Source organism: Oncorhynchus mykiss, chromosome 9 (genome assembly GCF_057628025.1).
Source record: "Oncorhynchus mykiss isolate SJ-2025 chromosome 9, ASM5762802v1, whole genome shotgun sequence".
NCBI lineage: Eukaryota > Metazoa > Chordata > Actinopteri > Salmoniformes > Salmonidae > Oncorhynchus > Oncorhynchus mykiss.
In genome coordinates, this window is record NC_143030.1 from 16548628 (window position 1) to 16619109 (window position 70482).

Consider the following 70482-nt stretch of genomic DNA (forward strand, 5'->3'; position numbering starts at 1 on the left):
TTTATGACATTAATGTACACCAATTATCCACTTTTATCTACAAATACTCACACCTCCCAGACAGTTTAGCTAAACCCTTCAATGGATTCTTCCAGGATAATTCTGAAATCCATCTATATAACACATGACACTGTGATAACCTTCACCCACCCCTCTGCCATACCTCACATAGTCAATTATCTATCAGATATATAGCGGTACCATACTCTGAAGTTGTTATCTTCACATCATCATCCCTCAATAACTTAAAGTGAAGACTGGGGGTCAGCCTGATGAAGCAGACTACTCAGTAATCTCCTCCATGAAGACTGGGAGTCAGCCTGATGAACCAAACTACTCAGTAATCTCCTCCATGAAGACTGGGGGTCAGCCTGATGAACCAAACTACTCAGTAATCTCCTCCATGAAGACTGGGGGTCAGCCTGAAGAACCACACTACTCAGTAATCTCCTCCATGAAGACTGGGGGTCAGCCTGATGAACCAAACTACTCAGTAATCTCCTCCATGAAGACTGGGGGTCAGCCTGATGAACCACACTACTCAGTAATCTCCTCCATGAAGACTGGGGGTCAGCCTGATGAACCAAACTACTCAGTAATCTCCTCCATGAAGACTGGGGGTCAGCCTGATGAACCAAACTACTCAGTAATCTCCTCCATGAAGACTGGGGGTCAGCCTGATGAACCAAACTACTCAGTAATCTCCTCCATGAAGACTGGGGGTCAGCCTGATGAACCACACTACTCAGTAATCTCCTCCATGAAGACTGGGGGTCAGCCTGATGAACCAAACTACTCAGTAATCTCCTCCATGAAGACTGGGGGTCAGCCTGATGAACCAAACTACTCAGTAATCTCCTCCATGAAGACTGGGGGTCAGCCTGATGAACCAAACTACTCAGTAATCTCCTCCATGAAGACTGGGAGTCAGCCTGATGAACCAAACTACTCAGTAATCTCCTCCATGAAGACTGGGGGTCAGCCTGATGAACCAAACTACTCAGTAATCTCCTCCATGAAGACTGGGGGTCAGCCTGATGAACCAAACTACTCAGTAATCTCCTCCATGAAGACTGGGGGTCAGCCTGATGAACCAAACTACTCAGTAATCTCCTCCATGAAGACTGGGGGTCAGCCTGATGAACCACACTACTCAGTAATCTCCTCCATGAAGACTGGGGGTCAGCCTGATGAACCAAACTACTCAGTAATCTCCTCCATGAAGACTGGGGGTCAGCCTGATGAACCACACTACTCAGTAATCTCCTCCATGAAGACTGGGGGTCAGCCTGATGAACCAAACTACTCAGTAATCTCCTCCATGAAGACTGGGGGTCAGCCTGATGAACCAAACTACTCAGTAATCTCCTCCATGAAGACTGGGGGTCAGCCTGATGAACCAAACTACTCAGTAATCTCCTCCATGAAGACTGGGGGTCAGCCTGATGAACCAAACTACTCAGTAATCTCCTCCATGAAGACTGGGGGTCAGCCTGATGAACCAAACTACTCAGTAATCTCCTCCATGAAGACTGGGGGTCAGCCTGATGAACCAAACTACTCAGTAATCTCCTCCATGAAGACTGGGGGTCAGCCTGATGAACCAAACTACTCAGTAATCTCCTCCATATAGCCTAACTCTCACACTCGCATGCACACACACATTTAAACAAAACACAGTTTTATTGTTTTGTTCAATTCATTCATACATTTATAATGAATTATAATTTAGTTATCTGTTTTAACAAACTTTTTGTTTTTTGTACTTATATATTTATTGTATATTGTTTCTGTGTGTTGTGGTTTTCATATCAAATCTTGGGCTTCCAACCACACCTGCACACCTTTGTTTTGTTATAATTGGTTTTTATCTGTATTGTTTTCTATCACTTGGTGCAAATACTGTAAATAAATAAAATAGGTCAGTAATACATGAATAATATTTGTAAGTAAACACTTAATCAAGGCCTAATATTTGGCTATTAAGACATAATAAAGGCCTAAATAGCTAATTATATATGCACACTGGCTGATCTGTGTAACGTAAAATAAGGTGTTACCTGTTCAGGTAAGACTTTATTTTAAGGTACACATATTAGCCACTATTTTTGAGTTAATAAATGTGTTTACAAGCAGCTTATAAGGCCTTTATTATGTGTTGTTGGACATATATTAGGCTTAAATAAAAATGTTCCTATTGAAAACATAAGTCATGTGTTACTGGCCAATCCTTAGTGTTGTTAGCCATAATGAAGACATATTTTTTGTTGAATTAAGAGCAAGTTACACAATAAGCAGACTCTTAGTATGCTGTCTCAAAGTGGAACTAAACGCATGGTACCTTCAGATGTGTTCCCTTCAGATGTGTTTAAATCATAATGACCACTTCAGGACATGTGGCCATAAAGGACTTCTTGGGAATCATATCTTGTCATATCAGTGTTGTCACATTGGTGTTCCAAGGAAATGAGAGAAAAGGTTTACATAAGGTGTCGACTAGTCACAGCCCCTATACAAACACGTATAATGCATCAACATCTACATAAACAAACTCTACCTTACTGAATCATTGGCAAATACAAAGGAAACTTTAAGCATCACTGTCCAAATACATATGGAGAAAACTATATACTTTAATACCTATTGGTAATGGTCATTCGAATTTAAAGTATTGTGTGTTTAGTTACACATTGAGACAGCATACTAAGAGTCTGTTTCTTGTGTATCTTGCTCTTTATTAAATATGCATACAGTATGCCTTTATGACTAACAATGAGGTTATTAATGATTGGCTATTACTACATTATAATGTTTGAATAAGAAAACATTGAATTAAGGCCTAATATGTGGCTAATAAGACATATGTAAAGTGTTGGTTCCATGTTTCATGAGCTAAAATAAAAAATCCCAGACATTTTCCATACCCACAAAAGCTTATTTCTCAACATAAAATATTGGCACAAATGTGTTTACATTCCTGTTATTGAGCATTTCTAATCTATCCACCTGACAGATGGTATATCAAGAAGCTGATTTAACAGCTTGATCATTACACAGGTTCACCTTGTGCTGGGGACAATAAAAGGCCACTTTAAAATGTGCCGTTTTGTCACACAATACAATGCCACAGATGTCGCACATTTTGAGGGAGCATGCAATTGGCACACTGACTGGAGGAATGTCCACTAGAGCTGTTGCTTGAGAATTTAATGTTAATTACTCCACTATAAACTGCCTCCAAAGTAGTTTTAGAGAATTTGGCAGTACCTCCAACCGGCCCCACATACAACCTCGCCAGCCCAGGATCTCCATATACGGTATGTGTGTGTGTGTGTGTTGGGGGGAGGGGGGTATTGAGAAGTATTTCTGATTGTAATGAAGCCCCTTTGTGTGTAAAAACAAATTCCGAATTCCGATTGGCATTTTTCATGGTGTCCTTTTTATTACAGGAGATATTGGTTTCTTTACAAAGAGGTTGGTGTTACGGAGTCTAGTTGATAGGTAATCGACTAGCCGGACTGTTCCCCGGACTCCGTGTGTAGGGATTTGTACATTGCATGAACAAGGCTATTGAACCTGACATTGGTGTCTTGCCTTTATTCCTTTATCCAACACATCATACTGAAACATGGTATCAGAAGTGGCTTGAAAACCACACGTTTGTTATTTTTGCTAAGTACAGTATAGGCGCAGTTACGTTCCATATGTGAACACATGCCGTTTCCTACTCCTAGTCACAACACTGATCAACTCGTTGTTAGCTGGCTAGCTAGCATCACTACCTACCTCGATGGCTGAAGGCAAACAGATCTCCTATTCCATCGCTATGACAATGAACATTCTGCCACCAAATCCCATGATTTTCACAGGGGACTGGAATACTAATTGGGACAACTTCAGGGATGAATTTGAGGATTATGCGCTGGCGACCGGTCTACATGAGAAACCCAACGAGGTACAAGCAGTGTTTAATGGCCAGCAAATGCAGGCATATCTACCGGCACAATCTCACCCTCACAGCACGTCAACAGTGTGATGCAAAGGCTATATTGGATGCATTAGAGAATTGCTTCAAACCCGCCAGGAACGTAATTTACGAGCTATTTGTTTTCGGTAGCTGCAAACAGGAAGGGGGTGAGTCAGTACACAACTTTGTAAACCGTTTGAGAGAAAGATCCGCCACTTGCGAATACAAGGGATTGAAAGATGAATTGATTCATGACAAAATAGTACTGGAAATTGCAATTAATAGAGAGAGGCTTAACATTAGTAACTGCCATTGAAATGTGCCGCACTGCCAGAGTCACTGACATGAGAATGAGAGCAATGGAAATTGAAACCCCACGCTCTGACGTTGATACTGTTCACGCTGTTGCCAGGCAGACATTCAGACAAAATCAATTGAGTGTCACGATCACCGTATTGATGAGACCAAGGCACAGCGTGATAGGAATACATTCTTCTTTAACGAAGAACACTAACAAAACAACAAACCGACCGCGAAGCTACGCTAAACCGATTGCTGACACAGGCAACTACACATAGACAATAACCCACAAAACCAAAATGGAAAATGGCAACCTAAATAGGATCCCCAATCAGAGACAATGATAAACAGCTGTCTCTGATTGGGAACCAATTCAGGCCACCATAGACCTACATATACCAAGACATACCAAAACCCCATAGAATACAAAAAACCCTAGACAAGACAAAAACACACATACCACCCTCGTCACACCCTGACCTAACCAAAATAATAAAGAAACAAAGATAACTAAGGTCAGGGCATGACAGTACCCCCCCTCGCTAGAGACCCTGGACTGGGGACCGTCGCTGGAGACCCCGGGCTGGGGACCCCGAGCTGGGGACCGTCGCTGGAGACTCCGGGCTGGGGACCGTCGCTGGAGACCCCGGACTGTGGCCCGTTGTTGGAGGTTCCGGACTGTAGTCCTTCGTTGGAGGTTCCGGAATGTGGCCCGTCGTTTGAGATTCCGGACTGTGGCCCATCGTTGGAAGTTCCGGACTGTGGCCCGTTGTTGGAGGTTCCGGTCTGTGAACTGTCGCTGGAAGCTCTGGACTGGATATTGTCGCCCTATGCTCTGGACAGGGTACTGTCGCTGGACGCTCTGGACTGGGTACTGTCGCTGGACGCTCTGGACTGCCGAGGCGTACTGTAGGCCTGGTGCGTGGTGCCGGCACTGGTGGTACCGGGCTGGGGACACGCACCTCAGGGCGAGTGTGAGGAGCAGGAACAGGGCGTACTGGACCCTGGAGGCACACTAGAGGCCTGGTGCGTGGTGCCGGCACTGGTGGTACCGGGCTGGGGACATGCACCTCAGGGCGAGTGCGGGGAGGAGGAACAGGGCGTACTGGACCCTAGAGGTGCACAGGAAGCCTGGTGCGTGGTGCCGTCACTGGTGGTACTGGGCTGGTGACACGCACCTCAGGGTGAGTGCGGGGAGGAAGCACATGTGGAGACACATTGGAGATCCAGAGCATAGAGCTGGCTCAATACGTCCTGGCTGGATGCCCATTCTAGCCCGGCAAATGCGCACCGGGCTAGAATAGCGCACTGGAGACACCATGCGCATCTCTGCATAACACGGTGCCTGACCAGTTACACGCTCCCCACGGTAAGCATGAGGAGTTGGCTCAGGTCTCCTACCTGACTCAGCCAATCTCCTTGTGTGCCACCCCCCCAAAAAAATTACTGGGGCTGCCTCTCGGGCTTCCATGCTAGCCGTGTACCCTCATATCGTCGCTGTTCCTCTATTCTCAGAGGAACAGCTGTTCCTCTATTGTTCCTCTATTATTTGTTTCAAAATGTATACCTTCACCAATTTGGCCACTTGGGTACATTTGGGCTACTTGTGTGGGACACCTGGGTGACTTCATGATAAATGTCATGTAGCACACTCATTTTGGAAGTTATCATTCTGAAACTTTGCACAAGTACTGTTGCCCTCTTATATGTTCACTGAAATTGTCCCCATCATCCTATCTGAATGTTTGTTTTATCTTGTTCATTTTAAAGATGATACAAAAAGAAAAACATGTTTTTTTTCATTGTTTTATCCAAACCAGATCTATTGTGTGTTATTCTCCTACATTCAATTCACATTTACACAAACTTCAGAGTGTTTTCTTTCAAATGGTACCAAGAATATGCATATCCTTGGTTCTGTGCCTGAGCTACAGGCTGTTAGATTTGGGTATGTCTTCAGGTGGAAATTGCACAAAGTAGGGGGGGGGGGGGGGGGAGCTGCAAGAGGTTAAAAAGAGGATGATCACATCAGCTTTCTATAGGCTAGGCCTACTATATTTATTTCTCAACTTTCTGTTACAGTTTCTGTTTTATTGAGTGTGTTTCCTTAGGTTACTGCTGGAGGGCACCCTTACCTTGTTTTCTAGTTTCCAGGTTACCCTGATGGTTTGTTATTGGCTTCACCTGTGTTTGATTGCCCCCTCTGGTCACCTGGTTGCCTGGCTATTTAGGTTCCTCTGTTGGCCTGGATCCTTGCTTTGATCTTATTTTTAGTGCAGTCTTGTGTGGTTGCCTTGTTTCTGTTAAGACTTTTAGTAAATATCTGGATTTACCCTTACCTCTGCTTGCGGTGTTTCTCTGCGACTGGGTTCAAGTTTGTACAAGCATCATTGTAACACCTTCCTAATATTAAGCACGTTGCTTATATTTATAACAGGAGTATAGCCTACCTGACTGGAATGAAAATGAACCATGGGAAAAGCATCCTCAATTCGCTCTTAAAGTGGATAGATGACATGTTTTTCCTGCTGCCCCTGTTTTGATACAGGTGCATGATAATGGTCCATTCTCAATCAAAACAAATGTCATACAAATATTATTTAGTATATGTAAAGATTTAATCAAGAATAGTCTGATGGGTGACAATATTAGCCGATTATATTTTATCCCTTGTGAATGATGCCCAGCATAAGAAACAATTACTTTTTATGCGACTTTTTCTAATCATAGTTGCACACCTCATGTAGCCTAAAGTTGTCAAATAACTTCTTAAAACTAAGCACATTAATCCGCTTTACACAGGGTGTAAAGCCTAACAGACATACATAAGCAGCGTGTGAGTTTAAAGTTTGGGTAAGATAATTTTCACCAGAAAAATGCACCTTTGTAATAACAGCATTACAAGCATAATTGTATTTGCAGTCACTTTTGATAAGTGTTTTCCGCTAATTATAGCCTACTACCATGTGCGCATTGCTGCGCTTATGTGAAGAAATAGCCTAATAGCCTAACATTTTAAGCTAAAAGTTCTGATCTGTTGGGTTAGTCATATTGCATAAAAAAGTTTTTTTGATGCTAGTGGTTGTATTCATTTGGGATCTATCACATCCCACAACTGGCCCAGACTGTTGTTTTGGAATATTTATTTATCGCATAGAACAAAATAGGTTGACTTTTGCACTATGGGGGATAGTAGATTGACATAGGCTAGTGCTTTTGCTGTTCGGTAGGCCTACTCATCATGTTGGCTGACGAAAAGTAAATGTGGACAGTTCTTCCAATAACTTAAATATGAACCTCGGAATTGGATAAGGACGCGCGCAGTTGTGTCCCCCTTCACTTGTAGCCTGTGAGAAAGACTTGATCAAGTGATGGAGAGCCATGTGAGTGAGAGGTGATTCAGAGCGAACAGCACTCAGGAAGAAGGGCACAATGACATTTTTTAGGATGCATTACTGCCACTAAAATTCTAGGCATCATCAAGTGCTTGTCAAATTGTGAATGAGTGACTGATGTAGTGTGTACAGCCTGCACCAAAAAACTAAGCAGAGCTCATGCCTTTTAAATGAACTAGTGTAGCCCACAGCCATTTGGCATAGCCAGATCAGGACCTAAAATAAGGACATATCAAAGTATGCTATTCTGTTCTTCTGAAATAGACTACATTTTCTTAAAATCATGCTTCTTTAGACCTGTCTAAAATAAATAATGGATTTGTTGTGAATTTGTAGGCTATATTACATGGACTTATTAGACTTTTTCAAATGTTAACGTTCCAAAGGTCTGCACCAGTGGCTTGTATGTGTGGAAGCCAGGAGATGCTAAATGTGTTTGTTAATTAACGGTCAACTACCTTGACACCGACAGTTATTTGCTTGACAATCATCGGCTGACAATTTTGTGACCGCCACAACCCTAACCCGACCCAACCCTAACTCTAGCTGTAGCCCTAATCCTAACCTGAAGTGAATGTCTTTTACCTATAAGGCTGAGCAATGCGTGACATCACCCTGTTTTGGTGATGACCAGTGGGTCTGAGTTCTCCTCGCCATTCAGAAGATGTGGGCTGAGATATGGATATATTTCCCCAATAAAGGAATACCCAGTGAAAGAATGTATGTGAGCCTTAGCCTCCACATCATAAAAAGACACCAACCCCTCCTCATAATCCACAAACACCCCCACCTTCTGGGGCTTTTCTCTCAGTGACAACAGAAAAGGTGGGTCCCCCAAGGCTCCGTATTTGGCACCATTATAATTCACTATAACCCAGTAACCGTTAGTAGGATTCACAGAGAGCTTCCCCTTCCTGTTGGCATCTCCTCTTGCTATTCCCAGATCCCAACCCGTCTTGTTCCCGACATCCACCTCCCAGTATGATCTCCCAGAGGTTAGCTTGTTGTGTCCTAGGACGCTGCCGAAGTGATCGAAGCGATGCGGACAGTCAGGGATGTCCTGTATCTTCCCTCCATCTCTCACTTCTTTCCCGTCCTCAGATAGAATCAGCTGTGTGTTTGCTGTGTCCGGGTCCAATGTCACATCAACTGAATAACATCATATATGGTTGTAATTGTTAGGAAAAGATGTATGGGCATATATAAGTCGTATCAGTTGGCCTGAATGAGGTTAACATGTGGCCTACTACAAAATGAATGTGGTTGAGATGTACTCAAAAATATTTGTATACTAATGTAGTTTTACACTGAAATAAAAACAATATACACCTGCAAACTTCAGGATCCTCTCAAGTTCTGTGGAAGAAATCACAGATTTGTGCTGTCAGGGTACTTGCAACATATCAAGCTAAACAGAAAAACACTGGAAAGTAGTCCTATAATATTTACAGTTGACGTCAGAATTTTACATACACTTATGTTGGAGTCATTAAAACTCGTTTTTCAACCACTCCACAAATTTCTTGTTAACAAACTATAGTTTTGGCAAGTCGGTTAGGACATCTACTTTGTGCATGACACAAGTCATTTTTCCAACAATTGTTTACAGACAGATTATTTAACTTATTATTTACTGTGTCACAATTCCAGTGGGTCAGAAGTTGACATACACTACATTGACTGTGCCTTTAAACAGCTTGGAAAATTCCAGAAAATGATGTCATGGCTTTACAATCTTCTGATAGGGTGATTGACATCATTCGAGTCAATTGGTGGTGTACCTATGGATGTTTTTCAAGGCCTTCCTTCAAACCCAGTGCCTCTTTGCAAGACATCATGGGAACATCCAAAGAAATCAGCCAAGACCTCCAAAAAAAATTGTAGACCACCACAAGTCTGGTTCATTCTTGAGAGCAATTTCCAAATGCCTGAAGGAACCATGTTCATCTGCACAAACAATAGTACACAAGTATAAACACCATGGACCCAAGCAGCCGTCATACTGCTCAGGAAGGAGACCCGTTCTGTCTCCTACAGATGAACGTACTTCAGAGCAAAGGACCTTGTGAAGATGCTGGAGGAAACAGGTACAAAAGTATCTATATCCACAGTAAAACGAGTCCTATATCGACATAACCTGAAAGGCCGCTCAGCAAGGAAGAAGCCACTGCTCCAAAACCGCCATAAAAAAAGCCAGTTTATGGTTTGCAACTGCACATGAGGACAAAGATCATACTTTTTGGAGAAATGTCCTCTGGTCTGATGAAACAGAAATAGAACTGTTTGGCCATAATGACCATCGTTATGTTTGGAGGAAAAGGGGGGAGGCTTGCAAGCCGAATAACACCATCCCAACCGTGAAGCACAGGGGTGGCAGCACCATGTTGTGCACTTCACAAAATAGATGGCATCAATCAGGAAGTTAAAGCTTGGTCGCAAATGGTTCTTCCAAATGGACATTGACCCCAAGCATACTTTTAAAGTGGCAAAATGGCTTAAGGACAACAAAGTCAAGTTATTGGAGTGGCCATCACAAAGCCCTAATCTCAATCCTATTGAAAATTTGCGGGCAGAACCGAAAAAGCGTGTGCAAGCAAGGAGGCCTACAAACCTGACTCTGTTACACCTGCTCTGTCAGGAGGAATCGGCCAAATTTCACCCAAATTATTGTGGGAAGCTTGGAGAAGGCTTCCCAAACGTTTGACCCAAGTTAAACAATTTAAAGGCAATGCTACCAAGTACTAATTGATTGTATGTAAACTTCTGACCCACTGGGAATGTGATGAAAGAAATAAAAGCTGAAATAAATAATACTCTCTACTATTATTCTGACATTTCACATTCTTTAAATAAAGTGGTGATCCTAACTGACCTAAGACAGGGGATTTTTACTATGATTAAATGTCAAGGAATTGTGAAAAACTGAGTTTAAATGTACTTGGCTAAGGTGTATGTAAACTTCCGACTTCAACTGTATGATTTTTAGTACGATTTATATTGTCTCATTCCTTTACCAACTGAGGAGAGCTTCTCCAGCTCGTGCTTGATTCTCTCCATCATGGTCGACCAGCTGCTTCTCATGGTGCCAAAGGAGAGTGTAGTATCAATGGAGGCCTCAGTCCAGTCTCTGCTATCACCCAGCCCCGACAGGGATGGGAAAGTCTGGTGGCGAGACAGATGGAGGGACAAGGGAAAGAAATAGAGGGAGAGAGGAATCAATAGAGAGAAAGAGACACATTAACAGAGATAGATGACAAAGTTCATTGAACACAAACACATGCATCAACTAACATCGGATCAGCTTGCAGAATGTTCAGAGTGTGGTACCAGTGGAGATCATTGGTGGATCATATATTAAAAGGGTTATGTCAAAGTAAAATTACTCACCTGCAGGAAGTGAATGTGATCCTTGAGGTCAGCAACATCCTCCAATTGACCAATGGTTTCTTTCAGTTCTCTGATCTCTCTCTTCAGCTCCTGGGTGAGTTCTCCTGCCTCTCTCTCCACCTCCTGCTGCCTCTCCTCCATGGGCCTGAGAGCATCTAGATGGGTCTCCTCTACAGTTGCTATCACTGCTTTGAACACAGAGTCAATCTCCCTCCTCTCTCTGTCCACGTGGGCCTAGAGGATGTATGGTGGACAACAACTCAATATTAACTCAATGTCTCTCTCCCGCCTGTGTTTTTGTCTGTCTGCCTCACTTTTCACTTTACCTTTCTCTCTGTGCTTGTCTCTGTCTGTGTTTCATGTCTCTTTTTCTCCCTGTCTATGTGCAACAGGTCTCTCTTTCTCCCTGTCTATGTGCAACAGGTCTCTCTTTCTCCTTGTCCCTGTCTATGTGCAACAGGTCTCTCTTTCTCCTTGTCCCTGTCTATGTGCAACAGATCTCTCTTTCTCCTTGTCCCTGTCTATGTGCAACAGATCTCTCTTTCTCCTTGTCCCTGTCTATGTGCAACAGGTCTCTCTTTCTCCCTGTCTATGTGCAACAGGTCTCTCTTTCTCCTTGTCCCTGTCTATGTGCAACATGTCTCTCTTTCTCCTTGTCCCTGTCTATGTGCAACAGGTCTCTCTTTCTCCCTGTCTATGTGCAACAGGTCTCTCTTTCTCCCTGTCTATGTGCAACAGGTCTCTCTTTCTCCCTGTCCCTGTCTATGTGCAACAGGTCTCTCTTTCTCCTTGTCCCTGTCTGTGTGCAACAGGTCTCTCTTTCTCCCTGTCTATGTGCAACAGGTCTCTCTTTCTCCCTGTCTATGTGCAACAGGTCTCTCTTTCTCCCTGTCTATGTGCAACAGGTCTCTCTTTCTCCCTGTCTCTGTGCAACAGGTCTCGCTTTCTCCTTGTCCCTGTCTCTGTGCAACAGGTCTCTCCGCCTGTCTCATGATTAAATATGTCACTGTTAGAGTCCTCCATCTCTGTGTTTGCAGGTAGACATGTAGTGACTCACACTAGACACATTTGAACATCTTGGCCATGTTCTGTAATAATCTCCACCCGGCACAGCCAGAAGAGGACTGGCCACCCCACATGTGCTCTCTCTAATTCTCTCTTTCTTTCTCTCTCTCGGAGGACCTGAGCCCTAGGACCATGCCCCAGGACTACCTGACATGATGACTCCTTGCTGTCCCCAGTCCACCTGGCTGTGCTGCTGCTCCAGTTTCAATTGTTCTGCCTTATTATTATTCGATCATGCTGGTCATTTATGAACATTTGAACATCTTGGCCATGTTCTGCTATAATCTCCACCCGGCACAGCCAGAAGAGGACTGGCCACCCCACATAGCGTGGTTCCTCTCTAGGTTTCTTCCTAGGTTTTGGCCTTTCTATGGAGTCTTTCCTAGCCACCGTGCTTCTACACCTGCATTGCTTGCTGTTTAGGGTTTTAGGCTGGGTTTCTGTACAACACTTTGAGATATCAACTGATGTACGAAGGGCTATATAAATAAATTGTATTTGAATTTGATTTGACTAGACTCCCCTTACAGGTCTCCCCTCATGTCTTGGTGAATACAGTCCAGATTATTTGTACTATCTTGGTTCCCTCTCTGTGATTGTAACACTGTCTCATGTGTACTGTTACAGTACTCTATCTCTGTGTTTGCAGGTAAACAGGTAATACCTCACACTGACTTAACCAGGCCTCACCTTGCACTGCTCCACAGACACCCTGATCTCCTCCACCTTTCTCTCCCTCTCCAGGATTCTCTCCTGAATATCAGCCTTAGTGCTCTCCAGGTTACCCTAGGACATACACACACACAATGAAACTATCTCATAGTTTTGTGATAGGTTATTTTATGTTTTCATCACTCAATACACACTCTCATTCAGACTCACTCAATACTACACACTTTTTAAACACAACGAAACATCTACAGAATTTATTGAACCAGTTGAATATATGACAGCATGAAAACCCATTGAAAATATGACACCTTCTTCCTGTCCCACTCCATTTCCACGGAGATGACCTCGTGACCCTCCTCCACACAGAGGGCACAGACACAGCGCCCCTCTGCCCTGCTATACAGCTCCAGGGGACGACCGTGGGTCAGACACGCCCTCCCATCCAGGTCCTTCACAGGGGCCACCAGCCTGTTTATAACATTTTAAACAGTACACTGTATTATCCCCCCATCTAAGTGTGTGTTTTCTGATGAAGTTTTCTATGCAATTTTATTGTGAACTGTTAGCAAGAATCAATAAAGTCAAAGTAAACCAAGCCATTCAGGACATCTACAGGGGCCACCAACCTGTGGCCCTTCAGCCTGCCTGCTGAGGTGTGGGGGCCCAGGTGAGTCTCGCAATATGAGGCCAGACACACCAGACAGGACTTTTGGGCCTTGAGCTTCCTCTCAGTGCAGATGTCACAGGCCACCTCACCTGGAGCTCCAGAATACTCCCCTGGCTTCCTCTCCTGGGCCTTTTTCAACTCCTGAATGAGAGTACTGAGGATGATATTCACCTGTGGGTGATATTGTGCTTTGTTAATCAATTTGATGCTGTTACTGTTCATTATCTATCCCGTTGCCTCGTCACTTTATCCCTACATATATGTAAATATCTACCTCGTGCCCCGGCACATCGACTCGGTACTGGTACCAAGTGTATATAGCTAAGTTGTCATTACTCATTGTGTTTTTATTCCTTGTGTAATATCAGTTCTACTATTTCTAAATTTGTTCTCTCTGCATTGTTCGGAAGGGCCCATAAGTAAGCATTTCCCTGTTAGTATACAGCTCGGTTAGTCTACAAATCATTTGATTTGATTTTAGTACAATACATCCCCCCCAAACAACATGCTGATGTAGTGGGGAAAATGGCTGAGACAGGAAGTGTTATATTGACTTTATCTAGCATTAATTCACCTGTGGGTTCCTCCTCAGATGCTCCTTACAGACGGGGCATATGAGGTCATTGAAGTGGAGGTTGCATTCCAGGCAAATCTGGCAGAAGGTGTGGCCACAGGGGGTGGTGACCGGGTCCTTAAACAGGCCCAGACAGATGGAGCAGTTGAGGTGCTGCTCAATCAGGACAGGGGTGTTGATGGAGATGGAGACTGCAGATGAGAAGGCCATGTCTGATATGGGATGTTAGAGATATCAGATTCAGTATTCCTCGTTCATTAAACATACAGTCTGCAGTTGCTACATCTTTTTAAATACCTCATGAGCTTAGTTCAACTGTAGTACTCCATCAGAACCCAAAATATAAGCTTGTTTTACTTCAATGTTTGGAAACAAACACTATGTATCCTCAAAACATGTTGATATAATGGATGGTGAGCCCTTGCATGGGCTCAGGGTAGCCTAGTGTTTAGAGCGTTGGACTAGTAACTGGAAGGTTGCAAGTTCAAATCCCCGAGCTGACAAGGTCTGTCTGTCGTTCTGCCCCTGAACAGGCAGTAAACCCACTGTTCCTAGGCCGTCAATAAAAATAAGAATTTGTTCTTAACTGACTTGCCTAGTAAAATAAATAAAAATCCATAGGTCTGTCTATGAATTTAGGAGTGGTTACATTTCTCCAGCCCCATTGAATAGCTTTATACCGAAACAGGGGTGGGAATCACACTTTGTTATTGTTTCAACTGCTGATTTCCCCTTTAACAGACTAAAACGCATATTAGAGATGCATTGTTGGTGGTGCACAGTTTGGTTAATGCCCTAGCAGTACACAGCTGATTCAAATAATCAACGTTTTTTATTTGAATCAGATGTTTAGCGTTGGGGCAAAAAACCAAAACGTGCACCCCATGAGGTCCCCAGGACTGAGTTTGGAAAACGCTGCTTTACAGAAGAGTCACAACTTTGCTGTGTAACTGAGGCACTAAAATGAACCGTGTTTGGTCACCCTCTGCTGGTACAGGAACAGTACAACACCATCCTGATGTCTATGGAGGTATTTGCATCAGTCACATGAGATCTCACAGTGAGACATATAGCTATGACCACTGACACACCCATGTAGCGAGAGATGCCTCTAAGACACTGTGTGTATACCTACCTACCTACTGTACCTATATATCGTACTTGCCTACTTTGGACTATTCCATGGATTAATGAATGAGGCTAATGTTGACTAGTTTTGATACAGAAATAATAATAAATGTAGTTTTACCATAGTCCTTCAAAGTATAATATGCCTATCAACAGTATTCCACCATGTCATAATGTATTAAATCTATCGTACCTGTACATGGTCAATAACAAACAATCAATAATACATGACAGTTGAACATCATTCCTTGACATCCTATGTCAACACATCCTGACAGTAGCATGATGTACACATAAAAGTCTCTGTTTTTAGTATAATAAAAAGAGTACAACCTTTCAGCTGATGCGATCTTCCTTTACTTTAGGCTCCTATACTCCCTGTGTATCTCTATTTGTCTCTGTCTTTTCTGCCTTGAGTTTCGTTCTGCAAATAAATCCACACCCCTTTCCCTGAATCAGGTATTTCGACATCAGTACCAGTGTGGGCCTATGCAAATGTGTGTGTGTGTGTTTTATGCTTGAAAGTCAAACATCTTTCTTTGAGTGCAGATTTGTTACCAAAGTTTCACTTCTGTGACATTCTGTTAACGTTAATGACAGGCTGCAATATTTACACAAGACAAAGACAAACTGCTAACTGCACAATCACTAAATGGTGACAACCCTGTGTAAAACTTGATTGCTGAAAGACCCAGCCACGTTTCATCTTCAATGCCCTTGCTGTTTTCACTCAAAATCTCACGATACATGGCCCCATTCCTTCTTTCCTTTACACGGATCAGTCGTCCTGGTCCCTTGCAGAAAAACAGCCCCAAAGCATGATGTTTCCACCCCCATGCTTCACAGTAGGTATGGTGTTCTTTGGATGCAACTCTGCATTCTTTGTCCTCCAAACACGACGAGTTGAGTTTTTACCAAAAAGTTATATTTTGGTTTCATCTGACCATATGACATTCTCCCAATCTTCTTCTGGATCATCCAAATGCTCTCTAGCAAAATTCAGACGGGCCTGGACATGTACTGGCTTAAGCAGGCACTGCAGTCTGGCACTGCAGGATTTGACTCCCTGGCGGCGTAGTGTGTTACTGATGGTAGGCTTTGTTACTTTGGTCCCAACTCTCTGCAGGTCATTCACTAGGTCCCCCCGTGTGGGATTTTTGCTCACCGTTCTTGTGATCATTTTGACCCCACAGGGTGAGATCTGGCATGGAGGCCCAGATAGAGGGAGATTATCAGTGGTCTTGTATGTCTTCCATTTCCTAATAATTGCTCCCACAGTTGATTTCTTCAAACCAAACTGCTTACCTATTGCAGATTCAGTCTTTCCAGCCTGGTGCAGGTCTACAATTTTGTTTCTGATGTCCTTTGACAGCTCTTTGGTCTTGGCCATAGTGGAGTTTGGATTGTGACTGTTTGAGGTTTTGGAAAGGTGTCTTTTATACTGATAACAAGTTCAAACAGGTGCCATTAATACAGGTAACGAGTTGAGGACAGAGGAGCCTCTTAAAGAAGAGGTTACAGGTCTGTGAGAGCCCGAAATCTTAATTGTTTGTAGGTGACCAAATACTTATTTTCCACCATAATTTGCAAATAAATTCATTAAAAATCCTGCAATGTGATTTTCTGGATTTTTTTTTCTCCATTTTGTCTGTCATAGTTGAAGTGTACCTATGATGAAAATTACAGGCCTCTCTCATCTTTTTAAATGGGAGAACTTGCACAATTGGTGGCTGACTAAATACTTTTTTGCCCCACTGTAGTTGGTAAACCAGGTTTGGCAATAATTTGAGAAACCAAGGCTGTCGAGTCTGCCAATAAGAATGTTGTGATTGACAGAGTCGAAAGCCTTGGTCAGGTCGATCAATACGGCTGCACAGTAATGTCTCTTTTCGATGGAGATTATGATGTCGTTTATTACCCTGAGCATTGCTGAGGTGCACCGATGACCAGCTCTGAAACCAGATTGCATAGTGGAGAAGGTATGGTGGGATTCGAAATGGTCAGTAATCTGTTTGTTAACTTGGCTTTCGAAGACCTTAGAACAACAGGGTAGGATAGATATACTGTAGGTCTGTTGCAGTCGGGTCTAGAGTGTCAAACACTTTGAAGAAGGGGATGACCGCGGCAGCTTTCCAATCTTTGGGAATCTCAGATCATACGAAAGAGAGGTTGAACAGGCTAGTAATAGGGGTTGCAACAATTTCGGCAGATCATTTTAGAAAGAGAGGGTCCAGATTGTCTAGCCCGGCTGATTTGCTCTTTCAGAACATCAGCTATCTGGATTTGGGTAAAGGAGAAATGGTGGGGGCTTTGGCAGGTTGCTGTGGAGGGTGCCGGGCAGTTGACCGGGGTAGGGGTAGCCATGTGGGAAGCATGGCCAGCCGTAGAGAAATGCTTATTGAAATTCTCAATTATAGTGGATTTATCAGTGGTGACAGTGTTTCCTAGTGTTTCCTATATTTGTTCCTAACTTCCCTGAAAAGTTGCATATCACGGGGGCTATTCGATGCTAATGCAGAATGCCACAGGATGTTTTTGTGCTGGTCAAGGGCAGACAGGTCTGGAGTGAACCAAGGACTATATCTATTCCTAGTTCTACATTTTTTGAGAGGGGCTTATTTAAGATGGTGAGGTTAAAGAATAGCCAGGCAACCTCTACTGACGGGATGAGGTCAATGTCATTCCAGGATACCCCGGCCAGGTCGATTAGAAAGGCCTGCTCGCAGAAGTGTTTCAGTGAGCGCTTGACAGTGATGAAGGGTGGTCGTTTGGTCGCAGACCCATTACGGATGCAGGCAATGAGGCAGTGATTGCTGAGATCTTGATTGAAAACAGCAGAGGTGTATTTGGAGGGTGAGTTAGTTAGGATGACATCTATGAGGGTGCCTGTGTTTACTGATTTGGGGTGGTACCTGGTGGCTTCATTGATCATTTGTGTGAGATTGAGGGCATCAAGCTTAGATTGTAGGATGGCCGGGGTGTTAAGCATGTCCCAGTTTAGGTCACCTAGTAGCACGAGCTCAGAAGATAGATGGGGAGCAATCAATTCACATATGGTATCGTGGGCACAGCTGGGGGAAGAGGGAGGTCTATAGCAAGCGGCAGCAGTGAGTGACTTGTTTCTGGAAAGGTGATTTTTTAGAAGTAGAAGCTGAAATTGTTTGGGTACATACTTAGAGAGTAATACAGAACTCTGCAGTTTATCTTTGCAGTAGATTGCAACACCGCCCCCTTTGGCAGTTCTATCTTGGCGGAAACAATTATAGTTAGCGATGGAGATTTCAGGGTTTTTGGTGGTTTTCCTAAGCCAGGATTCAGACACGGTTAAGACATCTGAGTTGGCAGAGTGTGCTTAAGCAGTGAGTAAAACAAACTTAGGTAGTAGGCTTTTAATGTTAGCATGCATGAAACCAAGGCTTTTTCGGTTACAGAAGTCAACAAATGAGAGCACCTGGGGGGTGGGAGTGGAGCTAGGGACTGCAGGACCTGGATTAACCTCCACATCACCAGAGGAACAGAGAAGAAGTAGGATAAGGATGCGGCTAAAGGCTATGCGAACTGGCCGTCTGGCACGTTCGGAACAGAAAGTAAAAGGAGCAGGTTTCTGGGCATGATAGCATAGATTCAAGGCATAGTGTACAGACAAAGGTAAGGTACGATGTGACATCTAGAAGAAAAAGCAAAGCACACCTATTTAGGCGAGGTGCCGGCTAGCGGAGTAGAAAACTTGAAAATAAAAGAGAGCCGCACACTCTAGTAAAATGTTTGCATCTGAGCTCCAAGAGTGTGCGGCTCTCTTTTATTTTCAAGGTAGGATGTGAGTACATTGAGGTAAACCTAGGCATTGAGTAATGATGAGAGAGATATAGTCTCTAGAGATGTTTAAACCAGGTGATGTCATCGCATATTGTTATTAAAATTTAATTAAGCCAATATGCTTTCATCAATTGAAAGCCCTTCATCTATTTTATGAGAATTTATAAGATTTCCTGTTTGCATAAAATAGACGCAGACCAGTCTTTAAATAATAGGTAATATAATTTATTCTCGGAGCGCGCTCCCACTCAAACACATGCATCAGTTTAAATACAGATCATGACGTCATTTCACTGCCTTAACCGAACCCCCTCCTCTCGACAGGACAAAGTAAGGTGAAAAGTTCATTCTAACTTACTAACACACTCCCAGATAACTTTTGACCCCTCAACATTATCGATCACCACTGAACTGACAGTTTTAACTAACAGAAACCCTAGGAATGCACTCACTGCCTTATCTAAAAACCCCAGAGCTAAGTTTCAGGTTGGGTCAACCATAGGCTAACGACCTTATGTGTTTACAGTCCACAACCCATTTGTTCCTGCCCAGTTGGAATGGTGTTCATTAACATTTTATTACTCCTTTCTCCTGTCACACAATTTCTTCTTATGAACTCCTATTGTCTATTAAACATACAGAGTATAAGTCTACCTAGATACAATTCTATTTAAAATGGTGATATTGTTTATTCATTTATCCATAATAAATCCATAATAAATTCAACACATATGTAGGAGGTGGAACAACATGGTTGGTTAAGGCATATTGAGCAGGGCTAGAGGCTCTACAGTGATTTAAGACAGTAATCACTAACCAGGACATTAATGAATGAGGCATATTGATATTAGAGAGATTCAGACAGTTAGCAGGCCGATGCTAACAGCTAGTAGACCGGGCAAGCTAGCAGTTAGCAGGCCAGGTTAGCAAGCACGCAGTTAGCAGGGGCTAGCAGTTACAGACCGGGCAGGCAAGCTAGCAGTTAGCAGGCCGGGGCCGGCAAGCTAGCAGTTAGTAGACCGGGGCAAGCTAGCAGTTAGCAGGCCGGGTTAGCTAGCAAGCAGTTAGCAAGGGCTAGTAGTTAGCAGACCAGGCAGGCAAGCTAGCAGTTAACAGACCGGGTTAGCAAGCAAGCATTTAGCAGGGGCTGGCAGTTAGCAGACCGGGCAGGCAAGCTAGCAGTTAGCAGACCGGATTAGCAAGCAAGCAGATAGCAGGGGCTAGAAAGTTAGCCTTCGGGGGATGTCACGATGCGGGTAAGTCTGTTTTTGCCTCTTCGTGCGGTGACATCGATAGACCAGGCGTGGAATTAGTAGGGTTCCAAGTAGCTCTAGGTAGCTAGCAGACCTAGCTGGTTAACAGAATGGGCCTTCAGCAGGCGTCACACCTGAGGGGCCTGTTGGAGTCCTCGGGCAGATTATGTTGGTATTCCAGTCGTAGGGGATCTGCGGGGTTCCATGCCCCGTACCGGCTGTAGAAGCGGTCCGGATATTGTAGCCCAGAAATATGCTTCGGTGGTAGCACAGGAGCCCTGGCCGGGCTAGCTTCAAGCTAATTGGTGCTTGCTCTGGGATGGAAACGCTAGCCAGGAGTAGTCATCCGGGATAGCGGTTAGCTAGTTGTGAAGATCCAGATGAAAATGTTCAGTTTGCGGTAGGGTTCCGGGGGTAAAAATAATAGGTCCATTATGCTCTGGTTAGAGTCACATTGTTCAAACTGGCGAGAGCTTTCCGAGCTGAAGGTTAGCTGATGACCGCTGGCAATGGTTTGCTGACTGATAGCTGGTAGTTAGCTGGCTAGCTTCAGTTGAGGGATTCCAGATCCGAAGTAAATATAAATACGTTAGAAAAAAAAGCAGATCCACGCCACATTGGGTGAGGCGGGTTGCAGGAGAATATTTAGATGTTGAGATTTAGCTAAATATTTTTAAAGATATGCGAAGAAAAAGATGTAAAACCATATATATAAGGGACACGACAGGACATAGACGTCTGACTGCTACGCCATCTTGGAATTTCAGGAATTTTGATGTGGTAGTGGTAGCAATATGTAATATCTGTTGCCGTTTATATTCAGAACCACGTTCCTATGAAGCTTAGAGAGGATCTCATATTAAATACTGTTGAAGAAATGTCTTCAGGTTCATCTGCCTCACCTAAGCCCATTCTGGTGGGAAGCTGCTATAGACCACCAATGTCTAGCAGACAGTCTCTGGATAACGTGTGAAATACTTGATAATGTATGTGATATCAACAGAGGTGTATATTTTCTGAGTGATTTCAATATTGACTGGCTTTCATCAAGCTGCCCGCTCAAGAAAAATCTTCAAACTGTAACTAGAGCTTGTAACCTTGTCCAGGTTATCAGTCAACGTACCAGGGTAGTTACAAACAGCACAGGAATAAAATCAACATGTATTGATCTCATCTTTACTAATGCTGTAGAAATTTGCTTTAAAACAGCATCAAAATCCATTGCATGCAGTGATCACAATATAGCAGCCATAGATAGGAAAACCAAAGTTCCAAAGGCTGGTCTAAGAATAAAAGATAACGCAACAGGGATTTGTTGTTTATGTAAATAATGTTTGTTGGTCTGTGGTGTGTAATGAGGAGGAACCAGACGCTGCACTTGACACATTTCTGAAAATTGCTTATTCCAGTTACTATTAAGCATGCACCCATTAGTGAATTTGGAAAAAGTGAACAAATTATTAGAAAGTGTTTGCCCTTAGGCCTGGAGGGAAGCAAAAGTACTTCTGCTACCCAAGAATAGGAAAGCCCCCTTTGCTGGCTCAAATAGCTGACCAATCAGCTTGTTACCAACCCTTAGTAAACTTTTGGAAAAAATTGTGTTTGACCAGATACAATGCTATTTTACTTTCAGATTTTCAACACGCTTATAGGGAAGGACATTCAACAAGCACGGCACTTACATAAATGACTGATGATTGGCTGAGAGCAATGTATGATAAAAAGATTGTGGGGGCTGTTTTGTTAGACTTCAGTGCAGCCTTTGGCATTATCCATCATAGTCTGCTGTGGATAAAGAGTTACTGGAAGCCTCTCCAACATAATCCAGGTAGAATAAGGAATTCTCCAGAGCAGCTGTCTAGGAGCCTTACTTTTTTCAATCTTTACTAATGACATGCCACTAGCGTTGAGTGTAGCCTGTGTGTCTATTTCACAGCGAGTGAAATGACTGCAACACTTAACAAAGAGCTGCAGCTAGTTTCAGAAATGATGGCAAGGAATAAGTTAGTCCTAAATATTTCTAAAAGTGAACACATTTTATTTGGGACAAATCACTCACTAAACCCTAAACCTAAACTAAATCTTGTAGTAAATAATGTGGAAATTGAGCAAGTTAAGGTGACTAATTGTAGGACTGTAAACTGTCATGTTCAAAACATGTTGATACAACAGTAGCCAAGATGGGGAGGAATCTGTCCATAATAAAGCTCTGCTCTGCCTTTTTAACAACACTATCAACAAGGCAGGTACTACAAGCTCTGGACTACTGTTTAGTCGTGTGGTCAGGTGCCACAAAGAGGGACCTCGAAAAATTACAATTGGCTCAGAACAGGGCAGCACGGCTGGCCCTTAAATGCACATGGAGAGCTAATTGTTTTTGAAAGAAGTGTTGACAGGCTGAATGCACCAAGGTGTCTGTTTAAACTACTAGCGCACAGCTCGGACACCCATGCATACCCCACAAGACATGTCACCAAAGGTCTCTTCACAATCACCATGTCAAGAACAGACTATGGGAGGCTCACAGTACTACTTAGAGCCATGGATGCGTGTAACTATTCCACATCAGGTAACTGATGTAAGCAGTAGAATCAGATTTAAAAAACAGATACAAATACACCTTATGGAACAGCAGAGATTGTGAAGAGACACACAGACAGAGACACACATACAGATGATAAGACAAGCACTCTACACAAACGTACACATGGATGTTGTATTGTAAATATGTGATAGCGGAGTAGTGGCCTGAGGGAACACACTAAATGTATTGGGTAAAGTGTTATGAAATGTAATGTAATATTTAAAGTATATATAACTGCCTTAAAGTTTCTGGACCCCAGGAAGAGGAGCTGCTGCCTTGGTAGCAGCTAATGGGGATCTGTAATACAAATAGCCTACTTTATGTGGTTGAAATACCTTCAGCTTTTATGATGAAGACAGCACCTCAACAGATGGTGTCAAACTGAGCATTGTTTTCTCTTAAGATGCAGAAAGAAAGAAATCACATTTCTCCACTCCTGTTCCCAAGTCCAAATTTTGCCTGCATTTGGTGTATCATTTTCATTCAATAAATGTTATTTTCTGCAGGAGTTTTTAATAAGGCTATGTGGGAGGTTATACACGTACAGTCAGTGTCCAGATTTCAGCTTCCATGTAACCCATCTAGACAGTAGGCTACAGTTTCCTGGACTATCCATAGGCCTATTAGGAAGATGGCGCTGACAGACATGGCAGCTCTGGTCCTGAGCAACTTTGCAGGACTTTTTGGGGTGTTATTTCTTAAATTTTTAGCCTACAACGTGTTTTGTGTTATTACATACAGCCTGAAAGAATATGGATATAAGAGTGGCGGTAACTCCCCAGCATTACAACCAGGTTATCATGAGGTGCATTGAGAGGCTAGTTAAGGATCATATCACTTCCACCTTTCCTGATTCCCTAGACCCACTTCAATTGGCTTACTGCCCCAATAGAGCCACAGACGATGCAATCACCATTGCACTGCACACTGCCCTATCCCGTCTGTACAAGAGGAAAATATTTGTGTCTGATTGCTGTTCATTGACTATAGCTCAGCCTTCAACAGCATAGTACCCTCAAAGATCATCATTGAGCTCGGGGCTTTGGGTCTGAACCACCGATCGGTGCAACTGGATCCTGGACTTCCTGAAATGCCGCCCCCAGTTGGTGAAGGTGGGAAACAACACCTCCACTTCGCTGATCCTCAACACAGGGTCACCACAGGGTTGCGTGCTCAGTCCCCTCCTGTACTCCCTGTTCGCCCATGACCCATGACGAGACAGCCTGAGGGCCCTGGCGGAGTGGTGCCAGGAAAATAACCTCTCCCTTAACGTCAACAAAACAAAGGAGCTGATTGTGAACTTCAGGAAACAACAAAGGGAGCGCGCCCCTATCCACATCAACGGGACCGCAGTGGAGAAGATGGAGAGCTTCAAGTTCCTCGGCGTACACATCAATGACAATCTGAAAAGGTTCACCCACAATGACAATGTGGTGAAGAAGGCACAATCCAAAATGTAGATTAGAAAAATATTTATTTTGTCTTGATTTATAACATTATACACTCATAGTGTACATACAAACTAAACAGCCATTGATACAGAAAGGTAACAGTGTCAACAATATTAAATTATTGTTGTACAATATGCAAAATGTCTATAAAATGTGTTTTGACACTGTCAATAAAGATACATTAGACATAAATATTTATAGAATTTATAGAAAGTGAACCACATTATGATGCATTAGAATGACTGGAAGGGAAACTATAAAACCTGATTTCTAGAGTGCTAGAGCCATACAATTAATATGGTTACTCTTTAGCTTTAGAGACGGCTTGCAGGAGTGATAGGTAGCGTGCTCTTGGGTCCTCCATGCAGGAAATTACCAATGCCTCTGACTTTTTGGCCTTGCTATACACGTAAAAGTAAGGGTAGAGTTTCTCAGTGAAAGACTGGTTTGTGAAAGAGTAGATGTGAGATTTTTCATCCACGTCGTAGAAGGAGACCTGACCCCTATCATAGTCCACATAAATCCCAATTCTTCTAGGCCTGGGGTTCAGATAAAGATTCTGAAGGGGGGAGGAATGAACCTTATAATCAAATCCATCTTTTCCCAGTGCAAAGAACCCATGCGCTGAGTTAATTTGGACCTTTTCCTTCCTGTTTACTGTTTCCTTGGCAACGCCTACATCCCAGTCATTTCTTAGGCCCACCTGAACCTCCCAGTAATGGCGTTCAGAGTTGAAGCCTTTCTCTCCTAAAACCATGGGGTAGATGTCGAACCTCTCAGGGTTGTCAGCTATGATCTGGGGTGTTTTAGAGTCTTTGATGCGTTTGCCACCATCAAACAGGCATATCCAACGACTTGCTGTGTTCGAGTCCAGGGTGACGTCCTCTGTGGAACAGAAAATTGATAGCAACCTTATTGAAATATATAGTGCTGCGAAAAATTTTTTGCCTTTCTAATTTTCTCTATTTTTGCACTGAATGTTTTCAGTTCTTCAACATAAACCTAATATTAGGTAAAGGGAACCTGAGTTTACAAATAGCAAAAGTTAAGCAACACCGAATTCCCCTGTGTGAAAAAATATTTGCCCCCTTACTCTCAATAACTGGTTGTGTCACCACTGCAATGACTGCAACCAAATGCTTCCTGTCATTGTTGATCAGTATCTCACATTGCTGTGTAAGAATTTTGGACCACTCTTCCATGCAGAACTGCTTTAACTCAGTGATATTTGCGCGTTTTCAATAATGAACTGCTTGTTTCAAGTCCTGCCACAGCTTCTCAATTGGGATTAGGGCTGGACTTTCTAGTTTAGGCCATTCCAAAACTTCAAATTGGTTGCGTTTTAACAATGTTATCTAGACTTGATTGTGTGCTTTGGAAAATGGTCTTGCTGCATGAACCAGCTGTGCTTCAGCTTCAGCTCACAGACGGATTGTCTAATATTCTCTTGTTGAATTATCTGATACAGAGCAGAAATCATGACCTAACCCTAATTGAGATGTTATGGCAGGACTTGAACTGAGCAGTTCATGCTTGAAAACCCACAAATGAGTTAAAGCATTTCTGCATGGAAGAGTAGGCCACAATTCCTCCACAGTGATGTGAGAGACTGATCAACAACTACAGGAAGCATTTGGTTGGAGTCATTGCAGCTAAAGGTGGCACAACCAGTTATTGAGTGTAAGGGGGCAATTTATTTTTCACACGGGCATTGGGTGTTGCATAACTTTGTTAATGAAATAAGTATGTCATTGTTGTGTTATTTGTTCATTCAGGTTCCCTTTATCTAATATTAGATTTTGGTTGAAGATCTCATAACATTCAGTGTCAAAAATATGCACGAGTCGAGAAAATACTTCATCATAGCACTGTATTCATTGTTAATGGCAATTACTGCTCTGATTTAAGTTTCATACTGCTTGTAGTTGAAGAATTTAGCATCTTACCTTTAAACCCCCTCATTCTCTTCAGTTCTGAAAAAATATGAAAATTATCCACTACTACTATCCTCCACTATATTTACATTCAGAAATATATAAATGTTTTATAATTTAACATAAGCTTACCCATGTCTGTTAGTGTTTTCAATTCTCTCTTGAATATCTCCACCAGATTGGACACGGCTCTCCTCACTGTCCCAACACACAGATCTGAGTACACACTGATCTCAGAAAAGTCCTTGGTGGATGGAGGGGCACATAGGGTCAGGTAAGTCTGCAGTGAAGGAGATCAGAAAGCCAACAACATTAAGTTATATACAGTATAGTAATCTTCTGACACACTGACATCAACCACTGAGAGTGAAACTGGCCTGTAGGAAGTGGAGGTGGTCCTCAGTGTGTGAGAGCTGCTCCAGCTCAGTGCTTCTCCTCTGTAACTCAGTGATTTCCTGCTCCAGGTCATTGACGAGCCCTTCAGCCCTTTTCTCTGCTGCTGTTTGCATCGCCTCCATCACCTGCTTTAGATTGGTTCGTCTTTCTTCAACCGAACGCAACAGATTGGTGAAGAGATTCTCACTGTCCTCAATATCTTTGTTTGTACTTTTCTGATGTAATGGAAAGATGTTTACACACTATTTATTAACTGATTGAATTGTTATACCCATTTTCCCATTGATTACATTGACATTGTGTATTGGTGATATTTTTTATTACGACATTTCTAAAGACTTACCCTACTGAGCTCCACAGAGTGTTTGATTTCATCCACCTTTTTCTGTCTGACCTGGACCATCTTTTCAACCTCTGCTTTAGCGGCTGCAAGCTCACCCTATAGACAGACAATATTGAAATAAATCAATTCTGTTTTTGCAGAAAAATACATGGTAACTGTGTGGTTTCAACAAATCTTACCTTCTGGTGTGCTCCCATGTCTTCAATGGGCACAGTATCGTGAGACTTGTGGTCAGTCTCAGTACAAAACTGACACACACATGTCTGGTCGCTCCTACAGAACAGCTCCAGCAGCCTATCATGCTTCTTGCACATCCTGTCCTCCAGGTTCTCCGCTGGGTCGATCAGCTTGTGTCTCTTCAGATTCACCACTCTCTGATGATGCTCCAGGTGAGTCTCACAGTAAGAGGTGAGACACACCAGGCAGGACTTCAGGGCCTTGAGCTTTCTTGTAGAACAAACATCACAAGCAACCTCCCCAGGAGCAGCTAAGCATTCTGGTACATTAAGTCTTCTTCTCTTGATATGCACTGAGATCTCCTCTATCACAGAGTTGGTGGAGACCTCTGGTCTCACATAGAATCGTTTCTGACATTTTGGACAGTGGCATAATATCTCACTGTTATCCCAGTGTCCACTAATACAGGCTTTGCAGAAGGTGTGGCCACAAGGAGTGGTAACTGGATCAGTGAACACATTCAGGCAGATAGAGCACAGGAACTGCTCTTCTGGTAGAAGGCTGCTGTCAACATTCAATGATGACATCTCTTTGGGGGAAGATATGTTATTATTCAATTATTATGGCTCTTGAATCATCCATATACTTTGAGTCCATATACATTTAGTCCATTTGCTTACTTTAGGTTGATAAGAAATTACTTCAACACAAATTCTGTAAAAAATGCTGTAGAAATACACATGTAGAAATATGTATAAAAAAAGCACATGCACAACCTTTTAAGCAGATGGAACTGAGCTACACTGCAAGCAAAGGCTTGTACCTATATCATCATTAATAAGACTGTTCTCCATCCTGTTGAGAGTGACTCACCGTACGTACATGTAACCCAACACCTCTTGCCAATTAATTGAAACCTAAAGTTGAACATCACTTTCTTTCACTTCACTGAGCAACCGTAAAAAGTAAGAAAAAAAAGCTACTACCTGTTTTGTCTTTTTTTAGCTAGATTTGTCGCGGCATATTTTTCAAACACAGACAGGAATCATCAGGACAGGAAAGAAAACTATCACATACAGTACTCCAAGAAGATAAATGCTGTTCCTTTTAGAAGGGAGAAGGCTGAGCATTTGAAAAGGAGGAGCTACATTTCATAATTTCACTGAAAATGAAACTTAAAACTCTCACTGGAAACATTCACATGTGACTGTAACAACGTGTGTGTAGGTGACAGGGAAGTCAGGAGAATCGAACTTGGTATAAATGGAGTCGTTTAATAAACTTAACAAAACTCCAAAAACCAAAATACAACATAAATAAAAGTGGGTACAAAAACCTGTCGCGCACCAATACATAATACACGAACATACAAACAAACAATCTCTGACAAGGACATGATGGGAAACAGAGGGTTAAATACACAACATGTAATTGATGGGATTGGAACCAGGTGTGAAGGAAGACAAGACAAGACCAATGGAAAATTAAAAATGGGTCAGGGATGGCTAGAAGATTGGTGACGTCGACCGCCAAACACCGCCCGAAGAGAGGGACCGAATTCGGCGGAAGTCATGACAGTACTGCCCCCTGACGTGTAGCTCCAGCAGCGCGTCGGCACTGACCTCGGGGACAACCCGGAGGGCGAGGCGCAGGGGGAACCAGATGGAGACGGTGGAAATCTCGCAGCATGGAAGGATCCAACACGTCCTCCACCGGAACCCAGCAGCTCTCCTCCGGACCATACCCCTCCCAGTCCACGAGGTACTGAAGGCCCCTCGCCCGCTTCTCGAATCCAGTATGGAATGAACGGAGTTTGCCTGGGGCCCCTCGATGTCCAGAGGGGGCAGAGGAACCTCCTGCACCTCAGACTCCTGGAGCGGGCCAGCCACCACCGGCCTGAGGAGAGACACATGGAACGAGGGGTTAATGCGGTAATCGGGGAGAAGTTGTAACCTGTAACATACCTCGTTCACTCTCCTCAGGACTGTAAATGGCCCCACAAACCGCAGACCCAGTTTCCGACAGGGCAGGCGGAGGGGCAGGTTTCGGGTCGAGAGCCAGACCCTGTCCCCCGGTGCGAACACCGGGGCCTCACTGCGGTGAAAGCCTGAGGTAAGGCTGACCGAGACTCCCAGACTTTCCATGAACGCCTTCCAGACCCTTGACGTAAACTGGGGACCCCGATCAGACACTATATCCTCAGGCACCCCGTAATGCCGGAAGACGTTTGTAGAGCCGTAGGGAGACCGGGCAAAGGGAGGAGACAACAGGACTTAGAAAAACGATCCACAACGACCAGGATCGTGGTGTTACTCTGTGAAGGTGGAAGATCGGTTAGGAAATCCACCGACGTGTGCCACCAAACAAGAGGCAGGGAGTATGGGAGTGGGATCCATGGGCCGTTCTTCTGTGTCATACATCCGGGACAATGCGTATGCCTTAATGTTCTGGGAGCCTGGTTTGTAAGAAAGGGTAAACACAAAATGGGTGAAAAACATGGCCCACCTTGCCTGGCGAGTGTTAAGTCTCCTCGCCGCCCGGATGTACTCCAGATTGCGGTGGTCAGTCCAGATGAGAAAATGGTGTCTAGCACCCTCAAGCCAATGTCTCCACACCTTCAGGGCCTTAACGACAGCCAACAGCTCCCGGTCCCCCACGTCATAGTTTTGCTCCACCGGGCTGAGCTTCTTCGAGAAGACACATGGGCGGAGCTTCGGTGGCGTACCAGAGCACTGAGAGAGCACAGATCCTATCCCAGCCTCGGACGCATCCACCTCCACTATGAACGCCAACAAGGGATCCGGATGGGCCAGCATGGGAGCCGAGGTAAACAAAACCCTCAGGTGACTGAAAGCCCTGTCCGCCTCAGCTGTTCACTGCAAGCGCAACGGGCCCCCTTCAGCAGTGAAGTAATGGGAGCCGCAACCTGACCAAAACCCGGGATAAACCTCCGGTAGTAGTTGAAAAACTCTACATATCGCTGCACCTCCTTTACCATGGTGGGAGTTGGCCAATTACGCACGGCTGCAATGCGGTCACTCTCCATCTCCACCCCTGACGTGGAAATGCGATACCCTAGGAAGGAGACGGACTGTTGGAAAAACAGGTATTCTCAGCCTTGATGTACAGGTCATGTTCCAACAGGTGACCAAGCACTTTGCACACCAGGGACACATGCTCGGCGCGTGTAGCGGAGTATATCGAAATGTCATCAATATACACCACTACACCCTGCCTGTGCAGGTCCCTGAAAATCTTGCCTACAAAAGCTTGAAAGACTGATGGAGCATTCATCAACCGGTACGGCATGACGAGGTACTCATAGTGCCCAGAGGTGGTACTGAAAGCCGTCTCCCTCTCGGATACGCACCAGATAGTAAACGCTCTTGAGATCTAGTTTGGTGAAGAAGAGCACCCTGTGCATTGACTATCGCTGTGGCTATGAGCGGTAGCGGGTAACTATACCTCACCGTGATCTGATTTATACCCCGGTAGTCAATACACTGACGCAGACCTCCCACCGCCTTCTTCACGAAAAAGAAACTCAGGGAGTTGGGTGAAGTGAAGGACCGAATGTACCCCTGACGCAGGAATTCGGAGACATATGTTTCCATGGCCTCCGTCTCCGCCTGTGAGAGGGGATACACCCGACTCCTGGGAAGTGCAGCGTCTACCAGGAGATCTATCGCACAATCGCCCCGTCGATGAGGTTGTAAATGAGTCGCCTTCTTTTTAGATAAGGTGAGAGCCAAATCGGCATTTTCAGGGGGATGCGCATGGTGGAGACCTGGTCTGGACTCTCCACCGTAGTAGCACCAACGGAAACCCTTAAACACCTCCCTGAGCACTCTCGCAACCACCCCGTGAGAGTGGGGTGTGGCCAAGAAACAGTGGGGTTATGACAAGCCAACCACCACGGGAAACGCAGAAGAGTCAATAAGGAAATTAGTATTTTTCTCCGTGTGACCCCCTTGCGTCACCATACCCAAAGGAGCGTTGACCTCCCTAATTAACCCTGACCCTAATGGTCGACTTTCCGTGAACGGGAAAGGGCACATCTACGGGAACAATGGGGGTCCCTAAACTACCTGAATTGACGAGTGCCTTTTGCTGGGAATGCAGAGAAAACTCAGGAAAAGTGACAGACACAAACATATGTGCAACAGAGGACTCTGTTGACTCTGAGAATGGTGCCAGCTCACCTGGGGTGACGCCAGAGTGCTCTGCCTGCTGACTCGATTCCCAGAGGAACCAACCCGGCACCGACCAGCAGTGTGACCTCTGCGGCCACAGATGGTGCATGAGCGGAAAACCTCTCTAATCTCCCTGCGCACCGCCCCTCCTAGCTCCATGGGTATTGGAGAGTGGGTGCGGGAGGATGGAACCACCAGACCCCGATCTGGATGTCCGCGAGTAGCCAGCAGGTTGTCCAGCCGGATGGACAGGTCCACCAGCTGGTCGAAAGTGAGGGTGGTGTATCTGCAGGCCAGCTCCCATCGGACGTCCTCGCGCAGACTGCAGTGGTAGTGGTCGATCAGGGCCCTGTTATTCCATCCCGCACCGGAAGCCAGGGTCCTAAACTCCAGGGCAAACTCCTGTGTGCTCCTCGTCTCCTGTCTCAGATGGTAGAGGCGCTCTCTACGGCCAACGCCGTGTGGAGAGAGGGAGATGCCGTGTTGGACCATTTTGAGGAGTTCATTTTGAGGGTAATCTTCGACCCCCCACCCAAGGGCAGAGCGACGGGTGAACTCCTCAAAATGGTCCAACAGTGCATGTCCCTCTCTCCACACGGCGTTGGCCCACTCCAGGGCTTTCCCGGTGAGGCACGAGACAAGGGCGGACACCTTCTCACGGTCTGATGGAGCTGGGTGGACCATGACCAGATAGAGGTTTAGTTGGAGGAGGAAACCCTGGCAGTAGGCAGCACTCCCATCGTACTCCTGTGGCATGGAGAGACGGATACCACTGGGATACCACTTTAGGCGGGAAAGGGGCGCTCAAGAGAGACCCCGGTTGTGCTGGTAGAGGCGCTGGAAGAACTCCCTGTCTCTCCCAGCGGTCCATAGTCTGGACAACGCGATCCATGGCGGCAGCCAGATGGTAAAGCTTTACCGCATGATCTTGGACGTGCTCCTCCACCTCCATGGCCGGGGTACCTTCTCCTGCTGACTCACAAGGTGGTCGGAGATTCTGTAACAACGAGTGTGTAGGTGGCAGGGAAGTCAGGAGCAGGAGAATCGAATTTGGTATAAATGGAGTTTGGTATAAAAGTGGGTATAAAAACCCATCGCGCACCAATACAAAATACACAAACATTCAAACAAACAATCTCCGACAAGGACATGATGGGAAACAGACGGTTAAATACACAATCTGTAATTGATGGAATTGGAACCAGGTGTGAAGGAAGACAAGACAAAACCAATGGAAAATGAAAAATGGATCAGTGATGGCTAGAAGATCAGTGACGTCGACTGCCGAACACCGCCAGAACAAGGAGAGTTACCGACTTCGGCAGAAGTCGTGACAGTGATGGCCAAATTTTCAACTTGAGGTGTAGGTTTTTCATACTTTATGATAAAAATCTTACACGACATGGAGAATAGATAAACATACATATATTGTTGAAAATCTATGTACATGTTTTTACAAAGTATGCAATACACATCTGAGAGAGTAGGTAGATTATGCAAATAGGCATTTAATGTTAAATGGCAAGGCAGAGAATAATAATGTAATAATCAGAGATACAATCAAGTCACGGCCACAGCAGGCCTGGGTGCAAATAATAGTTCACGCTGTTCTAGTTGTTCTTTCCTTGTTCAATGTCATTGTACTTTCCCCTCTTGCAAATCTTATGCATACAACAATGTTTGAAACATGTAAATACAGCAGAATTTCACACACATATTTGATGACAACATAACAACTATGTATTCCTTCATTTTATAACTTTTACTGTTGTTTATGAGGAAACACATGCTATATAAACATGATATAGTATTATACTACATCAGAGGAAACTAGTGAGGTGTGACAAGTAATTGAATTTTGTGTAATATTGAGTACTATTGAGTAATAGTATCTAGCCTTTTATGGTGAGTATCTTCACTTTGAGGTATTAGCGAGTCTCCTCAAATGGTCTTCGTACACCTTTGTCCAATCGATGTAAATGACCAGCGACTCAGACTTCTTTTTCATGCTGTAGAGGTAAAAGTAAGGGTAAAGTTTGCCGGTGAAGGACAGGCCAAGGAATGAGTAGAGGTGTAAGTTTGCCAGCACATCATAAAAAGACACCTGCCCTTTCTCGTAATCAACATACACACCGACTCTTCTCGGTATGGGGTTCAGATTGAGGGTGGTAGAGGGTGAAGAACCAGCCTCATACCCCAAATATCCGCTCTTTGACAGAAGAAAGAAGCCATGTTTGGGATTCTTTTTCACCGCCTTCTTACGGTTGACGGCCCTCATGGCAATGCCGACCTCCCACCTCCCACTCACGCCCACCTGGACCTCCCAGTAATGGCGTCCAGAGTTGAAGCCCTTCTCTCCTAAGACCGCTGAGTAGTAGTCAAACCTCTTTGGATTGTCAGACACCCTCTGGGCTGTTTTGGCGTACTTTATTCGCGTTCCGTCTTCAGAGAGCTGTAGCCAACGATTTGCAGTGTTGGGGTCCAGAGTGACTTCATCTGAGGAGCAGCGATATGGGCCAATATATCATTTAGATAACATTTACAAAACATACAGCACAATTATGAGCCATATCATGGTTCTTAATGACCATTAACTTCGTTATCATTCTCAAAGAAATTACAATTCATGTCACCTTTGAACTCTCGCATTCTTGTGAGTTCTGTAAGAAAATAGACAGCACATCATTAAACAATACAGACAGAATACAATAGGACAGATTTTTTTAAATGCTTCTTTAAAAACGATTGGTCAAAATGAATCTTACCTATTTCTGTAAGAACTTTTAGTTCTCCTCTTATGTTTTCCTCAATTTGAGACAAGGCTCTTCTCAAAGTCCCCACACACAGATCAGTGTGAACACTCACCCTTGACCATTTCTTAGTAGACGGAGGAGTGCGAAGGGACGGCAAACTCTACAACTCCCCAAAATGTATTAATTATCTCAGGAGTTCAGCGAGTTTTCACTTCATGCATTTACAGTATATTGAGGATATAGATTAACCCTAACCTATTGATGACAGAGAGGGACACTGACCTGTAGGAGGTGGAGGTGGTCCTCAGTGTGTGAGAGCTGCTCCAGCTCAGTGATTCTCTTCTGTAGCTCAGTGATTTCCTGCTCCAACTGTTGGGTGAGCCCTTCAGCTCTCCTCTCCGCTGCTTTTTGCCTCTCCTCTATTACCTTGACAAGCTTAGTTCTCCTTTTTTTTATAGACTGTAACAGTTCAGTGAAAAGCTTTTCACTGTCCTCCACTTCTTTCTCAGTACTTTTCTAATGAAAAAAAAATTGCATGTAGAGTTAATTCATTCAAAAGAAGAATATTTGGTTAATACTCTACTATAAACTGCTTGAATACAGAAGATACCTGCCTTCTGATCAATTGATTGAATAATATTCATTTTGGTTTAAAAAAAATGTACACACATTTTCCCACTGGCTAAATAAACATTATGGCAATCCAGTGTGGTAATGTTACATCTTCTATTTTTGTCAGAACTCACTTTGCTGAGCACCACTGAGCGTTTGATCTCCTCCAGCTTTGCATGTCTGTCCTGAATCATTTTCTGCACCTCTGCCTTAGTGGACACAAGCTCAGCCTGTGGAAAATCATATCAAGTATGCATGGAGGAAATTAAGATGTCGTCGAAAAAGAATGATAGAAAAAAATTGAATTAAAAGGTCTTACCTTTTGTTTGACTCCCTCCTCTTCAATGGGTACAGTATTGTGACACTTGTGGTCAGTCTCAGTACACAAAACACACACACATGTCTGATCAGTCCTACAGAACAGCTCCAGGCCTCTTTCGTGCTTCTTACACATCCTGTCCTCCAGGTTCTCCACAGGGTCGATCAGCTTGTGTCTCATCAGATTCACCACTCTCTGATGAGGCTCCAGGTGAATCTCACAGTAAGAAGTCAGACACACCAGGCAGGACTTCAGGGCCTTGAGCTTTATTGTGGAACAAACATCACAAGCCACCTCCCAAGGAGCAGCTAAGCATTCTGGTATATCAAGTTTTCTTCTCTTGATATGCACTGAGATCTCCTCTATCACAGAGTTGGTGGAGACCTCTGGTCTCACATAGAATCGTTTCGGACATTTTAGACACTGGCATATCTCACTGTTATCCCAGTGTCCACTAATACAGGCTTTGCAGAAGGTGTGGCCACAAGGAGTGGTAACTGGATCAGTGAACACATTCAGGCAGATAGAGCACATTAACTGCTCTTCTGGTAGAAGGCTGCTGTCAACATTCAATGATGACATCTCTATGGGGGAAGATATGTTATTATTCAATTATTATGGCTCTTGAATGATCATATGATTTTAGTACCTTTAGCCCATATACTTTAGCACAGTATTGATGAGGTTCATAAGAAATGACTTCAGCTCAATTACAGTGAAAATACTGTAAACACACAAGTAAATATGTAGAAAATGAAAGTACACGCACAACATTTTAAGCAGCTAAAACTGAACTACACGGCAAGCAAAGGCTTGTACCTACATCATCAATAATAAGACTGGTCTCCACCCTGTCGAGTGACTCACTGTATATACATGTAACCCAACATCTCCAGCCAATTAACCAAAACCTCAAGATGAAAAACATCAGTTTCTTTCACTTTTTCTAGGAAAGCAACAACCCGAAAATAACAAAATAAGTCCAAAGTAAAACAAAAAAACATATGCTTACCTGTTTTGTGAAGAAGAAAAAACTATAAAAAATGTCTATAGCACGATCTGTCTGGGCTCACTTCTCAAAATGCACCACAAGAATGACAACAGCGAAACACACATACTCACAAACGGTACTGTATTATATTCCCTTTATAAAGAGAGGAGGGTGAATGAGAGGGAGGAGCTAAGTGACATTATTTTGCTGAAAGTGAAACTTTAAACTCTAACACAAAACATTCCCATGTGAAACCTACATTTTCAGATTGAGTGTGTTCAAACTTTTCAAAATCTCACAAGACATGGACCAAAGACAAAAATAAATTGTTGAAAATATTCATATTTTTTTCACAATGTAAGTTGAATATGTAAATAGGTGCTAAAGTGCAAGTTAGAGAACAGTACTGTCATCCTCATAGATACATTCAAGGACCTGGGATGAAACCAATGTCTGTTAGATTCATCTTCTTTCAGATATTTAATCTAGACTTTAACGAACAGGAAATATTCCATAATATTCAAAAAAAAAAAAAAATGTAAAAAAAATTCCTACCAAGACTACATTTGAAGTTATTTTCTGGGATGTGAGAACTCTGTTTGACCTGACAAAGATCCGTTATGGATCAACACGTCAATAAATCATTGAATTGGGAGCTTTAACAGTGTGCAGGCCTTCTTGTTCTATAAAGGTATTTTCTTCACAAAGAATTGTAGTCTTTCAGAGTTGTTCGTCATAGCTGCAGTCTTTCTCAACAAGCTTCAACTGACATGGGGGATAGGGGGAGCTGGACACCACCAAAATAAATACCATTGTTATCACCATGAAACAAATATTAAATGTGAGCCCCTCCTAAAATCGTAAAAATATATTGACGTCTTGCACTCACACCCAGGGCACTTTGGGCTACCCCTAGGAGTCTACAGCTACCCCTAAGAGTCTACAGCTACCCCTAAGAGTCTACAGTGCAATCGGAAAGTACTCAGCCGCCTTCCCCTTTTCCACATATTGTTACGTTACAGCCTTAATCTAAAATGTAAAAAAAAAAAATGATATAAAAACAATTCTCATCAATCTACACACAACACCCCATAATGTCAAAGCAAAAAAGGTTTAGACATTTTTGCAAATGTATTAAAAATAAAGAACAGAAATACCTTTACATAAGTATTCAGACTCATTGCTATGAGACTCGCAATTGAGGTCAGGTGCATCCTGTTTCATTGGAGTTTGCCATAAGGCACCTAATGGCTCTCAGATCATGAGAAACAAGATTCTCTGGTCTGATGAAACCAATATTGTGTTTCAGCAGCAGGGACTGGGAGGATTGAGGGAGAGGTGAACGGAGCAAAGTACAGAGAGATCTTTGATGAAAACATGCTTCAGAGCGCTCATGACCTCCGACTGGGGCGAAGGTTAACCTTCCAAAGGGACATCAACCCTAAGCGCACAGCCAATGATAACGCAGGAGTGGCTTCAGGACAAGTCTCTCCGTGTCCTTGAGTGGCCCAGCCAGAGCCCGGACTTGAACCCAATCTAACATAGAGAGAGACCTGAAAATAGCTGTGCGGCAACGCTCCCCATCCAATCTGACAGAGCTTGAGATGATCTGCAGAGAAGAATGGGAGAAACTCCCCAAATACAGGTGTGCCAAGCTTGTAGCGTAGTAATTAAGAAGACTCAAGGCTGTAATCGCTGCAAAAGTGCTTCAACAAAGTATTGAGTAAGTGTCTGAATACTTATGGAAATGTGATATTTAAGCGTTTTTATCTTTAATACATTTGCAACATTTTCTATTTCCTAGGGGTGGGTTGTCATGAAAGGCTATAGTGTGTAGATTGATGAGGGACAAAAACATTTTCAACCATTTTAGAATAAAGCTGTAACGTAACAAAATGTGGAAAATGGATCTGAATACTTTCTAAATGCACTAATATATATATATACACACACATACATATACACACACACAATGGGGCAAAAAAGTATTTAGTCAGCCACCAATTGTGCAAGTTCTCCCACTTAAAAAGATTAGAGAGGCCTGTAATTTTCATCGTAGGTACACTTCAACAATGACAGACAAAATGAGGGGGAAAAAAATCCAGAAAATCACATTGTAGGATTTTTTATGAATTTATTTGCAAATTATGGTGGAAAATAAGTATTTGGTCACCTACAAACAAGCAAGATTTCTGGCTCTCACAGACCTGTAACTTCTTCTTTAAGAGGCTCCTCTGTCCTCCACTCATTACCTGTATGAATGACACCTGTTTGAACTTGTTATCAGTATAAAAGACACAACCTCAAACAGTCACACTCCAAACTCCACTATGGCCAAGACCAAAGAGCTGTCAAAGGACACCAGAAACAAAATTGTAGACCTGCACCAGGCTGGAAAGACTGAATCTGCAATAGGTAAGCAGCTTGGTTTGAATAAATCAACTGTGGGAGCAATTATTAGGAAATGGAAGACATACAAGACCACTGATAATCTCCCTCGATCTGGGGCTACACGCAAGATCTCACCCTGTGGGGTCAAAATGATCACAAGAACGGTGAGCAAAAATCCCAGACCCACACGGGGGACCTAGTGAATGACCTGCAGAGAGCTGGGACCAAAGTAACAAAGCCTACCATCAGTAACACGCTACGCCGCCAGGGACTCAAATCCTGCAGTGCCAGACGTGTACATGTCCAGGCCCATCTGAAGTTTGCTAGAGAGCATTTGGATGATCCAGAAGAAGATTGGGAGAATGTCATATGGTCAGATGAAACCAAAAAATATAACTTTTTGGTAAAAACTCAACTCGTCGTGTTTGGAGGACAAAGAATGCTGAGTTGCATCCAAAGAACACCATACCTGCTGTGAAGCATGGGGGTGGAAACATCATGCTTTGGGGCTGTTTTTCTGCAAAGGGACCAGGACGACTGATCCATGTAAAGGAAAGAATGAATGGGGCCATGTATCGTGAGATTTTGAGTAAAAACCTCCTTCCATCAGCAAGGGCATTGAAGATGAAACGTGGCTGGGTCTTTCAGCATGACAATGATCCCAAACACACCGCCCGGGCAACGAAGGAGTGGCTTCGTGAGAAGCATTTCAAGGTCCTGGAGTGGCCTAGCCCGTCTCCAGATCTCAACCCCATAGAAAATCTTTGGAGGGAGTTGAAAGTCCGTGTTGCCCAGCAACAGCCCCAAAACATCACTGCTCTAGAGGAGATCTGCATGGAGGAATGGGCCAAAATACCAGCAACAGTGTGTGAAACCCTTGTGAAGACTTACAGAAAACGTTTGACCTCTGTCATTGCCAACAAAAGGTATATAACAAAGTATGGAGATAAACTTTTGTTATTGACCAAATACTTATTTTCCACCATAATTTGCAAATCAATTCATTAAAAATCCTACAAGGAGATTTTCTGGATTGTTTTTTCTCATTTTGTCTGTCATATATGAAGTGTACCTATGATGAAAATTACAGGCCTCTTTTTACGTGGGAGAACTTGCACAATTGGTGGCTGACTAAATACTTTTTTGCCCCACTGTAATTAGAACATGGTTTCCCTACCAAGATCATTTGTACATGTATTTTCTGCACGCAGAGTTGCAGTCTTTCTCAGCATTGCTTGATCTGAGTCTTCTCATTGGCCGGACAGATTACCATGGTATCCGACTGTTTATCACAACAGTACAAATAAAAGAAGGGAAACAACTTTTCCTTAAAGCTGTCCTCCATGAACGTATAGATATGACTCCTCTCCCTCACATTGTAAAATGACACCTGGCCCTCCTCACAGTCCACGTACACCCGACCCTCTTCGGCTTGGGGTCAAGGGTCAGCTGTAACGGCGGTGTCGTGGAGGCCTTATACTCCAGACCTTTCTTCATGGCCAGCGCCCAGTAGCCCTGGGAGGAGCTGATGGCGATCAGGCCCTTCCTGTTGACCGACGCCTTGGCCACGCCTAGGTACCAGTCATCTTTGTCTCCCACCTGAACCTCCCAGTAGTGCCGCTCTGGGACGTCCAGAAGGTCCTGCCACGCCCCGAGGTGTCGTACCTGTCGACCGTCCTCTGAGAGCTGGAGCCACGGGTTGGCTGTGTCCGGGTCAAGTGTCAGGTCGACTGAGAATGGGGAGGAGAAATGTGTGAGCTACAGTATGTAATGCAATGAAATTACATTGAAAGTACTGTAAAAACAACGGTTAGTCTCAATATACATTTTTCAGGAGAGACCTGGTAAAGGTGTTAGGGATGTGTGGAATATATAGGAATAGTATGTAGGAATAGTGTGGAATATATAGGAATAGGAATATATAGGAATAGGATGCAATTACACCGGCCCACTGTTCTTAGGTCAGTTAGGTAAACTGATCATAGATCTGCTTCTACCCACAGCTTCAGTTGACCCTTCGCTATGCCCTGCCCCAGAACTTTGGGCCATTAACCGCAGCGGTCCAATGGATAGCAACTGTTGTCGAGTCCGACTACGGGTAAACAACTCCAAGATGTTTGTAGTCAACTCAAATGTACACAAAGGGGGGTTCCCAGGACCGAGTTTGGAAAACCCTTTTCTAAGGGCAATATAATTTAAAATGGCAAAAAAAAAACTGCATCTGATTATAGACAAGTTGACTAACAAATAGCCTATCAAAATATCCTAAAATCATAAGCAGAAATGTAGACAATAAAAAAAATCCTGCTCTACCGGTTAAAAAATCATTCTGAGATGTTTGACTGTAGCCTAGTGCATTTTCTATATTAGCGGGTGAGGGTCGGGTGTGCGCCTTTGATTTTCAGGTGGTTGCGGATGGTTTACTAGCAATTTCAGGCAGGTGCAGGTGAACAATCAGCTGACCGTGCACCACTAGTCGGGGAAGGTAAACTGATCCTAGGTCTACATCTACAGAAAACTTCTATCAACAGCTTCAATTGTACCAGTTACAATATCGCTTGTGACTTTTTAAGGACTAGAATTGTGGATAATTTCACAGGTACATCTATGGATCAGAGGGAAAAGAAAAATGTTCACCTGAGTATTTCTCTTCAGCTCTGTAAAATAAAGAAATAATCAATATCAATGTATAATTTGCTATATAGAACATTGGGGGGAATGTTTCCTTGACACAGATTAAGCCTATTTCTGGACCGAAAAGCAGTCAATGGGGAATCTCCATTGAAAATTATTTTAATTTTAAGGCGAGACTATCTGTGTCCTGGAACCCGCCCCTAAAAGTGTGGACCTCATGTACAGAGGAATCAGAAACCTACCAGTGTCCACCAGTTTCTAAATTTCTTTAGCCAGTGTTTCTTCCAGTTCTGACACTGCTCTTCTGATGATCCCAACACACACTTCAGAGTGAACCCTGGTCCCAGACCAGTCCTTAGTGTCTGGAGGGCTGCACAGGGCTGGGAAACTCTAGACCAAGAGATATGAAAAAACGTGGCACACTCAATATGCAATATATTTGTGTGCCATATTTCTACAGTATCTAGACTCTAAAATGAGTGGACATTCTGATGATGCTTGGGTACCACGCAAATATATTCTGCTATGCATTGGCAATGAAAGGAATGTATGAAATAATTCCAACCTGTAGGAAGTGGATGTGGTCTTCTGTGCATGAGAGGTGTTCCAGGTCTTTATTCCTCCTCTGTAGCTCAGTGATCTCCTGCTCCAGATCCCCTATGAGGCCCAGGACACCATAGTGTTACCTTAAAATAAAATAATTTTATTGGTGAAATAAACATTTAGCAGATCATATTGCGGGTGTAGCGAAATGCTTGTGTTCCTAGCTCCAACAGTGCAGTAATATCTAACAATTCACAACAATACACACACATCTAAAAGTAAAAGAATGGAATGAAAATACAGTAGAGTACAGCTTATACATATTAAATGAGTAAAACAGTATGTAAACATTATTAAAGTGACTAGTGTTCCATTTAAAGTGACCAGCGATTCCATGTCTATGTATATGGGGCCTCTAAGGTGCATGGTTGAGTAACCGGGTGGTAGCCAGCTAGTGATATATAGCAGTCTGATGTCCTTAAGATAGAAGCTGTTTTTCAGTCTCTCGGTCCCAGCATCGATGCACCTGTACTGACCTCGCCTTCTGGATGATAGCGGGGTGAGTGGCCGTGGCACGGGTGTTTGATGTCCTTGATAATCTTTTTGGCCTTCCTGTACATCGGGTGCCGCAGGTATCTTGGAGGGCAGGCAGTGTGCACCCAGTGATGCATTGGGTAGACTACAACACCCTCTGGAGAGACCTGTGGTTGCGGGCGGCGAAGTTGTCGTTTGTTGACATTGAGGTTTTTTCCTGGCACTACTCCGCCAGGGTCCTCACTTCCTCCCTGTAGGCTGTTTTATCATTGTTGTTAATAAGGCCTACTACTGTTGTGTTGTCTGCAAACTTGATGATTGATGGTGTTGAAGGCTGAGCTATATTCAATGAACAGCATTCTTACACATGTAATCCTCTTGTCCAGATGGAATAGGGCAGTGTGCAGTGCAATGGAAATTGCATAATGTGTGGATCTATTGGGGCGGTATGCAAATTGAAGTGGGTCTAGGGTGTCAGGTAAGGTGAAGGTGATATGATCCTTAACTAGCCTCTCAAAGCATTTCATTTTGTCAGAAGTGAGTGCTACAGGGTGATAGTCATTTAGTTCAGATACCTTTGCTTTCTTGGGTACAGGGACAATGGTGGCCATATTGAAGCAAGTGGACTTGGCTAGGTAGAGATTGAATATGTCCGTAAATATTCCAGCCAGCTGGTCTGCACATACTCTGAGGACGTGACTAGGGATACTGTCTGGACCGGCAGCCTTGCAAGGGTTAACACGATTAAAATGTCTTACTCACGTCGGCCATGGCGAACGAGAGCCCACAGTCCTTGGGAGCGGACTGTGTCGGTGGCACTGTGTTATCCTCAATGCGGGCGAAGAAGGTGTTTAGCTTGTCCGGGAGCAAGACGTCGGTGTCCGTGACATGGCTGGTTTTCCCTTTGTAATCCGTGATTGTATGTAGACCCTGCCACATACTACATCTCGTGTCTGAGCCATAGAATTGCAATTCCACTTAGTCTCTGTACTGATGTTTTGCCTGTTTGATTGCCTTACGGAGGAAGTAATTACACTGTTTGTATTGGACCATATTTCCAGTCATCTTGCAGTGGTTAAATGCGGTGGTTCGCACTTTATGTTTTGTGAGAATGCTGAAATCTATCCACGGTTTTTGGTTAAGGTAGGTTTTAATAGTCACAGTGGGAATAACATTCCCTACACACTTCTTGATGTACTCAGTTACCCTGTCGTGAATACGTCAATGTTATTCTCAGAGGCAACCCAGAACATATCCCAGTCCACCTGAAAATAATCTTGAAGCATGAATTCTGATTGGTCAGCGTTGAAAAGACCTTAGCACGGGTACTTCCTGTGTGAGTTTATGCCTATAGGAAGGGAGCAGCAGAATGGAGTCGAGATCTAATTTACTGAAGGAAGGGTGGGGGAGGGCCTTGCAGTCATCCCGGAAAGGAGAGTAACAATGGTCAAGAATTTTTGTAGCACGGGTACTACAGTCAAAAGGGTGATAGAACTTTGGTAGCGTTTTCCTCAAATTTGCTTTGTTAAAATCCCCAGCTACAATAAATGCGGCCTCAGGATATGTGGTTTCCAGTTTGCACAAGGTCCAGTGTAATTCCTTGAGGGCCGTCATGGTATCAGCTTGAAGGGGAATATACACGCTGTGACTATAACTAAAGAAAATTCTCTTGGGAGGTAATACGGTAGACATTTAATTGTGAGATATTCTAGGTTGGGTGAACAAAAGGACTTGAGTTCCTGTTCGTTATCACAATCACACCATGAGTAGTCAATCATGAAACAAACACTACTTCCTTTCTTCTTCTCGTAGAGTTCTTTATTCCAGTCTGCGCAATATACTGAGAACTCAGCTGGGTATATGGACGGGGGACAATATTTCTGGAGAGAGCCATGATTCCGTGAAAGATTTTGTTACAGTCCCTGATGTCTCTCTGGAAGGAGTTCCTCACCCTGAGCTTGTCTACTTTATAGGTCAAGGACTGAACATTAGCTAGTAAAATACTCTGAAGTGGTGGATGGTGTATACGCCTCCTTAGTCGGCTAGAAGTCCACTCCGAATACCTCTTTGCCGGTGGTGTCTTGGAGCAGCCTTTGGGATAAATTCAATTGCCCTGTGGGGTATGAACAAAGGATCCAATTCGGGAAAGTCATATTCATAGTCGTAATGCTGGTGAGTTACCCCCGATCTGATATCCAAATGTTATTTCCCAGCTGTATGTAATAACACAAAAAGCTTTCTGGGCTAATAATGTAAGAAATAACAGACAAAAAAAAACAAAATACTGAAAAGTTGCTTAGGCGCTAGAAGCAGAGCTGCCATCTGTCAGCGCCATTTTCTCCATCAGGAACCTCTTTAGTAAGATAACACCGGATACATGACACAGAGCATTATGGGTACTGTAGTACCTCCCAAACACACCTCTCTGTCTCGCTCTGCTTCTCCTTGATGGCCAGCACCAGCTCAGCCTGGGTCCTCTGGATGGAGCGAATCAGCTCCTGGAACATCTGCTTGCTGTCCTCGATCTCCCTCTGGGCGCTGGACTATAGCAGGGAGTACCATTACTTAAGGTGAAGCAGTATTGCATTCTGGGGTCCCATTTATACCATAGTAATTACAATGTTATTATACATTGTTACACGATATTTACATATTTATTATTGCATACTTGAGACTAGGGTCGCAAAATTCCTTTAAGTTTTTATAAATTCCCTGGTTTTCGTGGTTGGAGGATTCCTGGAATCAGAAGGGAATAATCAGGAACGCGGACATCTCCAACCAGGATTTCGGGAAAACCAGGGAATTTATTGAAAGTTTCAGGAATTTTGTAACCCCAGTTGTGACTGCACAAGTGTGCATACTAGTTGTTTATATTATGATATTCCCTCTGGGTACTGGATCATACTTCACAATATTTAGACTTCATAACATGATAAAAACCCTTTTAGAGCAGTGTTACAATGAGTAAATTATCATTGTGTATTAATTCCCTGTGTTATTATCTTTCATTTTTTTCTATCTGCATTGTTGGGTGGGGGCCCGTAAGTAAACATTTCACTGTTAGTCTACACCTGCTGTTTACGAAGCATGTGACAAATACAATTTGATTTGATTATTACACATTTGAATATTGCTTACTTCTTAGCAACTGGCTATCATCAATATTATTATACTGTTTTGGGACACCCCTCTAGAGTGTAGAAGAGGATATCATTTCTTGAGCAGCAACTGCAGTAGTATACTACAGTATTCTGTCTAAAGCCCTGTAGTAAGCACATCAATAAGGTTAACACGACAACCCTGCCAAGAGGTCCAGGTTGCGTGCCAAATGACACCCTATTCCCTAATAAGTGCACTACTTTTAACCAGGATCCTGGTCAAAAGTAGTGCACGACATAAGGAGGCTGTTTGTAAGGGGGCTGTTTGGGATGTACACCCCCTCCAGACTCTTTGGTCTTTAAGGCTGAAGTGTTGGCTTTGAGTGTCCAGAAAGTTGAGATCCACCCCTTCTGTCAGTTGACCTTTAGGTTGCCTGAGGAGGATACGTTTACACTGTGTGTTTTTCTACATCTCGATAAAGGAAGGAAAATACTTTGAAGCTAAAATATGGATCCACACTACAAAATCTAACAGCAATGTATTGTGTCAGCCCTGCTCACCACATTGGACCAATGTACAAAGCTAAATTATATCCTAGAATCCAGCATAACATTCTCCTCCTATATTACATACACACACACCGTAGAATGATAAATCATAGGAGCAATTATTATTCTCAAGCTAACCAAAAGCATTTAGCTATGAATGCCTGTTCTCGCCATTTTCAATTGAATTAATCAAACTTTCTTTTATAGCAACTCATAGGCAGGCCATGTCCTATTTGTTTCATAGTCGATATGTAGTCATATTTCATGACAGTGTAACGGTTAGCTTTGTTTACAGAAGGATGAAAGATCACTATGTCTGTCAGGGAATGCTATTCTGATATGTCAGATGAAGATTTAGACCAGAAAGTCAGAACTAGTAAGGCAAGGATGCCCCATGTGGACTTTATAATGGTCAAATAAGTCTGAGCAATGGGCCATCGTGTACAACGGCTAAGAGTCTTTGCAGAGTGTAGATGGTGCAGCTATCATTGCCAGCTTCGTTGCATTGCTGGGCAAAAATACTCTGTTCCTGCTCCCATCTCTCATCCACATTGATACAAATCATAAATTGATAAGGTACTAAGATGCATGTTTTCAAAAAATCTAAGAAGTTCACTTTTTTATTCTTACTTATTCATAGACAAATGTTCAATGATGTATGAAATTGGAGAAGTTCCTCAACTGGTAATACATAAATAATGAAGCAGGTTAATTAATAGGTTAAACAATTCACTTTTCATTCCAATGTTTTTTTTCAAGATACCAGTTGTAAGTACATTATTTTGTATACATACAGCATATTTCCCATCACCTAATGAACAACCACAATACCAGTCTGGTGTTAAGCTTTCTGTGCTGTGTTGACGTATCCTGAAAATGACATCTGCTGCTTTAGATGAAACGGTCATCTCAGTTATTGTTTTCATATCTACAAAAAAATAAAATAGCTTACTTTCAGAGTGTGAGCTGATCAAGGGGTCAAAAATGTAGATCATGCCAGATGTTCACTGTCGCAGAAACAGGCCGTGGAAGCTTTGTTGCTGGCAAAAGTGTCCATAACCAGAGGTAATTAAACTGTTATTTTTCTCTCTGCCTGTACATGGAACCTGTCTCACATGCAGTTTGGAGGAATAAGGATATCTTGACCTGTCAAATTCTTTCCACGTTTTCTGTGTGGGATATGTGTTCCTACCACATCTGCGGGCAGATCTGCAGCATTTCACAGAGAGTTGGAATAATCACCCTTTAAGTATAGAGGCGAACCTGACACCTCACCAGCTGTGGCATATCGGAATGCTCCAAACACCTGTGAACATTTGTTTTTGTCTTAGCACTACACAGCTGATTCAAATGATCAAGTCATCATCAAGCTTCAAGTGGTATTTATGTCTAATAATGACACGTGTCTGTTTTTCAGCATAAAGTACTCTGTGGACACCAGGTGAGACACCACACACAATCTCTCTCTCCTTCACTTTATCCCTATCCCCCTTCTCCCTAAATCCTCTAGGTTATATCAGCGGTGTTGGTGAACCCCTCCCACGTCTGAACTGGCTGACACAGAGGGCACAGCATGATCATAGGTGAGAGGTCACTTGTTCGGGTCAACAGGAAGTGTTAAAGAGATGCTTTAAAATGTAAATAAGACAGATGTAGTAGTCTCAGTTAATGATCCAAGGTCAGTTTTGCATTTCACCTCCTGATGATTATGATGACTGACCGTGTTAGAATAAAAAAAACAAGGCTTAGTCATGTTCTCTCTCCATCCATCTGTCTCTCGTCTGCTGGTATGTTTTGATGTGAGAGAGGAATCCAGTCCTGTCATCGCCACCTCACCCCCTCTTAAGATAACAAGCCTTGGACCCCCAGTTGGCCCAAAGGTTAGGAGACACTGCTAGAGACATCGTAATTGTGATGAACAGAGAATATTAGGGTAGCACTGTAATCATAAGTTGTCATCTTCTGTTCTTACCTCTTTCCCTTCTACACTGCTCATACATCTTCCTCATTTTATAATGCACACCATATGTGCATTGAAGTACAGATTGAACTTGTAATATATTACAATTATCAATTATAATGCATGTATTATTTATAACACCTGGATAATGAACTTCTTTCAATAAAGCATTTCACATTCTCCACTGAAGTTAAGCATCTCATTCAAATACTATCCTGCGTCCTCAGATTAATGCAGATGAAGGGAGTTTGATTTGTAATTCATATGCATATCTGCCTTAAATCATGTTTCAAGTCTACCGCATAGTTACAATATGTAACCATTGATGTCCCAGGAGCGGTAAACATTGTTGAAGTGTATAATTGTAATACATACATGCCGACACGGCATCATTCAAAGAATGGAGTTTGATACACCTGGTATTGGATATGACTGAAAAATTGTCTCTCAGATTCATACCTGAACCACCTTTATTTACCAATGAGGAGTACATGATCAGTGGATATAAATCAATGTACAGGCTACAATGTGGGGATCTCATGCATGGTAATGACTTCAGTACATGTCTATAGGACTTGCATCCTTGGCACAATAAAGTTAGTCTATCAATATGCTTCATTAATGCCATTCAGACTTGAAGCCTGATACAACTATGATAGCCGAGGTTCATAGAAAGGTTCTGAACTAATATTCATACCAAAGGTTTTAGGGTCCATACACAGCTCAGCTGCATATTGTAGCTTGCTTCACATCCATAGGCATAGTTATTTTTATCCTCCACTACACAATTTGCAAGTAAATATTTAGCTATGTTACTTCAGCTGCATTGCACGGCAAGGCCATTCATTTTGCTGTAAATGCTTTAGCAAGCTAGATTCTTTACATTCACTGTTTCCCAAGATGACAAGCCTGGTTTGCTAGTTCTCAGGAGTTCCTAAAACATTAACACCAGATAACTGACTAGCTAACATTTAGCCAGCTAGCTATCTTGATAAATAGCGATTTTTGCAAATTAACTTTGACAAAAAAAAATATGCACAATCGTTTCTCTACATTAACATTTTCCTCTCAGTTCTATATTTTTTGCTTGACTCATGACGTTATAATTACTTACATTTGCTTCCACCTTAATGTTTTGTGAGCCATCTTTGCTGAAGAAAGTCACCAGGGACAGGTGGCTCACTTCAAACTCAATGGAACCACTTGATATGATTGGTCATATAAACCTTGGGACCCAAATGCATGAGTGCTCTAACTCCCCCTTGTGGTGGTCTGGAGCAATGAAGCCGGGATGCTGGTTACCTCTAAGTCCCCAACGGTGTAAGCTCACAAGGAGGAACCACTAATACTGCCATGCAGTATTGAGGGAGAGTGTCTACCAGAACAAAGAGCTTCTCCTAATCCCCAAAATGGAGAACTAAATATTCTATTTTTGAGAATGTGGGAATGGTCCGTGGACACTTAAGGGAAAGTAATGTTGAGTGTATTTCATGGAGGACAGGAAACACACATAACCCTGTCTCTTTGTGTACATTTCCCTGCTGGGAAATCAAAATATGTGAAACGTGTGATTATGAAGCCATTTGTGAAAATATGTAGGATGAGAATACCGACAACCGTCGAAGCATCTACTCTGAGAACATTTCCAAACGTTACTCTGAAGTATACATTCTAACCACCTACAACCACAAAAGACAATGTGACTTCTGGGAACGTTAACTAGAGACTGATGAACTCTGCAGGACGATCGAGTATTCCAACAGAGAAGACCGACAAATATATACATTGAATGATACATTGTACATCATTGAATTCATTGCAAAGGATTAGAATTAATGATTATAATTATTTCGGCTTAACCCACTAGGGACTTTCAATCTGTGTTGGTAACCAAATTCTACTGTTTGTTGTTACGCATTTCTGTGATTAGTGAGTTAGTAAATAAAGAATTAAGCCAAATTGTATATTGCTGATTCATTACGGAAACTAGGGTTCGTGCAGATATTCAAGGGTTTGCGACGTTCAGTAATGAGAACTGATGACATAAAAGTAATACATCATTAAATCTATGAGTAATTGATCAGATATTTTAATATCTGAAGAGTTATATTCAGGAAATTAGAAAAACATTTTCATGGTGCCCTGACTTCCTAGTTAATGTTTACATGATTATTTTAGTCACATAATAATTAAACCCAGAGAATTGATTTGATAATATACAGTCTTCACATTTAATGATAGTCCAGACATTTATATAACTCCAAGTCCACTGTGAATTTCACAACTTCGCTGTAGTGGTTTTCTTTCCTAGGACTTGGGTTGAATATCATTTCAGGGGCCATTTACTTGATAGAACATCTTTATTTAAAAGCTGCAGATTGAAGTACAAAAGTAAAAACTTCTCTGAATTTGCTGTACTGTATTTACATATTTAAGAGGTTATTGTGTATGTAGTGAAATGCTTGTGTTCCTAGCTCCAACTGTGCAGTAATATCTAAGAATACACACCAATCAAAAAATAAAACAATGGAATTGAAGTTTTAGCATAAGCAATGTCGGAGTCGGGACTCCATTCGTACACACACATGAAGTTGCTGTACTGTAGTTATGTTTATAGCTTTCAATTTACTTTAGACTTATTAAAAATATAGAATGAGACATAAAAAAAGGTCAACTGTTCCACAGTAAGGATTATTAGAAGATTTATTTTTATCCAAAGATCGATCCCTTTAACAAATACTTAACATGTTTAGTAAAGCAATAATCAAATTAAAGTATGGCAATACCAAACTAAATATCCATTTTGATTAATCCAGCTATCAAAATAGTTAAAATGTAAAGCATTAGACTTCTGTGTATTAAAGCAAGTAAGAATCTGGACAGTAAGGTCAATCAAACATTAGCTTTTCCTGACCATGTTACGTAACCTGACGAAAACTCTGGGCCTTAGTTATATAGCCAATATACTATCACTTGGGTACCACAGTTTTTCCTGGTAAGATCACACAGTGAGGAAGAACTCAGGCCCCTAATCAAGTGGCTAAACTGTGATTGGTCAACCTCTGAGCAGAATGGGTTGTCGTCAAGTTGCATCCCAAATGGCACTCTATTCCCTGCACTATGTTTGACCAGGGCCCATAGGAGTGCCGTCAAATTTAGTGTACTGTATAGGCAATAGGATGCCATTTGGGACACAACCCATGCCATGTTTTGTCTCACAACCCATGCCATGTTTTGTCTCAGCTATGTTTCACAGTACTGATGATGAGCGGGGCCGTGTTCTTTCCATCCTGGTTGAGACAGGGACTGAATATCGGATACAAACTCTCACTGAAAGTATCCACAAACGTGAAGAGGTGTGTGCGCGCCTTGACGTCGTAGAACAACAACTGGCCACCTTCATAGTCAAGGAAGATGCCAATCTTCTGGGGGTGAGAGGTCAGCTGGAGGGGCTGTCGAGTGGATGCCAGAGCCTTGACCTCCCCACTCTTCAGCCACAGGCACCAGTACCTTTGATGAATTGACATTAGATTATTATTCTTGCTAAATATCACATCCATAACATTAGCTAATACATTTACAGATCATTTAACTAGCTATTTGTTCATGTCTATTCATGTACCCTTATCGGCAAGTGTTAGCAATAAAATTAAAAACATCCTATTCAATATTTGAAAAAGGTAGGATAAAAAATTACTTTGCTACACTGAATAATATGCTTTGTAACAATAAGGTCATGAAATCTATCTAGACTGAAGCTTTTTGAATATGTTTTTGTTATTATAAATTTTGTATACATTTGTTTACCCCCTTTTTCTCCCCAACTTTGATCTTGTCTCATCGCTGCAACTTCCCAACGGGCTTGGGAGGCAAACAAAGGTCGAGACATGCGTCCTAAGAAACATGACCAGCCAAACCGCACTTATTAACACCCTCCCGCTTAACCCGGAAGCCAGCCTTTCGAATGTGTCGGAGAGGTCAGTTGACAAGAGGTCAGCGCCTGCAGGCGCCCAGGTCCACCACAAGGAGTCGCTAGTGCACAATGAGCCAAGTAAAGTCCCCCCAGGCAAACCCTCCCCTAACCCGGGCGACGCTGGGCCAAATGTAAACTGCCCTATGGGACTCTTGATCACGGCCAGTTGTGATAAAGCCTGGGACTGAACCCGGGTCTGTAATGGCGCCTCTAGCATTGCAGTGCCTTAGACCACTGCGCCACTTGGGCAATTTGTGATATTTTGTGTTTAAATTTGTGGAAGGATGTGTTGCTTTTTGTATTACATTTGAACTTTTATCCTTAAAATGAATGACATTTTAATTGAAAAAGTAAAACAATGAAATAGAAAGTCAGCATTACCCTCCGTCAGGGCTCAGCTTTATCTCTCCTTTCCGGCGGGCCGATGCCCGCATCACACCCACAGTCCAGGCAGTCTTGCGGCCCACCTCAACCTCCCAGTAATGGCGTCCAAAGGAGAGGCCCTCGCGAGCGAGCACAAAGAGTGCAGGGCTGAAGCGACGAGTGCCTTCCGACTGGTTGTGCTTCCGTTCCTCGTATATCACCTGGCGACCGTCCTCTGACAGGACCAGGTTCCTCTGGGCAGTACCCGGGTCCAGGTACACTTCAGCTGGAGGAGCAGAGAGACAGCCATGTTGAGAACAGTGCTGATTCTATTTAGAACAGCATTGATTCTTATGAGAAGAGAGTAAGTTATATTTGGAAGAGGGTGGGTTATATTGTGACCAGTCCAAGTTCCATTTAAAACAATGTATGTCCTGTAGTTGACCAAACAAAATGGAGGAGTGGACATATTCCTGGAGTAAACAACCAGTGGAGGCTGCTGAGGGGAGGACGGCTCATAATAAATGTCTGGAACGATGCGAATGGAATCAAACACAATGAAACCATGTGTCTGATGTTGATACCTTTCCACTTACTCTGCTCAGCCCTTACTGTGCCGTCCTCCCCAATTATGGTGCCACCAACCTCCACTGCAGGTTTGTATCAAATCCTAACTGTTATCATGACCAAGTACTGACAGTGAAGTATAGACAAAGCTGAATTACAGAGGTTCAACAAAGCCTTACAATTTATATAATATCGACCAACATTTTAGAAGTCCACAGGATTCTGTCATTAACGTTAAAACAAAGTTGTTTCAAAGAGTATGTTTAGCAAAATCACAGTTGAAAGTAAAATTCGCACCAATCTAAAAAACAAAACACAGGTAACTGTACTCACTTGCATAGTTCTGCAGCTGCCTGAGCTCTGCAAAAGACAGAGCGAGAACAAAGTTACTTGAAATTGGAATGAATGAACCAAAAGACAGCAAACTAGAATGCTATTTGACCCTAAACAGAGAGTACATCGTGGCATAATACTTGTCCACTGTGACTGACACAAAATTAAGGAAAGCTTTGACTATGTACAGACTCAGTGAGAATATCCCTGCTATTGAGAGCTGCAGCTGTAGGCAGACCTGGCTCTAAAGAGAAGACAGTCTACAGGATGTGCCCACTGCCAACAAAATGAGGTTGGAAACTGAGCTGCAATTTCTAACTTCCTGCCAAACGTGTGACCATATAAGAGACACATATTTCCCTCAGATTACACAGACCCACAAAGAATTTGAAAACAAATCATGTTGACATCTCCCATATCTATTAGGTGAAATGCCACAGTGTGCCATCACAGCAGCAAGATTTGTGACCTGTTGCTACAAGGGCAACCAGTGAAGAACAAAAACCATCCATATTTATTTATTTTCCGGCCGGGCGAGCGACAGTCAGAGTCAAAGTCAACAATGGAGGTAAACAAGCAGTGCTAATCCCACCTTAATGTGGCGCTGTCAGTAAGGAGAAGCAGATGGCTGACCTTTGGAATCTACTGTACTCCCATCTGATGACTCACTCTTTATAATTTAGAGGTGCTAGTCCAATGACCTACATCTACATAGACACCACAGGAGGTTAGTGGCACCTTCATTGGAGAGGATGGGCTCATGGTAATGGCTGGAGTGGAATAGTATCAAATACATCAACAAAATGCCATTCCATTTGCTCCGTTCTGGCCATTATTATGAGCCGTGATAAACACTGATGTAAGGTCAGTTTGGTGGGTTTTTTCTTCCCTGCAGTTGAGGTAAGGATTGAGTGAAACTAACTGATCCCTAGATTGGCGCCTACAGGTATATTCTATCTGGAGAGAAAAGGGATTTGGAAACAGAAAGTGAGGTCACAGTAAGCAAGTGAAAATGGTTGTCTCTCGATTCAGTTTTACACATTTGACTAAAGCCTTATACTGTAGATCAGGGGTAGGCAACGCTGGTATTGGAGTGCCGTAGAACTTCATGTTTTTGATTTAACCGATGTGGAACACCAGGTGTGTTGAATTTAGGCAATCAGTGGACTGATCAATTAGCTGAGTTGGTCAGGAGTGGTGCCAGTGGCAACAAAATCCTGCAGTACCTGTAGCCTACCCCTGCTGTGGGTAGTGCAGCACTAGTTTACCCTGAAAAACAAGGTATCATTTGCTCTATATAATAATGGTTGATGTTTCCCACCTTTTCCATACAGACTCTTCAGTTCTTCCTGGAACCTGTCGACAAGGGTGCTTACGGATGATTGGATGGTTCCTAGGTAGAGGTCTGTGTTCACACTCACGCCTGACCAATTACTGGGCTCTGGGAGGGGCGCCAGGGTGGGCAGGCTCTGCAGGGGAGGACAAGGAGGGGTTTAACTGCGGGTGTGTGTATATATGCGTGTCTGAGTTTGTGTGTGTGTGTGGGTCTGTGTATCCCCTTGTCATGTCTTAGCCTACCTGGAGGAAGATGACTTTATCCTGGTTCTGTGCCAGGGCGTCCAGCTCTCCGCTCCTCTTCCGGAGCTGACTCAGTTCGTCCTCCAGACCTCTGGCCAGATCCTGGGCATGCCTCTCCGCCTCACGCTGTCTCGTAGCGATCAGCTCCACCAGCTCAGCCTGGCTCTGCTCCACCAGACGCTGCAGCTCTGCATATACCTGCCAGCTGTCCTCCAACTCCCTCTGGGCAGTGCTCTATAAAGACAGGTGATAGAAAATAGAACAATGGCTGTATGTCTAAACGTTTTATTTCACCTTAATTTAACCAGGTAGGCCAGATGATAACATGTTGTCATTTACAGCTGCGACCTGGCCAAGATAAAGCATAGTGACAAACACAGCGTTACACATGGAACAAACAAACGTACAGTCAATAACACAAGAAGTCTATATACAGTGAGAGTCAGAGATGGGAGAGGACAGCGTGACATGCATGGACATATTCTAGAGATACAGATAAATGCATTACCACAGCTAGACTCCAATCAAGTTGTAGAAACATCAAGGATAATCCATGGAAACAGGATGCATCTGAGCTCATTTGAATCTCATAGCAAAGGATCTGAATACTTAAAACATTAAATACATTTGCTAACATTTTTAAAAAAATAAACTTTTCACATTGTCATTATGGTAGTGTGTAGATTGATGAGGAAAACTACTAGAATAAGAATAAGGTTGTAACAAAATGTGGAAAAAGTCAAGGGTTCTGAATACTTTGAATGCACTGTATACAGACATTCTGGAGATGGAGAGTGAAGGATTTATCTCCATCTCCATACTGCTATAAAGACGTGATGGGGTGATGCAGGAGAGAGGTTGTGGTGTGAAAACACACACGGCTGAGGTAGGTGTTTGAATGCTGCAAAGTGACTAAAGCTGTGGACACACCCACCCCGGTTTGCCAACAGTACAACTCGCCAAACAGGTCTAGCTGCCTTATCTCCCTCAGCCCACATTCAAATATCTACCGGTTTGAGTTGGAGGAAACCGTGTGTATTTTGTTATACTTCCTTTCCATTTCACGTGTTCATGATTACACAGGAAAAGTGTATAATACAAAAACATTGAAAATCAAAACCTATTAACAGAATTGGTTATCATGCCCCCCCCCCCCCATCTCTTTCCCCCCTCCCTCCAGTCAGAAAGTGACCCACCAATATATTCCCTCCCTCTGTAAACTCATCCTCATCGGATTTTTAAACATGGCTAAAGTGAACTGCAGTTGCAATGTGCATTTACAGTCAATATCTGACCAGGAGACTGGTCACCCAGTGTAGCAGTGAACTTAGGAAGCTTTAGTGAGTAGAAAGTACTGTTACAGGTAAAACAGGGTTGTTTACTACCATTTAGCCTAGTCTCAATTGGCTGTGTCTACAGTATGTAATCCCTGCAGGAATTGACGCCACAACCTTGGCTACTGCCTGTCTATGCATTTGAGAGTGGCTACATTTTCTCTAGTCTCATGCCTCAGCTGTTTACCTAAACAAGTGGCAGGGGTGGTCGTTTTGCTGTTATTCAAATACCGGATTTCCCCTTTAAAACCTACAGAAATTCTATCTGGTCCACAAAGGGAGTTTCCAGGAGGTTCTAGCTAAGGAGTATAGGATTAAAACAGGGTGTGGGCACTCAGGTAAATGTTTACACTGGCCACGCTGGTTAGTCTGCCTAGGCCTAGGGGATGGACCAGAGCCATTACAAACATGGGAGCAAAAACTCTCTATGGTAGTCAACTATAAGACCTAGCGTAAGGGCTGGGGACACTATGCAAATGTATTCCATTTGATTTATACATCATAACTTTATTCACCATATGTCAAGATAGATGTTTATGTTACAGAAATAGAAGGGGGGAAAAAAGTGTCTGATCAAGAGGCAGTATGCCAATCAACTAAACTGTACAATGCACTATTGTTGATTTGCTACGGTTTGCCCTAATTAATACAATCCAGTTTACACTCACTCAACAAAACAGCACAAAAGTCAAAGGTGGTGCATTTTGATGAAATCACCATTTATACAAGGGACTCACTTTTATGACCCGTATGGACTGGTTGATCTCCTCCAACTTCTTGGCCCGCTCCTTGATTAGGTGTTTAAGCTCTGATCTCCACTTGCCCAGATGACTCTGTGTGAGGGCAGAAAATATCCAAGTCTGATGTATAGTACAGTACAATTCCAAACATACACAAGAGGGGGTGCTTTTGTTGCAATTACTGGCTAGATGTGATGCAGATGCTAGGTGTGATGAATGCCAAATCACCTCCATTACCCCAATGGCTGGCTGTACCCAACAATAATGTATCCACAAGTTATATAGTGTTACACATCTCAGCTTGCCCATCTGTCTGTCTGCCTGCTGAGCTAATGCACTGTAGTGCTACACAATTTCTGTAATTATAATCAACCAGGGTATCCTGTGCACTTACAAGGCTGTTAGCCCACTGAGCTAAAGCCTGGCTACCAAGCCTATCTTTTTGCTGTATCTGTCTGTGGACTCACCATCTTCTTCTTCCACTCACGGTCGACGGAGACGATCTCGTGGGTCTTGTGTGAGGCTTCTGCGCAGGAGATGCAGACGCAGCCATGGTCGTTACGACAGTAGACCTCCAGCAGGCGCTCGTGCTTCTTACAGATCTTCTCTTCCAGGCGGTGCATGGGCTCAACCAGGCGGTGGGATGTCAGAGACTTCACCTTCCTGTGTTTAGGTCAAGTTTAGCTTATGTGTCAGGGTGGGGGTCAATTACATTTCAATCATAGGGAGAAGGCGGAAAAATATTTATATTCTTTATTTCTCACTTGTGATGTCGGAGATGTGCGTCGCAGTATGACCCGGGACAGTTGAGACAAGACTTCAATGCCCTCATCTTCCTCCCAATGCATGCGTCACATGGCACCTCGCCCGCCCGGGCGAACTCTCCACCCTCCGCCGCAGGTGACTCTCCGTGAAACCCATGTCCCACCGCCAGACACCCAGCCACCGCACCCGCCTTCGTGTTCGGTGAAGTCACCCCCACATCGAGCCCCTGGAACTGGGAAGAGATCTCAGCGAGGACACGGTTTATGCTGAGCTCCGGCCTCCGGGTGTAGCTCTTCTTACACATGGGGCACTGGAACTTCTTGCTGTGATCCCAGTAGCCCTACAGAACAAGGAGGATGAAAGGGAGGGAGGAGGAGAAAGAGAAGAATGTACAGAAAATGTGTAGTCAGTCCATGGAAACACACACGAGGGGTTGGAAGCACGTAGTCTAGTGTTCTTTCTAGGTTCCTTAATACCTTCTAGAACGTTCTTTGCTTTTGAGGGTCTAGGCCAGGTAACTGTAAAGTATTTTGTGACAACTGCTGATGTAAAAAAGGCTTTATAAAATAAATGTGATACCTGAAGACAGGCCTTGCAGAAGCTGTGTCCGCAGGGGGTCGAGACAGGCTCTACGAAGACCTCCAGACAGATAGAACATTGGAATGACTCCTCTGATAAGGTGCCCCCCCTCGCTGGGGATCTCACACCTGACGGGGGAGGTGAGAGAGTGAGATAGAGTGTAAGAGGTAGAGACGAAAAAGCCAGTATGTTGGAAATGAGCACCACAGCCCTAACTTTTTAAACATCAACACAATGCTCACTCCCATCAGCAAACAGGTCATGAAAGAGCTTGTTCCAAACGCTTCAGCTGCAAACCACCCCTGGAATGTAGAAATGCAGGCTGTACGTCTACCTTGTACCTGCTCTAGGTTTTAAAAGAATCTGTACGGATGCGTACTGTCCGCGTCTCTAATAGCACCGTATTCCCTGTGTAGTGCACGGAGAGGATATGGTGCCCTTTGGGACACAACCTACTTGAACAGAAATGACATGCTTCGATAAATACCTTTTCAACTTAGAATAACGATACTATTAACCAAACAGCTTCACAAATACAGGAAGTTTGAATTTACAGGGAGAGCATATGGCAGAATAACCCATGTCAATTTCCACAGAACTATTTTCAAATTCATGCTAAAACAAAACACTTTGACACTATTCTTTCATGTTGACTTTAAAAATCATTTCTCCACCCATACCATTGATTCATACTTTTGTAAATCGTTCTATACGAGATCAACATTTCTTTAAATGCACTTATGAAAACACTCCTCACATGCTGTGAAAAAAAGCTGTCCAAACAAGTTTAAATCATTCTTGGTAACCAACTTGATGACATTACAATAAAAGGGATAAAAATGTATATAGAAATAAAAGGTGGACTTACTCTGCATGCTGATTAAAGTATCCTGTTTCTCATGTGTCCACACAGTCCCGTGTCTCTGTACAGGACTCCGGAGCGTTCTCCCTACTTCACTATTGTACTTGCAGTCTCTATGGAAATACACAACAGGTTTAGGCCCTGTGAAACTCACTAGTGTCTCTCCCTCGAGCGCAACATCACACCCTGCAGTATCTCCCTCCCTCTCTCACGTTGATCTGAGCAGTGAGCACTGTGGGTGTGTCCAAACTTCACCTGTATTCGAGAAGCAGGAGTGCAGATCTAGGATCAGGCCCCTTATCCAAGTCCATATAAACATATTATGGTCGAAATGCAAAACTGATCCTTGATCAGCAATCCTAGTCAAATGCTTTACGAACACAGGACATGGTAGGAAATTAGTGCCTCTAGTCGCCACCTTTACGCACACCCTACTCAATCCCGACATCACAATCACTCCAGAAGCCTAAGCAAAGTTGTCAGAATTGTCACAATTAGGCGTAGGCTATAATGGATTGTAATTTTGTTCCTTTCCATGAAAACATTACAAAAACTAACCAGATTAAGTCAAGAGGCACCTGTGACAATGCACACTGAAGTAGCCTAAGCACAAGTGTCGTTTCACTCCATTGCCATCAGTTGGAGCTAAACACAGATTGGAAATATTTGTGAAGTCGCAAGAGATATGGGTTTTGGTTCAAGATTCACATGACATTGACCAACCCACTATTCTATTATCAGATAGAGCTTCCTCTAGAAAACAGTCTGCTTAAAAGATTGCTCAGTCTGGAATTGTTCACTAATCCAGTCACTACTCCTCATGGCCTTAACTTCTGTAAGAATTGTATTGGTCAATGATTTGTCCTGTCATATACACTGTAGATTTAAATTCAACATTCTGAGTGTAAAATGGAGGAAAGTTGAGGTGATGTAGAAATTACCTAGGCAGCATCCCGATTCCCAACTCTTCTGTCGCTTACACTTGCATACTCCCAGTCATGATTGAGTGCCAATGTCTCCTTCCTCCTGAAGTGTACACTCCCAGTTACAGATTTAACAGTGGTGGAAACTTTGCAGCCAATGCTTACACCAATCCAATGCTTTCAAATACATGAATGCTCAAGTACACTTTGAGAAATGTGTAGAAGTGGAATGCAGCCAAGATTTTTAAAAAAACAAACATTGCCCTCTTACCATCTGCAGCATTCTGAACAGATCACCCCAATCAATATGGAGTGGTTTGGGAATAGACCGTCTACTGTGACCATCACCTTTGCAAGTACCCAGTTACTGTGAGCTCCTGCCCAAGTCTAGCACTACATGACCCTAAACCTTGGCTGTCTGAAAACATTACTAGCATTCAACCCTTGCTTCCTCCATCCTGGAAAAGAGCACAATTTCATACCCCTCGCGTAGTCTCCTCCTCAAAACCGATTGGAGGAAGAGTTCAGAAGGGAGGGACCCCTGGCTTACTCATCCAGTGGGTTTTGAGACTGAGACTAGAGAGGACACGAGGAGTATGCAATTGAGATCTTCCCCTGGGTCTCCTGAACTCCATAAGAGGGGAATACCCAAGAAGACTTTCAGACCTCCTTCAATAAGATTAATTGAGAAAACAAGTACAGAGGAAGCAAAGGTAAATCTTTTTTTTCCTTTTCAAATTCAGCTCCCGTGAGAATAAGGCAATGCCACTCTACGGTCCTGTTAGACGGGAAGGGAGAGATCGGTTTTCTACATGCAACAATAAGGAGCTCAAGTTAAGTTTTACTTTTATTAAGACATCTTTAAAAACATTTAATTTGATAAAAATAATTGACAAGAAAAACAAAAAAAAGTAAAGTGATCTTGACCAGAATTCTCCCCCAAAAGGCTTGGACTGGCTCTGAGCATCATCATCCACGTTGGTGGTTTGTAGCAGCAAAGGGTCTAACAATCATGACGTGGTTGGCGGGGTTGTCTCCAGGACTGAAGAAATCAGGGCTGAAGACAGGGTAGAGTCTTTCATTGGTTGGCACGTGGTGGTATGTGTAGAGGTGATGACCGAGATTCACGTCGTAGAAAGACACGCGCCGCTCCCGCCCGTCAAAGTACACACCCACATGTGCCTGTAAAGTATAAAATAAGTTTATTAATAGTTACTTAAAGTAAACAAATTGTATTTGAAAATTGCCCCTCCGGAATAAATACATTTGACTTGAACTTAAAGGTGTAGATATGATTCTGGATTTAGCCAACATTTCAACTCCTCATTATGAAATGCGACAGAGCAGGATTTAGGAGGCATGTTTTGATGTGGGAATCTCGAGTGCGCCCACGTTTGTGTGTTCAAACGAGGGAAGCGTTTGTACTTCCCTGCCAAAACCCACAGTCAAATCACCCTTCTAGAAAACTTGAGCGCGTCTAACCAGGTCATGTCTGGAAGTAGACTAGCTAGCCAGCCAACTTTTCACCATTAAGCTTTCCGTCAGCTGGTATGCTACCGTTGTAAAATTGGTTTGACTTTGGATAGCCAATCTATTGGGCTAGTTAGCGACCATCAATAACTTACACAACGTAAGTGGAACAATATCTTCATGTTACACACCTTTGTTGTCTCATTAAATGGTTTCAATATGTATATACACATTTCTACAATGTATAGTTGGTTTGAGGTCAATAAAAAAAATAGCTATTGACCTTTTAAAATATTGTCCCATGTACATAGTAGAACTTACTGATGGTCTCCAACTAGCCCCATAGGGATATCCACTGTCAAACCAAATTGACCAAGGGCATTACGATCAGGTCGTGTTCTGCTGCAGCCAACTTGAGTGATGCCAGCTGTGGGCAGGATTGAAATAAACCCATGGACTTTTACAGTACCCCTTCATTCTGTGATATACATTTTTTCCATTTAGCAAATCTCAGACTTTATGACCAAAATTATTCTATTTTTAAAAAAAATTGAGACTAGAATAAAATGTTTGACTCATATCTATGCCACATAGAGTGATCAAACATTAGAAATATTCAACTTGTATCTTCAAATATTCATCATGACACTTTAAAGGCTAGCTCCAAAAGACATGCATGAATCAAAATGAGAACCTTTTCCCCAGTTCAAATATTCCAGTGTGATTGTGCCCTCTCCTGGTGAGGAACATTTAAAGTATAGTTGTATTTATTTATATAATCATAGAGGTGTATTAGACTCGAGAACACTTTGGGCCAAGTGCCCTCTGTCCAACTATGCCATTAACATACCATTCTCCTTTGTGTTCCGACAGCCACAGGGGTTGTGTTGGTGGAGGGCCAAAGCTTTCCCCCGCGGTGAACCAGGACCCAGAACCCCTTCTCAGGGGTGAGATCCACCCCTCGTGATGTCATGGAGGATATAGTTGCCACACCCACACACCACACACCAGATCCCATCGAAGTCCAGTTCTCCACCTCCACCTCCCAGTATGCTCGGTGGCTGCTGAACCCCTGGGGGGCGAGGACGCACAGCACCTGGGTGAAGCGCTGAGCAGACATGGGCCAGACGTTTCGCCTCGTGCTCTGGTCCACTCGGATCTCACGTGACGCCTGTTTGAACAGGAGCGATGGGTGGGCTGTGCTGGGGTCAGGAGTCACCTCAACTGAGAGGAGGAGAAGAGAAAGGTTGGGCTAGAGGAACGCAACAATCAATTGTTCCCTAATATTAGGTATTTGGCCAGCAGATCCAAAGGCTACGTAAGGGTTCATTTTGGGAGGGGGTATGGCTAGAGGACAACTTTATGATCAGTGGTTAGATTCATTTCAATCCAATAGCAGACAAATTCCTTAGTTTTGCCATATTGTACACTGCTTTGTTATTAAAAAATATATATAAATCATTAGCACAGCATGACCCAATTCCAGCTCCAAATAAAAAATTGTATTAACGAAAAAAGTAGATTGTGTCAATTTACTGTTAGATTGAATCATGTCGAACACCACTTTGTGGGTAGTGCTAAAACAATGACTTCATAGTTGAATTCCTCCATTTTATGCACCTTTGCCATTATAGACAAGTGTATATTTGTCCCTGGTACATAAAGTTCAGTAAGGATTAAGGTCAAAGTTTAGAATACATGAGGTTTACAGGCAGCACCTTCATTTGGGGAGGACAGGCTCATAGTAAATCGGTGGAATGGTATAAAACACGCAGTCTCCATCTGGTTGATACCATTCCATTTACTCCATTCTATTATTATGAGCAGTCCTCCCTCACTGGCCTCCTGTGGTGAGGTTAGCAATCCACCTTCCAGAATCATTCACCTTCCAGAATCATTCAATCTGCTGGGTGGATACGAAATATAAAACATGGGACGCAGACTCAGGAGTACACCTTTGCTCACCTGTGAACTTTTTAACCACGGCAATCTCTGTGGGATAAACACAGAAAGGTTACAAAAAAAATGAAAACATAACCGCAAAATGTTGTACATCAGACTGAGAAAAAAAAAGACCTGGGGCAGCATAGCCATTTGTAGACAAGTTGCCCATCTTGGCTAGTTTGTCCATGTCTTTCATTAAGGTATACAGAAGGTTTCCCAGTAGGTTCGGGGGGATGTTGATGCTGCATTGTTCTCCGACCCCATCTGGAAGAGCAGAAGGGAGAGAGGGAAGAATCTAAAAGGAGAAGGAACAAAGAGATATGGAATGAATGGGGTTGAACATACAAGCCAGTTGACCTGCAACAATGCCGTGTTTAGATTCTCCACACTTGTACCCTTCTTGGATTTAAAAGCGTTTGATTTTTGTAAGCATTGCCTGTAGGAAGTTTCCACCATAGCTACATCTGACTTGGAGTGTAAATTCAAAAAAACACTTTGGGAGAAGTGGAAGCAATTCAGAGTGCAGCCAATGGCCATGTACAAGAGCATCAAAACCATTGTGACATTTATGGATGCAAAGGGATTTGCAGAAAAGTCACTCTGGACTCAAGTCGGCTGCAAAGACTCACATTAAGAAACGCAAAGGAGTCTGAGGAGCCAATCAGCCGCTCCAGCTCGGCACCTCTGCTCGTCAGAGCTGTTATGTGATCTTCAAGCACACGTCTCTGATGGGAGGCTGTGCTCTTCATCTCATCCACCCTCCTACGGGCCTCAATGTTGTAGCGTTCACAAATCTGCCCCACCTTGCTGACCAGGTCTAGTCGGAACCCATTCACAAACCGGATCTGGCTCGTCGCTACATCCTGCAAGGGGCAAGTACACAAAACAGATCTAGGAGGCGTTTTTCATTGATGTGATAACTTCTGAAAGTTCCAGATAGAAATACATTAGATGGACATTCATAATCTCAATCAGCATGTTCTGCACAACACATTTATCTGAATGTTCCAAAGCATTACACCATCCTGAACACATCCTAAGGCAAAATATATTCTCAGTAGGCACAACAATGTAAGCAAATGCCCCGAAGCAGTGACTAACCCAGGTGCACAGGTTAAACTGTCCCAGTCTTGGTAACCCCATGTGAGGTTTCTTGGAATGTTTTACAATTGAATGTTATGACAAAAGACTTCACAATTACAACGACCGTGACTATAGACAATTCAAATGAAAAAAAAAAAAAAAAAAAAAAAAACTCACCTTGCAGTGATGGAATGAAGAGTTGAATTGCTCTGCTTCTTTCCGAGTGGCCTTCAGCTTCTCTTTTACCTCTGCTTGGGCTTCAGTCAGCTGAGCCTGAAGTGAAGACCATACATGTTAGCATTAGTGCTGGGATAGAACAAAAAAAACACGGTCCCCATGGGCATATTCATTAGGCACCAAACTAAATAATAAATGGATGAAACACGTGAGGACCTACTTGAACAATGTGTTCCAAATTGTTTTTATATAGTGTGCCTTAATGAATACAAATAAGGACCAGGATCGAAGGAAATCATTTCACATCAGAAACAAGCATTTATTGGACAAGTTCAGCTAGTCCCTCTCGGTTTCAGTCAGTTTGCTTCCGTTTGTTGCCTAGTGAATCAGACTTTGGATTGAGGAACCATGGCTCTAAAACTCATTCTTACCTTTTGAGCCAAGAACTCTACCTGCATCGACACAACCTGGTGGGCCGGCTCCGGGTGAGTATCACACCCCGCACACAGCATGGTCTTGTCAGTGCGGCAGTAACGCTCCAGGAGCCTCTCATGGTTCGAACACATCCTCTTCTCCAGGTTAGCCAGGGGCCTGACCAGCTGATGCCTGGAGAACCGGGTATTGTGAACCACTTCATGCTCCAGGCAGTACGACGACACACACACCAGGCAGGTCTTGACAGCCTTGGTCATCCCGTATCCTAAGCACGCGTCACAGGAGACCTCTCCCGGAGCCACAGTGGGAATGTCTACGGCCGAGCCGCCACATCTACTCGCCCCCTTGAAACTTTCCACAAGGTCTCTCAGGACTATGTTGACCAGGATGGTGGGGGTAGGTGTGAACCTCATATTGCACACAGCACAGACTGCATAGTCTCCACTGCTGTTCCAGTCACCCTCGAGACAAGACTTGCAAAAGGTGTGTCCACACGGGATTGTGGCCGGGTTGGTGAAAACACCAAGACAGATGGAGCACAGGAACTGGTCCTCTGACATGGCGCTGTAAGACGCCATCTCTTCAAGCTGGGGACAACCGGTTAGAAAACATTGAATTAAATTTAAGTTGAATTAGTCTGAGGCAGTCCAATTCCGATAAACACCCCCTCCCCTAATTGGATCTTTTGAACAATCACATCAGATCTTTTTCACAGCTAATACAATTGGTCTAAATATCAATTCATGAAAACATATCAGATTTGGGCTGCCTGTCTAAACAAACAGCCTGTGAATATTACATTGACAAAAATGAATGTGAATACTGAAAATAAGGTTGGAGACAACCAAAAACTGGTACGTTGTTCAGCCTATTGCTTGCATTCACATTTGTCCCAAAATTATGGTAAGGTAGCAAAAGTTTGTGATTTAAAGTAACTGCCCAGAGAAAAGTGCACTTTCTAAAGTTTATAGTCTGTTCTCATATGCAAATAAATGTAAACTTGCATTGACAAAGCATAAATTGAAATAAAAAAAAAACACCTCAAACTTGTATCTCAGACAGTAAATTGGTTTCACCATTTCCTCAGAACATGTCATCTCCCTAAGGAGAATGAGTTGGCCAATCATCAGCACAGAGGATGAGCTGGTCAATCGGCAGTCTACTTGCATTAATATTTTTTATAATGATATATGCCCACACCATTCTATTGTTAGGGGTACGCACACACCACAGGAGGTTAGTGGCATCTTAATTGGAGAGGACGGGCTTGTGTTGATAGCTTGACTGGAGTGGTATCAAATGCCATTCTAACCATTGCTATGAGCCATCCTTCCCTCCACAGCCTACAATATTGCTCCTGAGTGGCGCAGTGGTCTAAGGCACTGCATCTCAGTGCAAGAGGCATCACTGCAGTCCCTGGTTCGAATCCAGGCTGCATTGCATCCGGCTGTAATTGGGAGTCCCATAGGCCAGCGCACAATTGGCCCAGTGTCGGCCTTATTGTAAATAAGAATTTGTTCTATGTTCTTTAAAAGGTTAAATATAAAATAAAACTATTCAAACAGAGAATCTGCTTTTTAACCATACTAACCTTTAAAAGTATATATGGACAACTATATATGGACAAAGAAGGACAACTATTTAAATCCTATTGTAAGTAGCTACAGGTCATATTTCATTGAAATCTGGAAACACTGGGCAGTTTAAGTGAATAGGATCTAGTTTGGAGGGCTTGAACTAACAGAACAAATATGGTGAAAAATACGAGTTTTATTTACAGTGCAGCCCAGTGATAACAGTGCAAGAGAGAATGTAACAAATATATGAATGCAAAATGACATCAAAAAACCCAAAACAGTAGAAATAGTCTACCTTGGACACAAAGATTTGGATAACCTAAAAATCAGACCTAACTCACTCAGTTGAGCATATAACAAGAGCTTCAACACACGTGAATGGAAGTCTGCATGTGTAGCCTGAGCTTGAACAGATACTCCCAAAAACCCAGGCCTATGGGCTATACAAAAGACCAGTCAAAACATGCATTACAAAATGCTAACAGGCACCGCTACCAATGCTCGGCATGGGCAGGAGCTCACCAGAACTGAGTACCAGCACCTCAATTGTTTTGCTTGGGCTTGTGTTGCTCTTATAGATTACACTTTTAAGATAGTGGAACTCCTGCACCTAAATATAAACAGTACCAGCACCCAAAATGAGTAAGGCACCTATATCAGTCCAAGTCAAGCACTGTTCTTTACACATTGAAGACCACATTAATAATGATTGCGGCAGTCACTGACTTAAGCATGAGTGAATATATAGAATTTAACAATTACTCAGTAACTGCATAAACCAATGCATTTTACCGGAGTCACCCAGACAGGTGATGCTTGCGCCCTCAAAACATGACGGGAACACAAACACATGTTGGCAACAATGTATGTACAAGCTGGCTTGCTGATGCCATGTATTGGCTATTGAGGTTTGAAGCCACAGTTCAGCCATATTGGCACTCCCCGATAGGAGCAGTTCTCCATAGGAATGAATTAAAATTCTAACGCATTTCAATTAAAGGTGAAGGACAAAATTACTGTTTTCGCGTAACAGGCAGTCTCCTCATGGAGTGCAATGAGAGGCAGGTGGTTAGCGCGTTGGACTAGTTAACTATAAGGTTACAAGATTGAATTCCCCGAGCTGACATGGTATAAATCTGTCGTTCTGCCCCTGAACGAGGCAGTTAACCCACCGTTCCTAGGCCATTATTGAAAATAAGAATGTGTTGTTAACTGACTTAACTGACTAGTTAAATAAAAAGGTTAAAAAAAAGTCAAATCGGTGACCAAAAATACCGATTTCAAGTTTTCATAACTGGAAATCGGCCCAAATGAATCAGCCATTCTGAATAGTCGCTCGACCTCTACAGGATAGCTGTACTTTTAGCTTATGGTTTACGAAGCTTGGTGGCCATTTGCCAGCCAGTCTGTTTCTCAACGAGTTCAAAGAACTTGAATGCAGCCAACTAGTAGTTGAGACTTCACAAAATGGTATATTCCTACCCAAATCTTTACAAACACAGCGTTAGACTAAAAGGCCTTATGAATTCCACTTGGGGATGGTGCAGTATAGTTCACATTTGACAAACGCTCATAACAAGAGCTTCCAAGTACAGGTTGTCATAAATAGAAGTTGATAGTATAGCCTGAACTTACACTCCCAAAACAGGCTAAACCATTCTCATCAACAGGTATGCCTAGTTTTTAGGCTAGACAGAGACCAGTCGAGACTCGCATGACAAAATTAAAAGACAGTTAAACATGTAAAACCACAAATAATGTAAGCATGAACAAATAACAATAATCTGAAACTGAATAAACCAATGCATTTTACCAGAGGAAGAGCGAGAGGAAAATCTGTCCACGAAAATAAGCAAATCATTTTTGTATGGAGGTCAATAAGAGTGTCGAATTTGGAGAAAAAAAACATTTTTTGCTAATATGCTACGCAAGACTTATTTGATGGAATCGAAGTTTCACAATGGCTCGGGTTGTTACATATGCACTGATAAGTGGATGCTTGTGGATTTAAAAAAATAAAAAGATCAGAGTTTCCCGCTGTCAGACTCATGGACGTAATTACTTTTTTAAAAATGTCAATAATATTTACCCATATAAAAGTCAGTGAAGAACAAATTCTTATTGACAATGACGGCCTACTTGTAAAGTCGCCTCCAGTCAAACCCGGACGACTCTGGGCCTATTGTACACTGCCCTATGGGACTAGAGATCTTAGCCAGATGTGATACAAACCCAGGTCTGCCGTCACACCTACTAGCACTGCCTTAGACCACTTGCCTTAGACCACTGTGCCACTAAGGAGCAAAAAGGGCTTCCACCATTTTAAATTAGCAACTGATGGGGGATTCATACAAGTTGGGAACAAATCAACCAATTAAGAAAGAAATGGACGATTTTAAAGTGGAGACAGCCTCATTAGCACTGCCCATTTTGTCACAGATCCTTTAATGGCACAGATACAAAGCTGAGTCCTCTAAGACCCATTGGTCACATGCTTCTGCCCCATTGGCAAGAATGGCCCCACCTTTTCGCACGTTCTCCTGCCTTCCATATTTAAGAACATGCATTTCCATTAAAGCAGTCACTCGACCATCTTGTCAAAATATGACAATCTTTGATTTTACCAGTCACCGACATAATAGATGGTGACGTGCGCTCGCACCCTCTAAAACAGTGCTAAACTGTGACCACAAACATAGGTGGATAAACGATTGTTGCAATAAATGGTTACAATGTTACATTTTTTTGTGAAGTCCTTATGTTGTATGTATGTTCTAATCCTTATGTTGTAATCTAACAAAACATAGGCTGTACATGGACGCAAGTGCTTAAAAGTTGTCAAGAGTTCCATTTGTGTTTGACTCAGTTGAGAGGAAATTAAGGGTCTTGTGAATGCCATGTGGGGATGGTGCGGCATAGATCACATTTGACAAAAGTATTCAATTGAAACTCACCTGTCTATGTATGCAGAACACCGCTCACAAGGAAACAATTACCTTCCACTTCTGGGGGGAAACACAATCTGATGAATTTTCTTGATTGAGTTCAGGTGGCATTTTGAAGACTGGTAAACTCCTCCCTCTTTCATGAAAAAACCACATCACTGGAAGTTTTTAGTATGGGTATGTGCTCAACAACCATTGGTCTCACCGTACAAGACACAGAATGAAAACTTTGTAACGCTGTGTCCCGGGCTGCGCTCAGTACGTTTTTAAAATAAACAGAAACAGTGCTGACCTGAATGACCAATTGAAAAACGGGGAGGGTTTGGATTGTGTGTTGGGGAACGCCGTCAACATGACCAATTCCGTTTAAATACGCCACTCATTGCTTCACCCATCGAACGGGAGAAAACATACCTCAAAGTCTGTTCAAGAATGTACAAAAACATTTGGGGGTGGGGGTGGTGGGGGGAATGTGTTATTCAGTACAAATAGTTCCTCAACGTAGCAAACGTTTAAGCGAACTGAACGCACCTCCTGTTCAGAGGTAACACTACACTGAATACAACCACAGGTAAGGAATCTAATTTTAAACGAAAAGGAGACAACATCACATACATTAAAAGAGCAAAATGCAGTTGCTATATCCATTTTTGGACTTAACTTATGACTCATGAACTTAGTTCAACAATACCTGATCAGAACTCAAAATACAAGCTTGTTTTATTCCAATGTTTGTCAACAAAGTAAATGTAAACAAACACTGTATACCCTTAAAACTATACAATTTTGATATCATGGATAGTCAGTCCTTTCATCCATAACTTTGTCTATCAGTTTGAGAGTGATTACATTTCTCCAGCACAATCCCTCAGCTTTTTACCGAAACAGTGGTGGGGAGTATGTTGTGTTACTGTTTCAACCACTAACCACCCCTTTAAACCTTATCAAGGATAAAACAGCGAGATCAAACCACAACTGTTGGATTTTCTGGACTGTTACCTTTCATGCCATCTTACAGTCGCTCAGAGGAAGAGCAAATCTATAGTTTTTTTGGATAGGCCATAAAATGTGACTTGTCACTCCCTATGCAAATGTAAGCTCCGCTTAGAGAGTGGGAGCAGAGAGCAGACAGACGGGGCTTGCTGAAA

The 70482-nt window shown here is 43.0% G+C and overlaps 5 protein-coding genes and 1 long non-coding RNA gene across 7 annotated transcripts; 1 reads left to right on the forward strand and 5 right to left on the reverse strand.

Moving 5' to 3' along the window:
- Positions 1 to 3515: 3515 nt before the first annotated feature.
- Positions 3516 to 12622, forward strand: LOC149980789 (uncharacterized). The gene is made up of 2 exons (XR_016483125.1): positions 3516 to 3955; positions 11137 to 12622. It is a non-coding gene; the product is annotated as an uncharacterized LOC149980789 (long non-coding RNA).
- On the reverse strand, positions 6867 to 20482 carry LOC110531529 (E3 ubiquitin-protein ligase TRIM21). Of its 2 annotated transcripts, none has more exons than XM_090183605.1 (9): positions 20359 to 20482; positions 14028 to 14239; positions 13413 to 13624; positions 13095 to 13254; positions 12805 to 12900; positions 11050 to 11283; positions 10677 to 10824; positions 8992 to 9018; positions 6867 to 8811 (listed from the first exon to the last, which is right to left on the reverse strand). In XM_090183605.1, the coding sequence occupies exons 2-9, from the start codon at positions 14235 to 14237 to the stop codon at positions 8273 to 8275; spliced, it is 1626 nt and encodes a 541-aa protein (XP_090039731.1). In that variant the 5' UTR covers positions 14238 to 14239; positions 20359 to 20482; the 3' UTR covers positions 6867 to 8272. The 2 variants fall into 2 exon arrangements, with proteins under 2 accessions (XP_090039731.1, XP_021470423.3); XM_021614748.3 differs by lacking the exon at positions 20359 to 20482 and adding an exon at positions 15489 to 15646.
- A 3787-nt stretch (positions 20483 to 24269) lies between these two features.
- On the reverse strand, positions 24270 to 28237 carry LOC110532926 (E3 ubiquitin-protein ligase TRIM39). Its single transcript, XM_090183661.1, has 7 exons — positions 28096 to 28237; positions 27112 to 27698; positions 26933 to 27028; positions 26571 to 26804; positions 26326 to 26473; positions 26206 to 26232; positions 24270 to 25144 (listed from the first exon to the last, which is right to left on the reverse strand). The coding sequence occupies exons 2-7, from the start codon at positions 27694 to 27696 to the stop codon at positions 24561 to 24563; spliced, it is 1674 nt and encodes a 557-aa protein (XP_090039787.1). The 5' UTR covers positions 27697 to 27698; positions 28096 to 28237; the 3' UTR covers positions 24270 to 24560.
- A 4555-nt stretch (positions 28238 to 32792) lies between these two features.
- On the reverse strand, positions 32793 to 36143 carry LOC149980790 (zinc-binding protein A33-like). Its single transcript, XM_090183604.1, has 7 exons — positions 35999 to 36143; positions 34987 to 35570; positions 34802 to 34897; positions 34338 to 34571; positions 34068 to 34215; positions 33936 to 33962; positions 32793 to 33798 (listed from the first exon to the last, which is right to left on the reverse strand). Exons 2-7 carry the CDS (start codon positions 35566 to 35568, stop codon positions 33218 to 33220), a joined length of 1668 nt encoding a protein of 555 aa, XP_090039730.1. The 5' UTR covers positions 35569 to 35570; positions 35999 to 36143; the 3' UTR covers positions 32793 to 33217.
- Positions 36144 to 50027: 13884 nt separating this feature from the next.
- Positions 50028 to 59376, reverse strand: LOC110531527 (E3 ubiquitin-protein ligase TRIM39). The gene is made up of 10 exons (XM_036989182.2): positions 58787 to 59376; positions 57919 to 58046; positions 57339 to 57679; positions 57042 to 57237; positions 56572 to 56667; positions 54501 to 54734; positions 54244 to 54391; positions 52923 to 52949; positions 52041 to 52308; positions 50028 to 51196 (listed from the first exon to the last, which is right to left on the reverse strand). The coding sequence occupies exons 1-10, from the start codon at positions 58791 to 58793 to the stop codon at positions 50926 to 50928; spliced, it is 1716 nt and encodes a 571-aa protein (XP_036845077.2). The 5' UTR covers positions 58794 to 59376; the 3' UTR covers positions 50028 to 50925.
- A 1161-nt stretch (positions 59377 to 60537) lies between these two features.
- On the reverse strand, positions 60538 to 69751 carry LOC110531528 (E3 ubiquitin-protein ligase TRIM17). Its single transcript, XM_021614747.3, has 8 exons — positions 69344 to 69751; positions 64809 to 65399; positions 64378 to 64473; positions 63747 to 63980; positions 63250 to 63412; positions 63139 to 63165; positions 62024 to 62397; positions 60538 to 60885 (listed from the first exon to the last, which is right to left on the reverse strand). The coding sequence occupies exons 2-8, from the start codon at positions 65388 to 65390 to the stop codon at positions 60673 to 60675; spliced, it is 1689 nt and encodes a 562-aa protein (XP_021470422.3). The 5' UTR covers positions 65391 to 65399; positions 69344 to 69751; the 3' UTR covers positions 60538 to 60672.
- Between the last annotated feature and the right edge of the window lie 731 nt (positions 69752 to 70482).

What these genes read in the sequence shown, in the direction of transcription:
- LOC110531529 (XM_090183605.1), bottom strand. Translation starts at nt 14,237, where the DNA reads ATGGCCTTCTCATCTGCAGTCTCCATCTCCATCAACACCCCTGTCCTG. An exon ending in TGGAGTGGGACAGGAAGAAG is followed by an intron (nt 12,901 to 13,094) that starts GTGTCATATTTT and finishes TGTATGTCCTAG; the next exon opens with GGTAACCTGGAGAGCACTAA. An exon ending in GGAGAAGCTCTCCTCAGTTG is followed by an intron (nt 9,019 to 10,676) that starts GTAAAGGAATGA and finishes TTTCTTCCACAG; the next exon opens with AACTTGAGAGGATCCTGAAG.
- LOC110532926 (XM_090183661.1), bottom strand. Translation starts at nt 27,696, where the DNA reads ATGTCATCATTGAATGTTGACAGCAGCCTTCTACCAGAAGAGCAGTTC. An exon ending in ACATGGGAGCACACCAGAAG is followed by an intron (nt 27,029 to 27,111) that starts GTAAGATTTGTT and finishes GTCTGTCTATAG; the next exon opens with GGTGAGCTTGCAGCCGCTAA. An exon ending in ACTCTGTGGAGCTCAGTAGG is followed by an intron (nt 26,805 to 26,932) that starts GTAAGTCTTTAG and finishes CCATTACATCAG; the next exon opens with AAAAGTACAAACAAAGATAT.
- LOC149980790 (XM_090183604.1), bottom strand. Translation starts at nt 35,568, where the DNA reads ATGTCATCATTGAATGTTGACAGCAGCCTTCTACCAGAAGAGCAGTTA. An exon ending in GCTCAGTGGTGCTCAGCAAA is followed by an intron (nt 34,572 to 34,801) that starts GTGAGTTCTGAC and finishes TTTTTTCATTAG; the next exon opens with AAAAGTACTGAGAAAGAAGT. An exon ending in ACCACCTCCACCTCCTACAG is followed by an intron (nt 34,216 to 34,337) that starts GTCAGTGTCCCT and finishes GGGGAGTTGTAG; the next exon opens with AGTTTGCCGTCCCTTCGCAC.
- LOC110531527 (XM_036989182.2), bottom strand. An exon ending in AGTCCATACGGGTCATAAAA is followed by an intron (nt 54,735 to 56,571) that starts GTGAGTCCCTTG and finishes CTGTCTTTATAG; the next exon opens with AGCACTGCCCAGAGGGAGTT. An exon ending in GAAGAGTCTGTATGGAAAAG is followed by an intron (nt 52,950 to 54,243) that starts GTGGGAAACATC and finishes TGTCTTTTGCAG; the next exon opens with AGCTCAGGCAGCTGCAGAAC.
- LOC110531528 (XM_021614747.3), bottom strand. Translation starts at nt 65,390, where the DNA reads ATGGCGTCTTACAGCGCCATGTCAGAGGACCAGTTCCTGTGCTCCATC. An exon ending in CTTCATTCCATCACTGCAAG is followed by an intron (nt 63,981 to 64,377) that starts GTGAGTTTTTTT and finishes TGCCCCTTGCAG; the next exon opens with GATGTAGCGACGAGCCAGAT. An exon ending in TCGGAACACAAAGGAGAATG is followed by an intron (nt 60,886 to 62,023) that starts GTATGTTAATGG and finishes TATACTTTACAG; the next exon opens with GCACATGTGGGTGTGTACTT.